This window comes from Equus caballus, chromosome 13, assembly GCF_041296265.1.
Source record: "Equus caballus isolate H_3958 breed thoroughbred chromosome 13, TB-T2T, whole genome shotgun sequence".
NCBI lineage: Eukaryota > Metazoa > Chordata > Mammalia > Perissodactyla > Equidae > Equus > Equus caballus.
Window position 1 is genome coordinate 24,384,135 of NC_091696.1, and position 72,089 is coordinate 24,456,223.

General features: G+C 41.1%; 1 long non-coding RNA gene across 1 annotated transcript; it reads right to left on the reverse strand.

Annotated features, from left to right (window-relative positions):
* Window positions 1-17,661: 17,661 nt before the first annotated feature.
* Window positions 17,662-50,355, reverse strand: LOC138917203 (uncharacterized). Its single transcript, XR_011424905.1, has 6 exons — window positions 50,235-50,355; window positions 40,774-40,883; window positions 40,352-40,390; window positions 39,922-39,997; window positions 19,305-19,496; window positions 17,662-17,744 (listed from the first exon to the last, which is right to left on the reverse strand). It is a non-coding gene; the product is annotated as an uncharacterized lncRNA (long non-coding RNA).
* Window positions 50,356-72,089: the final 21,734 nt, after the last annotated feature.

The window sequence follows — 72,089 nt, forward strand, 5'->3', positions numbered from 1 at the left end:
GAAAGAATAATATCCTCCTAGTAGTCCAAGCTATACATGCATCAGTCTTGGGCAAAAATATAAATGCCCTGACATTTCTGCTCGCCACTATGAAAACATCCCTTTGGCAATAGCAGATTGGGGCATTTCCACATGATCAGTGTTGCATTAAAGCCTTGGGAACTCTGTTTTAGACTGATTCAAGAAATGAACCTCTTGAAGAAACATACACTTTTTAATAGTAGATACTCAAAAATAATAAATAAATAAGTAAATACTATTTACGCATTTTTAAAATGAGAGTATATTTCTTAAACTTTAATCAAAGGAAATTATATATCAAAGGGCCTGACAAAATATAAATTTAAAAAAATGCAAACAATTATCTCACTACTTAATTGCAAAATTTCAACTTTTTTAAAGCATGAATTTGAGCTGAACTGATCATTAAATATAGAAAACTGCATTTAAATATGCCAATTTGTTTACCACCAAATTGAACAAAAAGTATATTATGTAAAAAACAAAATGAAACAACATCTGAGAATTGTAAAATAAGTGGAAACAAAAGCAAAGGAAATAACTGATCAATTGAAATCCAAATTAAAAAATATGTTTTCTGAAATGATTGTCATGTAACCAAAAAGATATTCTCTAACATGAAGTAAACCAAGATGCCCATTCTTTAAGATTTATTTAATCATTTCTAAAAGAGTTGACTATTTTCCATCATAATGGGCCAGCTAGTTTGAGAAGTCTCATAATTTGCTTTCACTTTAATTCAACATGAGATAAATAAATAAACAAATAGATAGATTCCCCATTGGGTGCTTGGCGATTGGAAAGGCATTTCAGAAGTCTTGGAAAAATCCTCTACTCTGACTTTTTCCCAAATCTAGGCAGTCTGCCCAATGCCCCAAACTAAATAGCTAACCACTTGTCAACCAGGTCTACAGTAAGGCAGATATTTCTGTCATGTGGACTGAATCTAATGTGGATCTCCAAGGAAACTGCCCATTTGCAATTAGTACCAGAAATCACGCACATTAATGGTTGATGATCTTCATTCTCAGCATGTGTACCTAAGCCTTCTCCAGCCACAGCACATATTCAGAGATTTATAGATAGCTGCATCTGTGAGATAATTTGGAGTTCATCTCATCCAACCTTCTAAACAGTGAAAGAATAATTGCAATCTCAACTATCTTTATTTAATGAAGTGCCAAGCACTTTCCATTTATTATCTTTCATTTTCATGTCTGCAACCAAAGTATTATTATTTGAATTTTCGAGATAAAGAAACTGAGGATTCGGAATTATGTGACTTGCCTACAGCTGCACAGTGACTGAATGATGGATACTGCATTTAAACACGAATCTTTCCCTAAAGCCCACATTTTTCTGTGCTACACTACAGCTCAACCACATTATCCTCCCACATCTAAGTCTGCCAAGGATGAAGAATACACGACCACAGAAGGCAGCCTGACTCTTAGTTAGTCAAGCGTAATTAAAAGAAGAATCTTTTCCACCACTTTCATCCATTCGCTGCCCTGTGAAGCAAGAGAAATAAAAATACTGTACCTTTCCTCCACGTTACAGGCTGTCAAGTATTTGAAGACCCCTCCATGGCACTCAGTCTTCTCTTTTCCAGGTTGAAGTTGCCATTGACCCACAAGATGTGGCCACGTTTGCTGCCACAAAGGATCTCATAGGACAGCTGAGCAAATGCAGCACGTGGGGCTGAATCAACTGTTCCTGCATAGCATGACTTCCAGAACCTTTAAAATCTTTCGCTAGATGTTGGGCACTGGTCTAAGAAGGTGAAACGATTTCAGCTTCAGGTCTCTCTGAGATCAATACTGGGGAGACAGTGGGGGAACTTCACTTATTTTTAACAGTGAATCTACTGGGATGATTTTTGTTGTGAAAGATGGCTACTCTCTGACCCAAGTCCTAGAAAGGGACTTCCAAATGAGTAAAATGGAAGCTCTGAATCAATCCTTGGCATTCTTTTCTTTGTTATGTTTCTCTGTCAAGATTTGCTGGGCACTCAATGCGTATTTATTAGTCACCTAGTATTTGATGAACACTATTTCAGGCACTGGGAGCAGAGCACTCAGCTAAACAAAATTCCTGCCCTGATGGGGCTGTCAAGCAAGACAAAGAAATTAAGAAAGCGTTCTTGCGAAGAACGTAAAATTCAAAATGGGTGGTCAGAGACATTTGCACGGAAGAGGCATTTGAACAAAGACCTGCAGGTGGTGAGGTAGTGAACTGTGGGACTATCTGGGAAAGAGAGAACTCCAGGCTGAGGTACGAGGAGGCAGAGGGAGCTTGTGAGTCTGGAGCTTGAATCAACAAGGAGGCACGTAGGACAGATGAGGTCAGGGAGGAGCTGGGGGCCAGCCTGTGCAGCGCAGTGGTTCTCAAAGAGTGGCCAAGGGATCCTGGGGTTCCCCAGATACTTTCAGGAGATCCAAGAAATCCAAACAAGTCTCATAATCCTAGTATTCTAAGATGCTATTTGCCTTTTTCACTCTTGTTCTCTCGCTAGTATACAATGGAGTTTTCCAGAGACTACATGATGTGTGATATTTCAAGAACTAATGCAAAGGCAGAAATAAGAATCCAGTTGTCTTGCAAAAATGTACCACAGTGCCTCTTTTACTGCTAATATTTTTTTGGTTTTGTAAAATATAGTTATTTTTGATAAAAACGTTATTTATGGTAATAGGTAATAGGTTTATTATTTTTATTTTTCAATGAATATATATTTTTAAAGTTCTCAATTTTAATGTATAATATGGCATATATTGATAGATATAATCCACATAAACAACAGTTCTTTGGGGTCCTCAATAATTTTTTGAGTTTAAAGTGGTCCTGGGGCCAAGTGGCTGAGAAGCACCAGTGAAGGGCATGACGGTCTATTTTGATGATTTTTGTCTTTTGACACTAAACGGTTTTGAGCAGGGGAATGCTGCCATCTGACTTACAGTTGGGAGGGATTATTCTGACCAATGATGGAGAACAGGCTGGAGTAGCTGGTGGAGGAGAGAAAGGCCCAGCATGAGGGCCAGTGAGAGGGGTTTGCAATGACCGGGGGAAGGGGGGCGGTGAGCAATAGTCTCAATTCCAGATTTATTTTTAATAATAAGCCAATAGGTTTGTTGACAGATCGAATGTGGAATGTGAAAGTCAAACGGGAGTCAAGATATCTTCCGAGGTGTTTTGCTCATTTGTTGTTTTTTGATTGAGGAACTGAAAGGACGGAGTTGTTAACTGAGATTCCCCGTGGTATCCCTTTCCACACCTAATCTGGGACTCGGGGCTTTACTTTTAGCATCCCCACATGTTACCTCTGAGAGAACGTATGGGGTTGAGGCAAATGAGGAACGGCCGTTTCCTACAGAAAGAATGGGCACGTGGCCTGTGGGGAGAGTTTACTGTACAGCCCTGCTGACTTGGTTTCTCCATCACACAGGAAAATAAGAGACAGTCCTGAAGACACTTTCAGGGTTTCCTCGCCCGCTCAGACCGTGCCCTCACCTCTGAGGGCTGAGACAGGGTGAGGATCTCACAGCTTTGGAGGATGCCAAGCAGGGCTAGGAGTGCGGGCTGCTGCCCTGAACCCAGAGGACATTCCTCACTCCCGAGGGATCCCTTTCCCACAGGCAACATGCCAGGAGTCTTCACCCCAGGCTGTGTCACTCTGAATGACTCCCTTGGAAGCGTCAGCAGCGTCAGTGGTGCAGCCTCAGTGGAATCGCCTCTGTGGGAGGCTGATCATGAAGGAATGAGGGCGAACATGCCTGTGACACCACCAGCCCTGGCCTCCAGGATCGTTTCTTATTCGCTGCTGGTCCGTTAGTAACAGAGATGAGAGAGAGTGCTGGAGAGCCGCGTGCTCGGGAGCAGGGGTTTCCTGTCCCTTTTCCCTTCATGTTCTGCTTCTTGAGCACAAGTGGCTTGATGCAGAATCCGCTGGAGCTCTCTCCTTCATCCCTACCCTTCCGCTACTTCTCCCCTATCTCTGGCTCCATCTCTGTCTCTGCCTCTGTCTCTGTCTCTCTCTCTCTCTACCTTTTGTGGCTAAGTCCACAGTACATACAGAGCACTAGAGCATGTATGAATATATATGTATATATGTGCATATAGAACACACATGGACATGGAGATCATGTGGGTGTGCTCTTTTCCTTGAGAGAAGCCTGGCTGGTTGACTGATACGTGTTCCAACCCCACCGCTGCGAGAAAATTCAGGATAATGAATGAGCAAAGGTATTTTGTTGCCTTGGATTTCATTTGAGTTATTTAATGGAAAAAAAATAATAATAGTAGGAAGAAGAAGAAGGGGAGAAGGAGGAGAAGGAGGGTAATGGGAAGGGGGGGAGGGGGAATCGCCTGAAGGTAGTGTATATACTGAACCTGACTTTCTGGTTGAAAGGAAAATAAGTTTATGTGCTACTGCTCTATTTGTACCATGATACTAGCCACTATATATACATACATATATATATATACACACACACACATATATATAGATATATGTCTATATCTATATCCATATACATAGAGAGAGATTTTAAGGAACTGTTTCATATGAGTGAGGGGCTGGCAAGTCTGAAATTTGGAGGACAGCCTGGAAACTCAGGCAGGATTTCTATATTATAGTCTTGAGTTACAATTCCTTCTTCTCTAGGAGCCTCAGTTTTTGCTCTTAGGCCCTTCAACTGATTGAATGAGGCCCACCCACATTATTTCCTTTACTTAAAGTCAACTGGTTGTAAAAGTTCATCACATCTACAAAACCCCTTCACAGCAACCTCTAGGCTGGTGTTGGACCAAACAACTGGGCACCATAGCCTAGCCAAGTTGACACATCAAGTTAAGCATCACAGAACAGTTAAAGGGCCAAGCCCTGGGGAGGGACGTCGTGTTTTATTTCCAACAGAGCAACAGCTTGAAGAAGTGAGAGCAGCTATAAGAGAAGGACTCTGATCTGAGTTAAGTGGGCTGGGGGCAGAAGTGGAAAGAGAGGCCACCCCATAGTACTCAACCCTGCAAAGATGATCTGCCTTCTGAAGGCCAGAGACCTAAGAAGTTTCTAGGACCTTTTCCCTCCACTGGTGCAAAATCATTTCCCTGACTCGAGCCACAATGCAACTTCAAAGTCCATTTCAATCTGTAGGCAGCCCATGGGGAAAGAACCTTGCAAAATTTCTAGGTTGCATCAATTGTGAGATTGCACAAAGGCAAAGATAGGGTTTCAGTCACTCCCACCTTATGGCCTTGAGATATTTCCCCAGCCAGTTACTGAAAAGAACGGGGCTAAGCTTCTAGAAGCTTGTTACTAACAGGCCCTCTGACTCTGTTGCTGACCTGTTCCATTCTCACTCCTGGTGTCTGGGCTCCCTTATGTTTACATTCTCTTCCTGGCTTCCCACTTTCCCAATTCGACTCTAATTGCTATTTAGTGTTTCATATCCCTAGTTTTACTCAAACGGCTATGCAAAAAATTGTGTCAGATTCACACCAGATCTCCCCTTCCTCTTCCTTTCCGTCCTTTTCTTTCTAATTCTTCTCTGAAATCAGGGTGGACCTTAATTGCAGTTAATCCTCTGGGAACAACTCCCAGAGAGTGTTCGGGCTGCTTAATTTTGTGCTTTTATGGTATATAGTACATGGTCAATAAATGCTTGATATTACAGTTGTCTGAGTACTAGCATGATATGGGGCTAGAAATCAGATGGAAACCAGAAATTCAAAAAATTTAGTTTCAAAAATCAATAAGTGGGAGGGAAGTTCATCAGATGACCGCAGAGGCATGGTCAGGTATGGCAGCCAAATCTTAGGTACCAAGAATCTACAGACGCAGCCAGGGAAATGGAAACCAAGATATTGGTGTCCAGGTAGGAGCAGGTTCTTAAAGGAATAATCCCGAGCATGAACCACAAGTCAGAAACAAAGAAATCCAGGCAAAGTAGCAAAGAAGCAAGGAAGTGGGGGTGACATTGAGATGCCTTGATCTGGATGGCTTTCTAGAGGCTCTCCATGTCAGTCCTTATTTCTTCATGTCCTGAAAGGAACATCTGGAATCTGGACAGGCAAAAACGATTCATTAAAAGGCACAAGATAGAGCAAGGTTATTGGGCTTTTATTCAAGATAAAAGCCCATTTTAGAGGTTTCCAAGTGGACACTTTCACAGACACTTCACTTATTGAAAAATGAAGGGCAAGTTTCTTCCACGAAATATCCCTCTCTGTTCGCTTCAGAGTTCTGAAAATAGTACCCCAACCACACATAAAATAGCACTGACTATTGCCTACTAATTGTCGTAATGGCATTCCTCTCTCTTGGAACTTGCGAAGACTCCAAGTTGAAGTTTGCAAATGGTCCTCTCTGATAATGAGCTTGACCAAAGCTGACCTTAGTTGCTTTTGTTGCAGAGGAAGCAATAGATCATTTCACTGCAAGAAGAGTGCCTGATTTCCAACTGGAGATGGGTCAAATTTTAGTCCCAGTTCCAACACGATCTAGCCATTTGAGCATAAACAGTTCCCTTAAATTCTCTGACATGCAGGTGACTCCATCCCAAAGAGATGCTTTTGTAACTCATATGTCAGCTGGAATGACTCCTCCCCGTAAACTCTAGATTTTAAGATTAGTCTACTACCTTATCTCATAAATTATGGATAACCCATTGTCTCTCTCAAAGATTTCTTAGCATTCTGGGTGGTCTTCCATTCCCCGGTCACCTTGGCTCCAAACTTTGGTGTCTACTCTCCTAGTGATACTTCCTAATATCGCTTCCCATCATATAGACAGGGAAATCATCTCCTCTTCTCTATTTCCTTCCAGCCCTCCCCATTTACAAAAGACGATTGATTGTTATTTGTAGCCAACTTTCCTGGATATTCAAATGCAAATAACTTAAAATAGAATATTCTGCATCCTTGTTCTCTAAGTCCTTTGGACCTCCTAGATTTTCTCTCTTCTCTCACTCTTCCTTCTCTCTTCTCCTAATTTCTATTCATTCTGTTGTAGAACAGTTTATTTGTTTCTTTTGTAGCAGTCTCCTCCTGACCCCTGCAGGGTCTTACCTTCTATACTGAGTGACTTATAAAGGTAGTTTCCTAAGCAGAGACACCTACCCTCTTCTCTAAAAAGACTCTGGTTCCAGTCTTTAGATAGTAATCGTTTTCACTCCTACTTTATTGTGGCAGTAATGACACTCATGGCAATAATAAACATAATTATCAGGAGATTGGGAACTGGCACAATACAGGGACTTCTGAGCATTTATTATACACTAGGAATTGTGCCACGAACTTCCACATCTGTCAATTCATGTATTGCTTTCAAATCTCCCAAACCCTGAATCCACGTCCTGAGTTCACTCCAGAAATCCACTATGCAGCCTCCCTCTGAGGTCAGGAGAGGTGGATCCATCCACAAGATGGGTCAAGGTGTTTCTGTAGAAATAACTTACACTTGGAAAGAGAATGAGAAACTGCAGCTTTGGTTCAAGGTCACTGGGCCTGTGCTGGAGAGGAAGGCTGAAGATTCTGAGGATGGAAAGATCTCTGCTCCTGGAGTCCACCCAGCCCCCAGGGTTACTACAGAAGACAGAGGGCAAAGGGGTTTCAGCTTGTGTGGCTCCGGAGGGAAGATCAGTGGGTGTCACTGTAGAGATGGCACCTCTGGTGGGCAGCAGTGTTAGTATCTTCAGCGACAACTGACAGAAGAGTTGTTTGGGAAAAATATCTCAGTAGGAGACATTGCCATAGGCAAGCACGGGGAGAAGCTACAGGAAGGAGAGGCCCCAATAGTGGGACAAAGGGACATTAGAGGTGCCTCTGGAGAATTCCCAGGACATTTTGTGGGCAGCTTGAGGGGGTTGGATTTCTCACAGACTGTGTGGGAATTGAGCTCGTTGTTGTTATTTTATTTTAACATTGTTGTTAAATAAAATGTTATTTTATTTTATTTCAGAAGAGTTTTATTTTTACAGAAACTTTGATAAGATAGTACAGAGAGTTTCCATATACCTCACCTCATTTTTCCCCTATCATTAACACTTTACATTAGTGTGATGCATTTCTTAGACTTAATAGACCAATGTTAATACATCATTAACTAAAAGTCCATGCTTCATTCAGAGTTCCATAGTATTTACTTAATGTCTTTCTTCTATTACAGGATAGCAACCAAGATGGCACATTTATTTGGTTGCTTCTCTCCTCAGTCTCCTCTTGGCTGTGGCAGGTTCCTAGACTTTCCTTGTCTTTGACGAGCTTGATGGTTTTGAGGAGTCCTGGTCAATAATATTATAGGATGCCTCTCTATAGGAACTTGTCTGATGTTCTTCTCATGATTAGACTGGGGTTACAGTTTTGGGGAGGAAGGTCACAGAGGTAAAGTGCCATTTTCTTCACATGATATCAAGGGTACATACCATAAACCTGACTTATCACTGTTGATGTCAACCTTGATCACCTGGCTGAGATGTGTTTATCATGATTCTCCACTACAAAATTAGTCTCTTTTTCCCCTTGTCCATGCTGTGCTCTTTGGAAAGAAGTCAAAATACACAGCCCAGACTTAAGGAATGGGGGATTATGCTCCACCTCTTTGAAGCAGAGTAGCTACATAAATTATTTGGAATTCTTCTGTATGGAAGATTTCTCTATTTGCTCCCATATTTTGTCACATTCTGTATTCCACTATGGGATCCTCTGTACTCTTAAATTATTATTATTATTGTTATTATTACCACTATTATTTTTGCTGAGGGAGATTTGCCCTTAGCTAACATCTGTGCCAATTTTCCTCTGTTTTGTATGTGGGATGCCTCCACAGCATGCCTGATGAGTGGAGTAGGTCCGTGCCTGGCATCTGAACCTGTGAACCTGGGACACCAAAACGGAGTGCCAGAACTTTAACCACTCAGTCACACTTTGTGCTATAAAGTTCTATGGGTTTTAACAAATGCCTAGTGTCTTATATCTGCCATTACAGTATCATACTCAATGGTTTCACAATGCTAAAAAAATCCACTGTGCTTCACTGATTCAACCCTCCTTTCTCCCCTGGAACCCTTGCCCTTGGCAAATCCTGATCTGTTTATCATCTCCATAGTTTTGTGTTTTCCAGAATGTCATGTAATTGGAATCATACCTTATGTGACTTTAATAAACTAGCTTCTTTTACTTAGTGGTATGCATTTAATAATCATCTGTATCTCTTTGTGTCTCTAAAGCTCATTTCTTTTCACCACTGAAAAACACTGCATTGTATGGGTATACCAACTTGTTTATCCATTCACCTCCTAAAGGACATGTACATATGTATATAAATATATACATATATGATTTTCTTACCTTATTACACTAGCTAGGACTTCTGGTGCAATATTGAATAAGAGTGGTGAGAGAGCACATTCTTTCCTTGTTCTTAATCTTAGGGGGAAGTGTTCAGTTTTTTACCCTTAAGTATGGTGTCAGCTGTTGATTGTCTGTAAATGTTCTTCTCTGTATATGTCCAAATTAAAGGTCTCTCTATTCCTAAATGATGAGAATTTTTATCATGAACGGGTGTTAGATGTTGTCAACAAAATCTAAAAGTTTTTTTGTATCAATTGGTATGATCAATGATTTTTCTTCTCTAGACTGTTGATGTGGTATGTTACATTGATTGATTTTCACATAGTCAACCAGCCTTGCATACCTGGAATAAATCTCACTTGGTCATTGGGTATAATTGTTTTTATACATTGTTAGGTTTGCTAAAGTTTTGTGGGCAGTTTTTGCATCTGTGTTCCTTAGAGATGTTGGTTTGTATTTTTCCGTTCTTGTACTTCATGTCTTGTGTTATTATTAGGGTAATGCTGGTCTCATAGAATGAGTTAAGAAGTATTTCCTCTGCTTCTATCTGTGGAAGAGATTGTGGAACCTTGGCTTCATTTCTTCTTTAAATATTTGCTCTAATATACCAGTGAAACCATATGAGCCTGGTGATTTTTTTTTTGGAATGTTGTTGATAATTGACTCGATTTATTCAATAAGCACTGTCCTATTAAGAGTATCTATTTCATTTGGTATGAGTTTTGGTAGCTTGTGTCTTTCAAATAATAGGTCCATTTTATCTCTGTTATCAAATTTGCAGGCATAGAATTATTCAGAGTATTGCTTATTATACTTTTAATGTCTATAGGATCAGTAGTGACAAGCTTTCTTCATGTCTGATGCTGCTAATTTGTGTCTTCTCTCGTTTCTTGGTTAGCCTGACTCTAGGTTTATCAATTTTAATGATCTTTTCAAAGAATCAACTTTTGATTTCATTGAGTATCTCTATTGTTTTCAATTTGATTTATTTCTGTTCTAATTTTTTTATTATTTAATTTCTTCTGCTTGCTTTTGGCTTAAATTGGTATTCTTTCTCTAGTGTACTAAGCTGGAAGACAAGGTTATTGGTTTTAGATCTTTCTTATTTTATAATGTATATCATGTAATGCTACAAATTTTCCTCAAAGCATGGCTTTTGTTGCATCCCATAAATTTCAACAAGTTATTTTCATTTAATTCAAAATATTTTAAAATTTTCCTTGAGACTTCTATGACTCATGTGTATTTACAGGTGTATTGTTAATTTTCAAATATTTGGAGTTTTTTCCAGCTATCTTTCTCTTATTGAATTCTAGTTGAATTCCATTGCTGTTTGAGAACATACTTTATATGAGTTTTATTTTTTAAAATTTGTTAAACTGTGTTTTGTGGCCTAGAATATGGTCTATCTTGAGGAATGTTCCATGTTAGCTTTAGGAGGGTGTGTATTTTGCTCTTATAGGTTGGAATATCCTATCAATGTCAGTTAGATTAATCAACTGATAGTTCAGAGCAACTATATTCTTACTGACTTTTCTGCCCACTTGATCTATCAGTTACTGAAATGGGTGCTTTAAAATTTCCAACTATAATATTATATTTTTCTATTTTTCCCTGAAATTCTGTCAGTTTTTGCCTTACCTATCCTGATGCTCTGTTGTTAGGTGTATACATATTTAAAATTATGTCTTTTGGAGAATTCACCCCTTTATTGTTATGTAACGCCCCTCTTTATCCTTGATAATTTCCTTCATTTTGAAGTCTGCTTTCCCTGAAATTAATACGGCTATTCCAGCTTTCTTTTGATTAGTGTTAGCATGGTATGTTTCTCTTCATTACCTTACTTTTAACCTATCTGAGTCTTTGTGTTTTAAATAGTTTTCTTATAGACAAAACATAGTTAGCTTTTCTTTTTTTTTTATCGAATGCTGTTTTAGCTATACTTTTATTTTTAGGCTGGTGCAACTTGATATATATATGTTAACTCACAAAATTTTGTAAGATAATGTTATTATTCTCATTTGAGAGATGAAGAAATTGAGGATTAGAACATTTAATTAGGCCAGAAAAGGACACAAACCCAGGTATTCCATATTTAACTAGGAAGACACACAGCACAGTGGCTAATAGTACCTGTCTTTGCCGCTTGCTGTGTGTGAGATCCTGAAAAAGTTACTTAACCTGTTTAAGTGTTGGTTTCCTCAACTCTAACATGGGGATGATGATAAGAGGCATAACTTAAATTAAATTAAATGCATTAAAAATTATAAGCACCTAGAATAGTATGTTGTACGAGGTATTAAAAGAAAGAAGAGAAAAAAATAAAGCCCTAAGCTTTTTCTATTTCAGCATCTGCCTTTGAACCTGTCTTCTTCTGAGACTGAGGGATATTAATAAAATCAATTTCCTAAGTTTGTTGAATGGATTAAGTGGAATATTGCCTGATAAACACATACTAAACAGCACCAGGTGAGTGCTCAACAAATATTGTCTATAGTTATAAAAATATTTACCACTGTGGGTATTTTCCTATATTTCACTCTTACAAACAGTCCTGAAATGACCATACCTACACACATGTCATTGCATGACAAAGGTTTATCTGGAGACTGAAATCAGAGAGGTGGAATTGCTGGGTAAGGGTATGGAAGTTACAATTTCAATAGATATAACACAGTTTACCTCTAAGCATCATAACTCTTTAAATTCTCACGGACAATGTTTGAGAATGTCTGTTTTCCTCACACCTCTACCAACACACCTTTTCATTTTTGTCAACATAAAAGTTGTATTTTATTTTTATTTCTTTATTAGTGAGATTAAGCATATTTATTTTCTTTGCCTTTTTCGTGTTGTTTATCCATTTTTTTCTTTAGATTTCTTTAAGCACCCATTACATGCTGGGCAGGATCTCTAGACACCAGGAATGCAGTGGTGAAAAATAGCCAAGCTTTCTGCTCTTGCCAACTGAGGCTGTTTCCTGATTTCTGTTCTTATTGATTTGCACCGGCTCACTGCATGTTTAGCAAATTCATCCTTTGTCTACCAGGTGCTAGAACTTTTGGGAGGAATGGCATTTTTAAGGCAGAGGCTTCTACAGGACTTCTTTTCAGAGTGTAATAAAGTGTTAATCCTCAGGAGGAGCATAAACAGTTTTTCCAGACTGAAGGCAGCAGTTACAATTGAGTGTTAATGATTTTCCTGATTTGCCAGTAAGACTCCGATGTTAAGTTCCTTAACACAGTCTTGATAAAAGTGGGAGTGTGGTGGGAGACAGGAGAGGCAAGATACTCCTAGAATCCTGAATAAGTGCCCCGGTTTACAGAATTTTTTTAAAACTAATTAAACAACACTCAATTGTACAGCCTGACGATGGAATCTCAGGCCCAAATCCAAAAGTCAAAATTGAAGCAAATTACCTAATGTGGCCTAATGATAGAGTCATTTGGGTAGTGGATTGGAAGTCAATAGTTTTCATCTGAGTACAGAGCTCTCCTGTTCAGGAGGACAATTTGTATCTAATCTGGGCCAGCGACTTCGAACCGAACATGCAGGGCACCGAGAGCTGATGCTAATGCAGTCTGCTCCCTTCAAGTCAGCGGAGACAGGGACCGTCACTGCCTGTGAGCATCCACAGCCCTGGAAGGCTCCCCGCACTTCACCTGGGAGGTCACAGTTGAACTGAGGCCCTGGGACAGCCATAGACACATCTCGCGTCTTCTCTGTGAGATGTTTTCTCAAGGGGCAACCACCTCCACAGTGAGAAATCCTGATTTCTAAGGACCCAGAAGATCAGAGCACAGTCTATGTGCCTTGGAGGGAAAGGGTACTAGGGAAGCTCCTCCCGCCCCCTAGCACAAACACACACACACACACACACACATCTTGCATTTCCCGTGGTCATACCCTGCTCAGCACCTCACTCTAGAACTCTGAATCAGCCCTCTTCAAACTGTAAATCTCTTGAGAGGCGTGGTTCTTAGCTGTTTGTTCACCTTAAAAGGAATTATCATCTACACGCTGACTGTTGCTGCCTCAGTGGGCTAAATTATGACTTTGTGACTATTCCACATTTGATTTGTACGTTGGACATTTAGGAATTTTTGCTATGATATTGAACCAGCAGCATCTCTTTATCTCAGACAGTGTACTAAGTAAGTGCTCTTATATTAAGAAGTCTGTTCATGTAAAATGCTACAGAACACAAGGAAAATATTATGACATAATGATGACCTTCAAATGTTCTCTACATATGTGCTCCTTAGGTTTACAACAAATTTACTGATTTTAAATTTAATAATAGCTAACATTTATTTAGCTTATACTACAAACATATGTAATTCATGTATTCTGCTTATACTATGTATGTTTGTAATATATTATATGTATATCACATATAAGTTATATATCTAATAATCTTTGCAAACAACCTGCTTATATATTATATATAAATATTGTATATATTTTATATTATACATAATCATTAGTATTCATTAAAAAACAAGATCAGCATTATTACACTAATTTTATAAACGAAAAAAGTGAATTTCAGCAAGGAGTGATGACTTGCTGAATGTCATACAGCTAATATGTAACCCAGCTTTGACTGAAACTCAGGTCTTTCTTCCTCTGTCACAACATTAAGAATAACAATAAAGGCTAATGCTATATAATTCTACTATGTGCCAAGCACTGTCCAAAGTACATTTTATATTCACTAACTCATTTAACCTCCATGAAGTGGGTATGATCATCATCCCATTTTATCAATGAGAAAATTGAGACACAGAGATGTTGAGCAAATTGCCTGGAGTCACATAATTACTAATTCTGGAACTGGTGTTTGAACCCAGAAAGTCTGACTCCAAAGCTCAGTGCTCTTCCCACTATATCAAACTACTTCTCCAAAATCTGTTAATTGTGATTATGGTCTTTTTGCCAAAAACTTGGGAATTACGAAAGAGAAAAGAAGAATAAATCATCTGCAACCCAAACATCTAGAAGCATCCACAAAAGGCATTTGATTATATTCCCCTGCAGTCTTTATTAATGTGTGTTTTTGTACTGGTGGAATTCTTTTTATTGACTACAAAAAAAATTCCATTTTATGAACACTCCAGAATTTACTTCTCCATCTCTCTTCTGATGCTCATTTGACTTCCTCGCTATTTGTATTTAAATATATTGTTTAGGATGTATTTCTTGAGGTAGAATTAAGAGTGAGAGAAAAATCACATTTAACCTTTTTCAAACATTGCCAAATTGCTTTCTTAGCAGATTATTCATATTTACCCATATGTCAGTAATGTATGTGGTTGCCCATGTCAGCATACCCCTATTGAACATTTATCTTTTTCTAAAAAATATCCCAGCTACTTTGGAAGGCATAACATGGTATGCTGTTAATGTCTAGTGAGTTTCATGTGTTTCACATGTTTACTAGATACTTATAACCTCTCTCTAGTGGATTTGTTTCTCCTCTTTGGCAGTTGTGCCGAATGACCATTTACTCCTCAAGGACTGAGGTGGTTGGGAGATATCAACCTCCTTGGCCTGGTCCTGTTGACCTTCATGCTTCTAGCTTCCTTGCTGACCCCATTGGCCCTGGCTGAACACCAGGCCTCATTCTGGATCCACATATTTGACTTAATTATTACCACTTTCCCACATTGTTCTTCTCATACAGGATCCAGTTAATCCTGGAGGAAGAAAAGGAAAAGCCCTCTCAGAGTCTCAGAAGCCAAATTATCATTTCTTATAGGACTCATTATTGAAAAAAGACCCATGCCTATGGCTATGGAAAGTGCCAGGCTCTGCTGCATTTCCTTAATGGAGGACCCAGTGGCCCCACAGCATTCCCCAGAGAAGGAGTGGCATGGAACAGTTAAAACCATAGTTTTGGAATCAGACAGGGCTCAGTTTGAGATCTGATTCAAGCACTCATAGCTGAGATAACGTGGAGAGGTAATGTTCAGAAGAATTTAACACACGGCACTTAGTATGTGCTCAGTAAATGAAAAAAATAATGTGATCATTATTAGTAGTAGCAGTGGTACAGATTAATATTGGGGTGTATGGGACAACATAGTCAAGAGGAGAAGAATATTGAGTGGAAGGGGGTCTGGAGCAATTCCTTAGGAGACAATGTCCCAACTTTACAATTTTGCTAGGAAGCAAAATACTTAAGCTACCTTCCCTCCAGCTTTAGTTATGTAGGCTCTTAACCATGTCCCCCTTCTTCTGACTATAGTTTTCACCAAGTACCATAGCTTCCATCTGCCTACAAATGATGGAAGTGACAGAAACCTCAAACATCCCATTGGCTAACTGGGCCACTCATCAACTAGGCTGTAGCCGATCTGTTCAATCAGAAGGCACAGTAGGAAGATGTGAGACTCGAAGTCATTTCCGTGGGCAAAAAAGACAGTGCTAAACGACCAGAACATTGGAAACATTGAACTATACTTCCCTGTAAGATTTTCATGAGAACTTCATTTTCTAAACTTGCCTCTCAACCTCTCAAAGATTTATAATTTAGTGCTTTGATGTGAAGATAAATATGCCTGCGGTTTTAGAAATGTCAAAGTATTGCTTGAAAATGAAAATTTCAGGCTGTCAAGTTCATGGTCTACATGGGGCCATGGAACCTGTTTAGTTGATTCTTGCCATCCTATTATCTTCAGCAGTCCCCTCCTCCACTTTCATTTAGAAACAAAATTAGCCTAACCCTTCTTTACACACATTTCTTCTTGATTGCTGTCCCTGATCAGTTTAGTCATACAACTGATCAACACAGTGATAAAAATTAGCTTGCTTCAACTCTACCTCTCAAATCTGCCACCTCTCTCCGGTCCTCACTGCCCTTGTAGTTTTGTGTAACCTTGTGTAGATTAGCAGTCTAATTTTTCATACACTACACATTATCTTCCTGTCAAAGCTATTTTTTCAACGCAAATATTAACAGCATTTTTTCACTTATAACATTTCAAAGGATTCCAAATATCTATCATAGTGCTGTGCAATAGACAGCGATGATGAAAATGTTCTGTGTCTGAGCAGTTCAATATGGTAGCCAGTAGCCACATGTAGCTGCTGAACATCTCAAGAGTGACTGGTGAGGATGAGGGACAATTTAATGTTTTTTAATTTTAATTAATTTAAATTGTAATTGAAATAGCGATATTTGGTTAGGGTCATCCATATTAAATGTTGCAGATCTACGGAGTAAAATCCAAGCTGCTTAGCTTAGCACACAACGGCCTCCATCATTTGGCTCCCGACTCCTTCTCCAGTCCCGGCCACGAGTGTTCTCTGCTTGCATTTTTACTAGCAATATCAAACACCTTGCAGCTCTCCAAGCGTGCTTTACCAGAGAATGCTACTACATCTGTGCACAAACTAGTCCCTGGGTCTTAAATGTCTGCCTGCCCCAACCTTGGACATCTGCTGTCTCCTTTAGGATCTTTGAAAATAAACCTGAGACTTATCCTCCAAGGATTCTTTCTTGCCTAACCCAGGAAATCAGCACTTCTTTAGTTAGGCTATTTTTGCCTCCTGTATGTGCTTTTATTATTGCACTGATAACACCAAATTACTTACTTAGCTGCCAGTTTCTTAAGGACAAATTCATGACTTCATTTGTTTGTTTGTTTCTCCAGCACTTGATATATTGCCTGGGTTTGAATGGTCACTTATTAAATGTTTGTTGAATTAGATGTCATTGAATTATTTAATTCGCATTACGTAGACAAAAAATTTCATTATTTAACTGTTTTTTTTTTTTCTGGTTCCGTGAATATCCCCGGGACTCAGTATTAAGTAAAACACTGAGATCTCATTTTCTTAGCAATAGAAAGAGTTGGGAATGGAGTGAGATCGCTGAATAAAAAATCAGCTGCCCGTGTGTAAGATCCAGTTTCACCTGTTCAGACAGTCAGAGAATCGAAAGCCATTAAAAGTACAAAGCCTCTTTTCAAAAAGACCTTATTCAGTTGTAAGATTGTTTCTCCTACAATCACTTGCCAAATTTTAGCTGTATTTAAAATATATGTAGTGCCTGTGTTTTCAGAAAACATACATAAATTAGATCTGTCCTTTGCACAGTTTAAAATATTCTAGCAATTTCTCTATGTGGAGGGAAGCAGCTTTTAGCAAGGTCGTTCCTTTAACAGATGTTTCTATAATTAATAGACTCCGTGTGAGTATCTATGAATTCTGACAAGGAAAATGCCATGAAGTACTCTCTTATTTTTTCCTGGCTGCTCTTAAATCTAACACACAATCTTAGTCAGCTCAGTTTTGTGGCACACACCTAGACTTTATTTGCAGGGACTAAAATAGTATTCGGTGTTATAATCCAAACGGTCCGGCAGCCTCTGAAATGCAGAAATTCAAAAGTCAGAAACAAGAACAAAGCCTCATATCTGCATAGCACTTCACAGTTTACAAAGCACATTTAACTCTATTGTCTCATTTGATTGTTACAAGAATCTTTTGAAGCAAGCGGGGCATAAACCATTACCTACATTCATAAGAAAGGAAGAAAGGAACTGAGGCTCCTGTTGCAGATGTGACATGCCCAAGCTCTTAGAGCTCGCACGAAAAGGCCAGAACTCCCATCTAGTCTGACCACCAGTCCAGAGCTGTTTCTCCTGCTCACTCTGCTGCTCAGATTAGGGCTAGCCCAGGATCCCCTGGGACCAGGAGCTTGCAGTCAACACTAGTAGTCTTCCCAAAATTGTAGTTTCAAAGTGAAAGTGTGTTCTCACCATGTCATCCTGTTATTTTCTTTCTGGAATGTTGCTTCTAGTAAATGAAGGGGAAAATTGCCAGTGACAGCTTGATAACTACCCCCAGCCATGGCTGACAGAGGTTACCTTCAGCCACAAGTTGGGAAGTGGTCTCTATGGAAACCCAGGAGCGGAGCTATTTCTCAAATACGTCTGAACAGCAAGAGCTCCATTATAAACTTTGTCAGGAGTTTGGATGCACTAAAGCTTCAGTGAGGTTAGAGTGAGACCTCTGAATGGGGAAAGGGCTGTAAATAATCAAATATGTTTGGTTGCTGATGTATACCACATTGTCTGCCGTTTCAGTCTCTGATGCACTAATACCTCTTATTTACTGTCTCCTTAACTCAGAGTTTTGGTAATACCTTATAGGTAAGAGCATGTTATAATGAGGATTTTAGAAAAATTTTGTAACTAAACCTTCTTGTGTAGACTTCACATTCAAATGGGATCTACTTCATAATAAATAAGTCCTTGTGTCAAATGTAATTCATTATGAGGTTTCCCAGCATTTCATATTAATGGATCAGTGGGTCTACCAAAAGCTCCATTGAAGTAATGTGCCTTTTTGCCACGTGCCCTTCATAAGCAAGGAAATTAAGGTACTCTCTATTTTCTGCCATGTAGCCGGAATAAAAAGGGAAACATCTGGTCCATCATTCATTCAGTCTGTCCCCAAATGCCAATATCTTGCTCTACGAACATGGATTTCTCATGGCACCTCTGTGGACCTTATATTCCTAGTGAGGAGCCTGTTCTTGACTGTTCTCCAACTCTACAACTCCATGAATTAGGATTTTGCTCCACAAAAAATAAGTGGCGGATAATTGGTTAAACGCGCCCACTTGAATTCTGATGCCCTGGCAGAATGTACATACAGAATAAGACAAGATAAATTAGGGTAAAAAATAAAGCACAGTCAACTCTTAGTCATTTACGGGAGGATTATCTACAGCTTCTGTTTACTACCAACCAGATAACCTCTCTCCTTTCTGCTTTTAGACTGCTCACCTAAACCATGAATTATTGTGAATCTGAGTAGACAATATAATTTTACTTATAGATAATCAGCAATTATTTATTGCCATGGAACAAACCACCCCAAAGCTCAACGACCTAAAACAACAATTTGTTATTATTTCTCACAATTTGGTGTGTCAGCTGGACGTTTCATCTGCTCCATGGGCTGTTAGCTGAAGTCACTCATTCAGTTGCGAACTTGACTGGGGTTATTAGAATGTCCACAGTGACTTCACTCACTTGTCTGGAAGCTCATACAGGGTAGCTGGAATAGCTGGTGCTTGGTGGGTCCTCTCTCTCCATCAAGGTAGCTGGGATCTTACATGGTGGTTTAAGAGAGTGAAAAGGAGGCTATGAAAACTCTTGAGGGCTATGCCCAGAACTGGCCTAGTATTATTTCCACTGCATTCTGCTGGTCAAAGCAAGTTAAAGTTCAGCTAAGATTCAAAGGGAGGAGAGACAGAGTCCACCACTCCATGGAAATGTTGCATATGCATACAGGAATAGGCTTATTTATGGCCGTCTTTGGAGACAACCTACCACAGTTTGCACTATAGTCACAACAACTTATGCAAATTTCATCCCACACCCCAAAGACCTTCAGTCTCATCCAAACAGTGCCTCAGGCTCAGGCCCAAAAGCCAGGATTTAAACCAGGTCTGGATGTGGCTAGATGTGGATGAAGCTACACAGCTATGGTTCCTCTTGATCTGGAAATTTGGAAATCAAAACAGCAACAGTAACGACAACCAAAGCAAGTTATCAGCCCCTTACCCCACACAAATATATCCGACATCATGACATAAGAATGGAGTAACCACAATAGACATATTTGTTCAGAAAGTTAGGCACGTGTTGTCAGTTCCCCCAACTATGGGGGTGAGAAATGTTCCTTGATCAGGGCCCAGTCCTGCGCTTTGAGAGTGGCTCCTTAATTCATAGTTCTCCTTTCCTCTAGGCTCTGCCCTCAAAGTCATTTTTTCCTTTTGTATAAGAAAGGGCCCATGCTTACAGCTAAGTAGTTTTCTCATCCTGCTTCTTACCAACAGGTAATGTTGGACACCCAGAGGTTCTTGTCATTTTTCACTTTTTATTTTAGTCCAAGCTGGGACTGCTAGGACAATTATTTAAAAATTTTGTAGGTTTTCTAGAAATTTTACTGTGGCCCCCAAAGCCACATCTATGATTCTCTCTGAGACACACGTCTCTCTACTTTGGGCTTATCAGGCGGATATGGGACAGCAAGATTCTTAGACACCCTATTGTCTAGCTGTGAAGCTCTACTAGCTCTGCCTTAAATCTCTCAGAAGTCTTAAAAAGAGTTCTTTCACTCTCACTCAAGGGGAGGAAAAGACGTTCACACTCTTATCGGGAGAAGTGTCATGATGCACATGGATGGGATGCAGTATTGGTGGCTATCTTTGGAAACAATATACTGAAGCTGAGTACCTGAGGGTTACTGTAAATATTCAATAACAACATGATTACCCTTGCACTCTGTTCCCAACACAGACACAGATGAAAAGAAGTTAATCTTGTTAATTTGCTGTTTTCTTGTTTAGCCTGAGGGGTGACTCAAGGATCCTAAGTACTTATAAGCTTGTTTTGCAGAAGAAAAAGAATGCCTTCCGGGAAGTCACAATCACCAGATAACTAGCTCCCAGCTGCCGTTGACACTCAGAAGTCAGACTGCCCATGGGCATATCTGGAGTGAAAGGAACGTGGATTTCCCCTTTGTTTCTCTGAAACTTCTCCTGCAAAGCTCTTAGCTCTATAAAACCCCCTGCTCTTTTCTTTTGTGAAAGTGGATTTGAGAAAACCTATCCTCTCACCTTCTCCTTTTGGCTAATTTGAATAAAACTTTCTCTATCCCCAAGCACCTGATGTCTCAGTGAGCGGCTTACTGTGCATTGGGCACCAACCTGAGAGTAAGAGGTTTGACATCAATACCACAGAGCTGAAAGGGACCTTAGAGATCATCTGATCCTACTCATTTCAGACCAAAATCAACCCACTTTAGAGATTACAAAACCTAATACTGCAGCATCACGTCAAAATGAGGTCTCTCAGAAATCTTTCTCCTCCAATATACAAAAAAAAAAAAAAAAAAAAGACATCCATACTCCAACAGACAACATCCAAACACAACACAAGGTCAGAGGGATCCATGCAGCCATACGATGGATGGTGGAGAGGCTGGAGGCTCCCTCAGAGGAGGTGGAATAGGGTAAGAGAAATCTTTGCTCCCTCCCCTAAAGACTGTGATCAGGACCACGGGAGGCTTCCTAGAGGGAAGGATCGGGGGACGTTCATTCATGGGAACTTCAAGAACTCCCAAGGGCCCTTGCAGCCTAGAGGGAAGCCCTCTACTGGAGCGAAAGCTTTCCCTAGGGTAAACTTACCAAGCAAATACCCCAAGAGAGTAGAGCAAGAAAGCCCCAAGAGTATGCAGGAGAAAGGACCCCATCTCCCACTGCCAGGCACAGCTCCACTGTCTGGGATCTCAGCTGAAAGCGGAGGGCTCAGAATATGCGGCTCTCAACCCCCACCCAGGGGTGATAAGTGGTAACTGCCACCAAATAATATCAGGATGTATAAGAACTGAGCCACTGCTTGTAACAATATCAAACACTATATTAGATCTCCAGACCAGAGAGAAAATGACAAGTACCCAGAAATTAGTTCTGAGGATGAAGAAATACGTAATCTAAATGACAAAGAATTCAAAACAGCTATCATCAAAAAACTCAAAGAAGTAAAAGAGAATGTAGAGAAACAATTCAACGAGTTCAAGAACTACTGCACAAAAGAGACTGGAACTATAAAGAAGAATCAATCCAAAATATTAGAAATGAAAGACACAGTGGGAGAAATAAAACAAAATATGGATTCCTTGAACACTCAAGAGGACACCATAGAGGAGCGTATCAGTATAATCGAATATAGACGTGTTGAAATGCTCCAGATAAAGGAGGAGAGAGAACTAAGACTAAAAAGAAATGAAGAAAGTCTCTGAGAAATATCCAATTCAATTAGGAAATACAACATAAGAATTATAGGTGTTCAAGAAGGAGAAGAGAAGGAGAATGGAGCAGAAAGCTTGTTCAAAGAAATAATAGCAGAGACCTTCCCAAACTTAGGGAAGAAAATCCATGTGGAAGAGGCTGCCAGATCTTCAAAATATGTTAATGTAAAAAGACCTACTGCAAGGCATACAGTAGTGAAACTGGCAAAATTGAATGACAAAGAAAGACTGCTAAGGGCAGCAAGGCAGAAGAAAATAACCTACAAAGGAACCCCCATCAAGTTTTCAGTGGATTTCTCTGCAGAAACCTTACAGGCTAGGAGAGACTGGAATGACGTATTCAAATCATTGAAGGACAAAAACTTTCAGCCAAGAATACTCTATCCAGTGAATATATCCTTCAGATTTGATGGAGAAATAAAAACTTTCCCAGACAAATGTAACCTAAGGGAGTTCATAGCCATGAGACACCCGCCCCCCCACCCCTGCCACAAGAATCCTCAAGAAGGGCCTCATACCTGAAATAAAAGGGGGATAAGATATTATAAAGCACAGAGCAAGGAGTTAAATAGGTAGATAGAATCAGAGCAGGATAACAAATACTCAAGTATAGCATTAAAGGCAAAGGGAAGGAAAACACCAAAAACAAAGATAATCTTGTCATTTTAAACACAAACTCATAACACAAGATGGAATAAGATGTGAGAAAAACAACTTAGGAGGGGAACAGGAAAGGGACTGAATCAGTTTGGTCTAAGGAAATTAGAAGCCATCAGAAAAGGGACTGTCATATCCACGAGATCATGAATATAAACTTCAGGGTAACCACTAAACAAAAAATCAGAACAGAGACACAAATAATAAGGAGAAAACAAAGAAACACAACATTAAAAACTATACAACTCGATTGGTAGACCAAAATACACAGGAGGAGAAACAAAGGAAATGCAGGAGAACCAGAAAACAAGTGATAAAATGGCAGCATTAAGCCCTCAGATATCGATAATCACCCTGAATGTAAATGGATTGAATTCTCCAATAAAAAGACACAGAGTGGTGAGATAGAGTAAGGAACAAAACCCAATAATATGCTGCCCCCAGGAAACACATCTCAGCTCCAATGACAAACACAGGCTCAGAGTGAAGGGATGGAAGACGATACTGCAAGCTAATGGAAAACAAAAGAAAGCAGGTGTTGCAATACTTATATCAGACAAAGTAGACTTCAAGATAAGGTAGGTAAGGGGAGACAAAGAGGAGCAGTATATAATGATCAAAGGGACACTCCACTAAGAAGAAATAACACTTATAAATATCTATACACCCAACACAGAAGCACCAAAGTACATAAAGCAACTATTAACAAACCTAAAAGAAGACATTAATAATAACACAATAATAGTAAGGGAGCTCAACATGCCACTCACATCAATGGATAGATCATCCAGACAGAAAATCACCAAGGAAACAGTAGAATTAAATGAAAAGCTAGGCCAGATAGACTTAATAGACATATAGAACACTCCAATCAAAAACAGCACGATACACATTCTTCTCAAGTACACACAGAACATTCTCAAGAATAGACTGTATGTTGGGAAACAAGGCAAACCTCAATAAATTTAAGAAGATTGAAATAACAACAAGCATCTTTTCTGATCACAATGCTATAAAGCTGGAAATTAATTACAAGAAAAAACCTGAGAAAAGCACAAAGGTGTGTAGACTAAACAACACACCATTGAATGAGCAATGTGTCATTGAAGAAATTAAAGGAGAAATCAAAAAATATCTGGAGACAAATGAAAACGAAAACATATCATACCAACGCATATGGGATGCAGCAAAAGTGCTACTAAGAGGGACAGTCATGGCAATACAGGGTCACCTTAAGAAACAAGAAAAAACCCAAATAAGCAATTTCAAACTACACCTAACTGAATTAGAAAAAGAACAAACAAAGCCCAAAGTCAGCAGAAGGAGAGAAATAATAAAAATCAGAGCAGAAATTAATGCTATTGGAACAAAAAAGGCAGTAGAAAGGATCAATGAAACAAAGAGCTGGTTCTTTGAGAAGATAAATACAATTGACAAATCCCTAGCCAGTCTTACAAAGAAAAAGAGAGAGAAAGCTAAGATAAATAAAATTAGAAATGAAAGAGGAGAAATAACAACAGACACCACAGAAATACAACAGATTATATAAGAGAATACTACGAAAAACTATATGCCAACAAAATAGAGAATCTATAGGGAATGGATAAATTCTTAGACTCTTACAACCTCCCAAAGCTGAATCAAGAAGAAATAGGGAATCTGAATAGCTCAATCACAAGGAAAGAGATTGAAACAGTAATCAAAAACATCCCCAAGAATAAAACCCCGGGACCAGATGGCTTCCCTGGGGAATTCTATCAAACTTTCAGAGAAGATTTAATACCTATCCTTCTCAAGCTATTCCAAAAAATTAGGGAAGATGGAACGCTTCCTAACACATTCTACGAGGCCAGCTTCACTCTGATACCAAAGCCTGACAAAGGACAGCACAAAAAAAGAGAACTACAGGCCGTTATCACTGATGAACATAGATGCAAAAATCCCCAACAGAATATTGGCAACCTGAATACAGCAATACATCAAAAAGATCATACATCATGAACAAGTGGGATTTATTCCAGGGACATAGGGATGGTTCAACATCTGCAAATCAATCAATGTGATACACCACATTAACAAAATGAGGAATAAAAACCAAATGATCATCTCAACAGATGTAGAGAAAGCATTTGACAAGATCCAACAGCCATTTATGATAAAAACTCTTAACAAAATGGGGATAAAAGGAAACTACCTCAACATAATAAAGCCCACATATGACAAACCCACAGCTAACATCATACTCAATGGGGAAAAACTGAATTCCAGCCCTCTGAGAACAGGAACAAGACAAGGATGCCCACTATCACCACTCTTCTTCAATATAGTACCAGAGTTTTTGGCCAGAGCAATTAGGTAAGAGAAAGGAATAAAAGGAATCCAAATATGGATTGAAGAAGTGAAACCCTCACTATATGCAGATGACATGATCTTATATATAGAAAACTCTAAAGAATCCATCAGAAAACTATTAGAAATAATTAACAACTAAAGTAAAGTTGCAGGGTACAAAATCAACTTACAAAAATCACTTGCATTTCTATACTCTAATAACGAACTTACAGAAAGGGAACTCAAGAATACCATTCCATTTACAATTGCAAATAAAAGAATAAAGTACCTAGGAATAAATTTAACTAAGGAGGCAAAGGACTTATGCAATGAAAACTATAAGACATTATTGAAAGAAATAGATAATGACATAAAGAGATGGAAAGAGATTCCATGCACATGGATTGGAAGAATAAACATAGTTAAAATGTCCATACTACCCAAAGCAATCTACAGAGTCAGTGCAATCCCAATCAGAATCCCAATGACATTGCTCTCAGAAATAGAGCAAAGAATCCTGAAATTCATATTGGGCAACCAAAGACCTCAAATTGCTAAAGCAATACTGAGAAAATAAACAAAGCTGGAGGCATCACAATCCCTGACTTCAAAATGTGCTCCAAAGCCATAGTGATCAAAACAGCATGGTACTGATACAAAAACAGGCACATAGATCAACGGAACAGAACCGAAAACCCAGAAAGAAAACCACACATATATGGACAGCTAATCTTCGACAAAGATGCCAAGAACATACAATGGAGAAAAGACAGTTTCTTCAATAAATGGTGCTGGGAAATCTGGACAGCCACATGCCAAAGAATGAAAGCAGACCATTATCTCACACCATACACAAAAATAAACTCAAAATGGATCAAAGGCTTGAAGAGAAGTCCTGAAACCATAAAACTTCTGGAAGATAATATAGGTAGTACAGTCTGTGACATCAAACTTAAAAGGATCTTTTTGAGTACCGTGTCTTCTCAGACAAGGGAAACAAAAGAAAAAATAAACAAGTGGGCATTCATTAGACTAGTTTCTGCAGGGCAAAAGAAACTAGTGTCAAAACAAAGAGACAACCAATTTGGAGAAAATTTTTGCAAATCATATATCTGATAAGGGGTTAAGCTCCAGAATATATAAGGAATTCACACAACTGAACAACAAAAAACCAAACAGCCCATTAAAAAATGGGCAGAGGAATATTATCTGGAGACAAATGAAAATGAGAACACAACATACCAAATCATTTGGGATGCAGCAAAAGCAGTCCTAAGAGGGAAATTCATCTCAATACAGGCTCACCTCACTAAACAAGAAAAAGCTCACATAAGCAACCTCAAACGACACCTAACAGAACTAGAAAAAGAAGAACAAACAAAGCCCAGAGTCAGTAGAAGAAGGGAAATAATAAAAATAAGAGCAGAAATAAACGATATTGAAACAAAAAAGACAATAGAAAGGACCAATGAAACAAAGAGTTGGTTCTTCGAAAGAATTAACAAAATTGACAAACCCTTAGCCAGACTCACCAAGAAAAGAAGAGAGAAATCGCAAATAAATAAAATTAGGAATGAGAGAGGAGAAATCACAACAGATACCAATGAAATACAAGAGGTCATAAGAGAATACTATGAAAAACTATGCCAACAAATTGAACAACCTGGAAGAAATGGACAAATTCCTAGACTCCTACAATCTCCCCAAACTGAATCAGGAAGAACTGGAGAATCTGATTAGGCCAATCACAAGTAAGGAAATAGAAACGGTAATCAAAAACCTCCCCAAAAATAAGAGTCCAGGACCAGACAGCTTCTCTGGAGAATTCTACCAAACATTCAAAGAAGACTTAATACCTATTCTTCTCAAACTGTTCCAGAAAATTGAGAAAGATGGAGTACTCCCTAACACATTCTATGAAGCCAACATCACTCTGATCCCCAACCCTGACAAGGACAACACAAAGAAGGAGAACTACAGGCCGATATCACTGATGAACATAGATGCAAAAATCCTCAACAAAATTTTGGCAAACCGAATACAGCAATACATCAAAAAGATTATACACCATGATCAAGTGGGATTTATACCAGGGACACAGGGATGGTTCAACATCTGCAAGTCAATCAACGTGATACACTACATCAACAAAATGAAAAACAAAAACCACATGATCATCTCAATAGATGCAGAGAAAGCATTTGACAAGATCCAACACCCATTTATGATAAAAACCCTCAATAAAATGGGTATAGAAGGAAAGTACCTCAACATAATAAAGGCCATATATGACAGACCCACAGCCAACATCATACTCAATGGACAAAAACTGAAAGCCATCCCTCTGAGGACAGGAACAAGACAAGGGTGCCCACTTTCACCACTCCTATTCAACATAGTACTGGAGGTGCTGGCCAGAGCAATTCGGCAGGAAAAAGAAATAAAAGGAATCCAAATAGGTAACAAAGAAGTAAAACTCTCGCTGTTTGCAGACGACATGATCTTATATATAGAAAACCCCAAAGAATCCATAGAAAAACTATTAGAAATAATCAACAACTACAGCAAAGTAGCAGGGTATAAAATTAACGTGCATAAATCACTAGCATTTCTATACACTAACAATGAACTAACAGAAAAAGAACTCAAGAACTCAATCCCATTCACAATCACAACGAAAAGAATAAAATACCTTGGGATAAACTTAACCAAGGAAGTGAAGGATCTATACAATGAAAACTACAAGACTTTCTTGAAAGAAATTGACGATGACATAAAGAGATGGAAAGACATTCCATGCACATGGATTGGAAGAATAAACATAGTTAAAATGTCCATACTACCTAAAGCAATCTACAGATTCAATGCTATCCCAATCAGAATCCCAAGAACATTCTTCACAGAAATTGAACAAACAATCCTAAAATTCATATGGGGCAACAAAAGACTGTGAATTGCTAAAGCAATCCTGAGCAAGAAAAACAAAGCCGGTGGAATCACAATCCCTGATTTCAAAACATACAACAAAGCTACAGTGATCAAAACAGCATGGTACTGGTACAAAAACAGGTCCACAGATCAATGGAACAGAATTGAAAGCCCAGAGATAAAACCACACATCTATGGACAGCTAATCTTCGACAAAGGAGCAGAGGGCCTACAATGGAGAAAAGAAAGTCTCTTTAACAAATGGTGCTGGGAAAACTGGACAGCCACATGCAAAAGATTAAAAATTGACCATTCTTTTTCACCACACACCAAAATAAACTCAAAATGGATCAAAGACTAAAGATTAGGCCTGAGACAATAAGTCTTTTGGAAGAGAATATAGGCAGTACACTCTTTGACATCAGTTTCAAAAGAATCTTTTCAGACACTATAACTCCTCAGTTGAGGGAAACAATAGAAAGAATAAACAAATGGGACTTCATCAGACTAAAGAGCTTCTTCAAGGCAAGGGAAAACAGGATTGAAACAAAAAAAACAGCTCACTAATTGGGAAAAAATATTTACAAGCCACTTATCCGACAAAGGGTTAATCTCCATAATATACAAAGAACTCACACTGCTTAACAACAAAAAAACAAACAACCCGATCAAAAAATGGGCAGAGGACATGAACAGACATTTCTCAAAAGATATGAATATGGCCAAGAGACACATGAAAAGATGTTCATCATCGCTAATCATCAGGGAAATGCAAATCAAAACTACACTAAGATATCACCTTACACCCGTTAGATTGGCAAAAACATCCAAAACCAAGAGCGACAAATGTTGGAGAGGTTGTGGAGAAAAAGGAACCCTCATACACTGTTGGTGGGATTGCAAACTGGTACAGCCACTATGGAAAACAGTATGGAGATTTCTCAAAAAGCTAAAAATAGAAATACCCTATGACGCAGCCATCCCATTACTGGGTATCTATCCTAAGAACCTGAAATCAGAAATCTCAAGAGTCCGTTGCACCCCTATGTTCATTGCAGCATTATTTACAATAGCCAAGACGTGGAACCAACCTACATGCCCAGAAACTGATGATTGGATAAAGAAGATGTGGTATATATACACAATGGAATACTACTCAGCCATAAAAAATAAAAATTGGCCCATTCACAACAACGTGGATGGACCTCGAGGGTATTATGTTAAGCGAAATAAGCCAGTCAGAGAAAGACGAACTCTATATGACTCCACTCATAGGTGGAAGTTAGTATATTGATAAGGAGATCTGATCGGTGGTTACCAGGGAAAAGGGGGGGGGTGGGAGGAGGGCACAAAGGGGGAAGTGGTGTACCCACAACATGACTAACAAAAATGTACAACTGAAATCTCACAAGGTTGTAATCTATCATAACATTAATAAAAAAAAAAAAATGGCAGAGGATGTGAACAGACATTTTTCCAAATAAGATATACAGATGGCCAATAAACACATGAAAACATGTTTGACATCACTAATCATCAGGGAAACACAAATCAAAACTACACTAAGATACCACCTTATACCTGTTAAAATGGCTGTAATCACTAAGACTAAAAATAACAAATTTTGGAGAGGGTGTGGAGAAAAGGGAACCCTCATACACTGCTGGTGTGAATGCAAACTGTTGCAGCCACTGTGGAAAACAGTATGGAGATACCTCAAAAAACTAAAAATAGAACTACCATGTGACCCAGCTATCCCACCACTGGGTATCTACACAAAGAACTTGAAATCAGCAATCCAAAGTAACCTATGCACCCCTATGTTCATTGTAGCACTATTCACAATAGCCAAGACATGGAAGCAATCCAAGTGCCCATCGACCAGTGATTGGATAAAGAAGATGTGGTATATATACAATGGAATACTACTCAGCCAGAATAAAATACAAATTCAGCCCATTTGCAACAACATGGAAAGACCTGGAGGGAATTATGCTAAGCCAAATAAGCCAGACTGAGAAAGACAAACACCATATGATTTCACTCACATGTGGTATATAAACAAGCACATGGACAAAAGACACAGTTCAGTGGTTACCAGGGGAAGGAGAGTGGGGGTGGGTACAAGGGGTGGAGGGGAGCACCTATATGGTGACAGACAAGAAATAATGTACAACAGAATTTTCACAATGATGTAAACTATTATGAACTCAAATTAAAAAATTGGGGAAAAAAAGAAACTAATACTGAAAGAGGAGAGAGGATTTGACCATAATCATAAAGTAAGTTGTTAACAAAGCAAGAAAGAAATTGCGTCTCTTATATTAAGGTTCAGATTGTTTTCTACTCCATTTACCCCTAAGTTTAGTTGGAAAGAAAAACTGCTTTAAAACACTATTATGAATATCAAAGATAAATTATCTTTGAAGTATCTTCTTTCTTATTATTCATACCATTGTTATCTTCTTTAAGGATGCACAATAGAGTTGACTGTAATAGAAAGATATAAAATCAGAGAACAGCAATCTGCATAAAATGGGAAACCAAGCTCTAATTCCTGTATTTCTGGAACACCTAGGGGACAAAAAAAATGCCATTTGTTTTAGAGTTTTAAGGATCTTTTACTTTCTGTTCCTGTTTCATCTATTCATGTAACAAATGCTTTTTAAACACCTTCCACACGTCAGATTATATTCTTCACATTTGCGATGCTCACTAGGTAGGAGTGTGGGCAGTTGATAGTTGGAAATATAAATATGCAGTGAGAACAGAGAAAGCAGCTCTACTTTCGGCAGCTGAACAATGCCTTGCAGAAAGAAGAAGGAGCAGAAATTCACCAGGGGTTGGTAACTGCAGGGAGACCTGAAAGATCAGAGAATGTCCGCAGTTGGAATGTAGCATGAGTGACGGGCAGTGGTAGGAAGGAAGACCCTGGGAAGGTCAGAGGCATCATGTAGCACCTCGAGTTGAACAAGGAAGCTGTAAAGTCAGTAGCTTCATAAGCAGGAGAGGTAAGAAAGAATCACAGACATGTTTTGTGCCAACCTCATATCAGAAGCCTGGATCATTACCACTCTGGATCATAATCCAGACTTTCCAATTTATCGGTCAAGATAACGTTTACTCAATCAAATTTCCTTTTGCCTTTCTGTTGTTGTTGTTCTGTGTGGTAACAAAACTTAGTGCTGGCAGCCATGGCCACAGCTATTAGAGGGAGGCAGCGCAGAGAAAGACACATGGTCGCAAAATCAGGTAACGTTAGTCAAGACACATGGATGCTGAAGAAATGACCCTCGTGAATGCATCTACGTTTTCTGTTTGGGTCATGCCTCATACTCTAAAAAGCATTTTAAATATGCTTTTAAATCTTGCACTCATGCTGCAGGACCATTGCCATGAGGCAGTTGGAACAGAAGTTATAGAACATGCTTTAGGCAAAGTGAGTATACATTATTTGAAAACATCATTCATTTTTAGAATGCAGCTTTTCACCAAAATGAACATTAGAGATTGTTTAGCCGAAAATCTGGTACAAGTTAAAAAAAAGAAAGAGCCTAATTCTTCTGTGCCCAGACAAACTTGGGCAGGGTGACTATTCAGATGTGTGTCCAGCCTCCAAAAGCTGGCTACCTATTTCACCTCAACCATGGCTCAAACACAAGGCTGAGGGCCAGACTCATCATATTCTCAAAGAGGCAATCAGCTGCCTAGCAAAGAAAACAGAGGCCGTGAGAAGGCGTGATGCCATGAAATAAATTAGAATGAACATCCCATTTTTATCTCCATGGCAGTCAGCCCATTCCATTCTTTGCATGCTATTTTCATATGTTAACAGCAGTTTGAGAGCTGAATAGGAGGAGAGGAGAAATGGTTTAATGGAATGAGTGGGGAAGAGAGAGCAAAACACTCGTTGACTGTTAATCCAGACCCAGTGAAACCCAGTTGTGTCTACTGTCAGCATGAAGAATTGGAACTTGATTCAGGGGCTTGCCATTGAAATGAAGAAGGCAGGGGCCGGCCTGGTGGCACAGTGGTTCCACTTCATTGGCCTGGGGTTCGCCGGTTTGGATCCCCGGTGAGGACATGGAATCGTGTGGCACGCCATGCTGTGGTAGGCGTCCCACATATAAAGTAGAGGAAGATGGGCATGCATGTTAGCTCAGGGCCAGCCTTCCTCAGCAAAAAGAGGAGGATTGGCAGCAATTAGCTCAGGGCTAATCTTCCTCAAAAAAAAAGAAATGAAGAAGGTAGCATCCTCACCTAGCCTGGCCATCTCTGCCTCTCTTTTGATCCCTGCTTCCGTGGCCTCTGCAAGCGTTTACTGAAGACATTGACAGTTCCCTGGTTCTTCCCCAGTGGTCTGTCCAGCTGGGACTATAGAACCCTGAACTGTGGCTTGGAACTCTTCCAGGAGGAGAGGGGAGAGCCTCCTCCAAGCTCAGCAGTCCTCCTGTGCTTACTTCACTCTCATCTCAGAAACTGGTGCAGCACTGCAGAAGGCATGATGCCGTATGATGGGCTGGGTGCCAAGCACTGAGATCGCATTAGAAAATGGCCAGTTTCAATGGCAGATTTTATCCATTAAAACCTATTACTAGTTCCCTCCCAGAGCCCAGCTGGTTTCATTATAGAAAATTGGAGTGCAATGATGTCAGGTTCGTGCCATAAAAATGAATAGGAATCTTGCTTTCCATTATTTTAAATTGCAGATTGTTGCACTGATATGTATTTATTTTTGTCATTTCTCTCTGGCCCTGGTTGAGGGTCTGACCCTTGAATAATGAATAAACAGAAAGACACATGTTGGCACTTGAGCCTTGCCTGTGTCACCCTGTTTTTTCCTTCCATTTGTGACAAATTCAAAGAATGCAGCATTCTTAAATGGGTTTATAATCTGTACTCTTTTAAGCTGTCACTCAATCTCCATCTCAGAAAATAGGCTGTCGAAACTAAGGAGGAAATATTTCATAGAGACCTCAACATTGCAAACTTGCTTCTAGGCTGAGAGGCAGCCCTTTGCTTTAGGATTAAAATAAGAACATGGAATAATTGCTGCTTATTAAGATAAAGCAGGTTCATTTGGAAATGCCAGGTACATTTTAGCAGGCTTAGAAACGATGACTTCTTTTGTTTGGGCATACTGGAGCTTTCCAGATGTTTCTTTCAGACCCAATGATATTTATAGAATGAATCTCAAAAGTGAGCAAAAGGGCAAAGCAGTAGTGAATATAATAATAATTATAATGAATGTGGGTTCATTTTAAAGTATCTTCTCGTCAAGAGGGTTTTATATCTTGTTGCTCTAGCACATTCGTGGCCACTGAAGTATAAAGCCCCAAACTAGAGTGAGTCCTAGAATTACTAGAGATAAGAGAAGCAGTTGAAGTACTGTAGAGATAAGAGAACTTGTATCCCATGGCATCCTTAATTTTGGGGAAAATGTGCAACTCACAATGACCATTAGGAGCCTTATGATCAGAGAACAATGCAGATTAAAAAGCCCACAAACAGGGCTCGCCCTGTGGCTGAGGGGTTAAATTTCCATGCGCTCTGCTTTGGTGGTCTGTGTTTGTGGGCCCAGATCCCAGGCATGGACCTACTCCACTCATCAACCATGCTGTGGAGGTGTCCCACATGCAAAAAAATAGAGGAGGATTGGCACAGATATGTTAGCTCAGGGCTAATCGTCCTCAAGCAAAAAAAGAGGATTGGCAGCAGACATTAGCTCAGGGCAAATCTTTCTGAGCAAAAAAATTTTTTTAAAAAGCCTGCAAACAAATAATAATTGCTTGAATTAAAGAATAATTAAACACTATTGTTTTCAGAGAGGCAGAAAATGTCCTGGTTCATATTTTCTTCCTAGTCTGCTAATTAGAAAGTGTGATAAGTAGATTTCAGAAATGGCAGCATGAAGGGCAACTGAAGGAACATTCTCCACTAAGTCCCATTCTTCCAGGTAGCTCAAAATCCTCTTATTGACCATGGCCACAATAAATACAGAATCTGGCCTCTCTCTGAAGTGTCATCATGCTTACGTTCAGCCCTGTGGCCAAGGAGAACAACATGGGGGCCATGATTTTCCCACTGTCAAATTTGAATGTGAGAAATGGAGAAACATCAGAAAGCTTTTATTCCCCCCAAATAAAAGTCAATATTACCCTGAGTTATGTGTCAGCACAGTGTTGAGAAATTCAATCTCAGTCATTGTTGGAACTCCCTGCTCCTACATTCATGACTGTGTGAGAGAAACTTGAGATTTGACAAAGCCTAAAACACTTGGAGAGGTTTCCAGGATGTAGCTCTATGCTCGTCATCCATGATATGGTCATTTTCTAAGCACAAAGAGTCCCTTGCACGAATGTGTGTCCACCACTATGTGTTACACTTGGAGCAAGATCTTTCATGAGACTAGGATTCCCCATATCCAGATCTCATGACCTAGATGCGACCCTGGGTCATTTGTCTCTGAGGTCCACCAAGTTGCCATGGAGTGGAGTAGAAGTTCTCTTCACAATCTTGGAGAAGTTCCTCCTCCCTCAGTTTGATCGATTGTGTCTTCCTTTCAAACGCTTTCCTCCAGCCTGTCTTTGCCTTCTGGCAAGGTCTGTTGCTGCCCACCTTTAGAAACACAGCATTGACTTTCCTGCTCTTTACTGGAATGTGGTGCCGAAACCTGACAGCTTTTGCGAGTTATTAAAGTATTTATTAAATCTAGATTCAAGTCCTGACTCCATCACTTTAGAAAACTAATAAAGCTTTCTGTGCCTTTTTTTTTGTAAAAGTGGTATAATAGCAGTGCCAATATCATAAGGTTACTGTGAAGATTAAATTTTTAAAAGGCATATATATTCCTTAGCTCAGTGCACATAAGAAACACTCTTAAAATACTACTCATTAAGATGGTATTGTGGCTCACCCATTCATTAGGTCCTGTACTTCAGATGTTGATAGGACCAACAAATTTCTGAAACCGGTTGACGATCTGCACCAGAAGGTGCCAATATCAACATGCATGTTCCTGAGAGAGAAATAAGGGACAAGCACCTCTCTGTGATTTGTTCTCCAGTCAAAGCCCAGGCAGGACAAATAACAGAGCATTGATCCATGGTCCATCCTGTGGCTCTAGACATGAATATTTCTCTTTGTGTTCAATTACACTACGCTCACAGGCACAGCAAACTACACCTAAACCCAATCTGCCCTCTGCCCTCAGCTCAACTAAAATTCCCCAACACAACTCAAGAAGAATTGCTTTTCAAACAAAGCTAGTATTGCAAAGGATATAGATATTTCAAGGGAGAGAGCTTTGGAGAAATAGTTTGCCAGAGTTTGGTGGTAGATCTTGGCAGAGAGATTCTTAATGAGTGTGTTAAATAGAACAATGGTCAGCCCCAGATATAAGATATTAGATCCTAATCTCCAGAACCTGTAAACATCACTGGGTTTGGAAAAAGAGTTTTTACATATGTGATAAAGAGACAGAGAGACTATCCTGAATTATCCTGTGGGCCCTAAATGCCATCACATGTATCCTTATAAGAGAAAGGCAGAAGGAGATTCAAGACACACATGTGAAAATGGAGCAGAAAGATTTAAAGCTGCTGGTCTTGAAGACTGGAGTGAACTGACCACAAGCCAAGGAATGCGGGCAGTCGCCAGAAGCTCGGGGAGGCAAGGAACAGACCTCCCCTACAGCCTCTGGAGGGACAGTGGCCTTGCCGATACCATGATTTTGGCCAAGTGAGACTAATTTTGGATTTTAGCCTTCCAGAGCTGTCAGAGAATAAATTACTGTTGTTTTCAGTCACCAAGTTTGTAATTTGTTTTAGTAGCCACGGGAAGCTAATACAGTGGGAAAAAAGAAAGTGAATGACAAGAAGACAAGAAAATATAAAGACAGTAAAGGGAAGATGACAATGCTCCATCCCTTGTGAAATTAATGCTTCACGCTCTTACAGAATTCAGTGGTTCTGAGCGTGGCATCCCTGGGGCTTTAGAGTAAACAGGCATGTTACTGAAACTGCCGTGAATTAAGCGTAGCCTTAGAGCAAATCGCTCCATGAGTGCAAAAGTCTGGCATAGAGGTTAATCAGCCAGAGTAAACGGATGTGCATTATAGTCAACTATCTCAAGTGCAGCATCAATGAGCAAGGCCGAGGACACAGTGGCATGAAGAGGAGAGTGGGTTCTTTCAGGTCCCTGTATAGCTACTGAAATAATGTTAAATTTTATGTTTTGCTAGTGAAACAATAGAATTCTGTGCAAGCGGTGCCTGCAAGATCTGTTCATGGTATATGACTGCCACCTGCTTTATTGTCATAGGAAAACACAGACTAAACAAAGTTGAATATTCATCCAGTTTTTCAGTTGGGTCCCTTGGGTTAACGATGGGAGGCAGCAGACGATGCACAAACAAACTGGCATCACTACGAAAATCTGCCCGCACAGAAAGAACACCACAGATGTCACCTTTCCTCCCCAAAATAAAAATTTAATTCACATATGAGAACAAAATTTGAATTAGAAATTTTCTAGTAGAGGAAAAAAAAAGAGATGCAGTATTTCTCAAATAAGCAGAACCTAAGTTTTCAAATGTAAATAAATGAAGCAGATAAAAATAGAGTAAACAGTTTTCAGAATAAACTGTAAAAGAGATTCTCAGATTTACATCTGAGTGATATCACTTGAATATAGAAGACAACTTTAAAAGTAATTGAAAACAATGTGCAGAAAGATGAATCAACATATTGTAAGAACTCAATACTTTCATTAATTTTTTTGCTTTAAAAAGAAAGGAGAGCTGGCTCCATGGCATAGTGGGTAAGTTTGGCATGCTCCACTTCAGTGGCCCAGGTTCATGGGCTCAGAATAAAATATTTAGGAATACACTTAATAAAGGAGGTGAAAAACCTTTACAGTGAAAACTGCAAAACATAGCTAAAAGAAATTAAATATGACACAAATAAATAGAAAGATGTCCTGTGTTCATGGGTTTGAAAACTTAATGTTATTAAAGTGGCCATACTACCCAAAGCAATCTACAGATTCAATGCAATCCCTATTAAAATTCAATGGCATTTTGCAGAAATAGGAAAAATCATGCTAAAATTCATATGGAATTTCAAAGGATCCTGAATAGAGAAAACGGTCTTGATAAAGAAAAACAAAGCTAGAGGCCTCACACTTCCTGATTTCAAAATGTATTACAAAACTACTGTAAACAAAACAGTATGGTACTGGCATACTGACAGACATATAGACTAATGGGACAGAATAGAGATCCCAGAAATAAATCCTTGCATGTATGGTCAAAGGATCTTCAAGTGCAACAAGGTGACACAATGTGGAAAAGACAGCCTCTTCAACAAATGATGTTGGGAAAACTGGTTATCCACATGCAAAAAATGATTTTGGACTCTTGTCTTACACCATATACAAAAATCAACTCAAAGTGGATCAAATACCTAAATGTAAAACCTGAAACTATAAAACTCAGAAGAAAACATAGGAGAAAAGCTTCAAGACATTGGATTTGTCAGTGATTTCTTTGACATGACACCAAAGGCACACACAACAAGAGCAAAAATAGACTAATGGAACTACGTTAAATTTTGAAACTTCTGAGCAGCAAAGCAAACCATCAGCAGAGTGAAAAAGCAACCCATAGAATGGGAGAAAATATTTGCAAACCATATATTTCATAAGGGGTTCGTAGCCAGACTATATAAAGAACTTCCTTAACTCTTCAACAAAAAAACAAATAATCCCATTGAAAATGGGCAGATGACTTGAATAGATATTTCTCCAAAGAAGATATACAAATGCCAAGAAGCACAGGAAAAGATACTTAACATTACCAGAATGAGATATCACCTCACACATGTTAGGATGGACACTATAAAAAAAAACCCCAAAAATAATAAATGTTGACAAGGATGTGGAAAAATTGGAACCCTTGTGCACTGTTGTAAAGGTAAAACGGTGGGAATGTAAAATGGTGAAGCTGCTATGGAAAACAGAATGGAGTTTCCTCAAAAGATAAAAAATAGGATTACTGTATGATCTGGCAAACCCTCTTTTGGGTATAAATCCAAAATAATTGAAAACAGGATCTTGAAGAGATATTTGCATACCCATGTTCATTGCAGCATTATTCAGAGTAGCCAAGAAGTGGAAGTAACTTAAATTTCTATTAATAACTGGAAAAATAAAGAAAATGTGGTGTATGCATATAATTATTCAGCTTTAAAAGAGAAGGAAATTCTACAATATGTGACAACGTGTATGAACCTTGAGGACAATATGCTAAGTGAAATAAGCCAGTCACAAAAAGACAAATACTGCATATTCCACTTACATGAGGTATCTGAAGCAGTCACACTCTTAAAAACAGAAAGTAAAATGGCTGTTGCCAGGGGCTAGTGGGAGGGGGAAAAGGGAGTTGTTCAATTGGCATAGAATTTCAGTTTTGCAAGAGGAAAATATTCTAGAGATCTGTTGCACAAAAATGTGTATATAGTTAGTAAAACTGTACTGTATATTTAAAAACTGGTTAAGATGAAAAATTTTATCTTTTTACCACAATACAAAATTGGTTTTGATTTGCTTGATATGATTATGACTATGTAAATATAAGTTGTGAGAATATGAAGTGGTGTGAGATAATTGTTGGTAGAATTGTAAGTAATTTGTTTATTTTTCAAATCTTGGATTTTAAGGCAAATTGTCATATGTATAGTAAGTTCTCAATAAATATCTCTTGAATAAATGAATAAAGTGGTTCACTTGTTGGAAGACAAAATAGATATAATAAAGGAACATTAAATGGGTAGGTTAAAATACAATTAAAGATTTCATAGCAAGAGCGAAAATTATAACCAAAAAGTGTAAACAATATAAATTCTCATTTCAAAAGGGTGACAAGTCTCAGACTGGATTTTTTTCATTCATATATTTGCTACTTTTAAGAGAAATACTAAAACTAGATGGGATGGGAAAACTAAAATTACAATGTTTGGTCAACTACATAAATAATGAAAAGAAATCAGGACTAGCAATATTAAAATTAAATCAGATATTAAATTTAAAGCAGAGTATATCACATTAAATTTAAGCAGAGTATCCAAGATAAAGCATAACAAAAATTTAATAAACTGAAAAATATTGGAACTAAAAAAAGTGCAAGAAGCATAATGTAGTACAAGCTCTCAGCTTGTTGTCATCAGCTTGTGACTAATTAAGTGAGAAGAGAGAGATGAAAGCTAATGAATGACATTGCAAAAAAGAGCAGGTAAATAGTCATGATTTAAGTACTCTACAAACTAGACATTTCTGATGACTTTTGTTAACAGTTGTATATTGCTTTTCCTCATGATCAAAGATAATAAATGCTGAAAAAAATTCAGAAAAAATGGAAAAAGTCATCATGTATTTATTAACAAGAATGAAACTCAAAAACATAAGTGAAAAAGCAAGTTATAGAAGAATTTTTACCATATACCACAATTTATATGAAGTGAAAAAATATGAAACAACAATATATATAATATATAATTATTACAAATTGTTATATATAATTATAACAATATTATACTATTTATTATAATTTATATTTTTAAAATATTGTTTTATTAATGATATATTATAATATTACATATAATTACTATATATAATTATATATAATTGTTGTATTTATAAATGTATAAGTTATATATATATACTCATATATACATACGCACACACACACACACACTATAGGGAAACGCATAGGCATGAGGAACACTCCATTCAGAATGGCATTACCTGTGATGGTGGAAGAGGGACGTCATCAGGAAGAGAACACAGAGCTTCCACTGTTTTCCACATGGTGGGCAATTTCCTGTATAGGACATGTAACCTTATAACCCGCTTCATCTGACTCCTGTCACCTTTCTGGTCTCACCTCTTGCCACCTGCTCCCTTGTTCTCTATGCTCAGCTACACTCAATTTCAGTTACTAGATGATGCCATGATTTCTCTTGCTTCTGAGATTTTGGACATGCTTTGTGTCCTTGCCTGATTCAGGCCTCCCTTCACAGGTCTCAGTTTAAATGTCACTTCTCCTAGGAGGCCCCTCCTCTCTCCTGCAGCTGGTTTCGACACCCCTACTGTTTTTGCCCCCAGCTCCCTGTTCTTTCCATCTCACTTTATAGCACCATTTACATAATTGTCTATTCTCCCTTTTATACTGTACCTTTTGGAAGGCCTTGTCTCTCTTATTCACAGTTGTTTCCTGGGGAAGATCAAGGAGGGACACAATAAATGTTTCTAGGATAAATGAACAGTGAATGAAGCAACAAAAGAATGGATGAATGTGCATGAAAAACTCCACGTCTTGCCTTTAGGGCAACGTAATATCTCTTTTCCGCTGATGACTGGGATCATCACATTTCTGTCTGCTCTTCCTGTTGGAATACTCATTTCACTCCAATTATGGTCTCACTCTCACTACTTCCCACATCCCATTACACCCACTGACGTTCTAGAAGTGGAACAATATTCCACTGAATTGAACAGCAGCCCAAGCCAACCAGCCCATAATCCTGCTAAAGGCCAAGCTCGGATACAAAACACAGGCCCTGTGACAGGAGGTACATTGGGGAAGCATCATCTTACCCATGTGACAGCCGACCAGAAGGGGCTTAAAGATTAACAGACTTTCCAAGGAAAAGCTGGGTCTTTAACACAAGTGTTCTGACTCCAATGTGTATTATTTCCCTGTGGGCCTGGAAGAAAAAAAATTACTATCACTATTTCCTATCTCAATCTCTAGCTCTATCTCAAAATCGCATTACCAATTCAAACTTTTTATTTAAAAGAGAAGAACCACAAGCTCAGAGTATTTAGCAGGATCAGCAGATCCCAAAGACAAATAGGAAAGAGGATAATCTCTTAAGTCAAGGTCAACATGTGCAGTTTAACACTCTTGATGGAGTAACTGGTAAGTTTAACTACATTATCTTCTTTTGACCTGTAGGAGGGTAATGTGATCACTGGAGAGAGCTCTGGACCAGGAGGCGGGAGAACCTAGTTCTGTTCCCCACTTGCCCTTCTACCAGCTGGGTTACTTTAGACAAGTCAATCTACCCCTCCAGACTACACTTTCGATGATCTGTGAATGACCTAGGTCTTTGTTTTACAAATATTATTTCGTGTGGCACAGGTGCCCCAGGCCCATCCTCTCCCCCAAGGATGCTGATTCAGACTCTGCATTTTTAAAGCTCTCCAGGTGATTTTGATGTAGAGGCAGGTTTAAGAACTACTCAGCTGGATGACCTCTGAAACCACGTGACTACTTCTGTATGGTTATGTGAGTATACCATATGTGATTCGTCTCTTCTCTTACTGATGGACAGAGTTCGCTTCCAAATATTTGCTATTATGAGCAGTGTCACTATGAGCATTCTTTCTTGTGTACATGTGTTCCTGTGCAGGAAACTGTAGAGTAAATACCTAAGAAAGAAATCACTAGATTCTAGAGTATGTGCAATCCTCACATTTTCTATTACCAAATTGTTCTCCAAAGTGGTTTCACCAATGCATATGCCCACGAGCGGTGTGCAGCAATTCCTCCTGCTCTATAGCCACGCTTACATATGATGTTGCCAGACTTTTTTATTCTAAATATTTTGAGTAAATGCTTTGAATAAAATTCTTCGAGGATGGACCGTTCTTAGTATCTAGTGTTCCTTTGCTGGTGCCCTACATATGTCCTTAGTCTTCCTGTTGGGGAAGTTTGTAGAGAAAGCGTCTGCCTTAGTATTCTAGTGCTGTCTACATACAGGATTTGAACTAACTTTGAGAAGGAGGAATTCTGTTCTGATGTCCCTCGCTCAGATTCCAGTTTATTTGGAGGTGTCAAGTCTGCAGTTGTCTGTGTTGATGTTTATTACAGCTTACTATGAAATTAATAGGAATTGATAATAATCACAAATTTGTGAAATTTATATCAGTTTTAATTGCATGGATAAGTGTAATAGTGATTTAGAATGTGACTTTATGTTACTAATCAATGAAAAAAGGATATCTTCTAAATGGGTGGATGGAATATGCATATAGCAAGTTATCAGAGGATATTGACAGCTAAAGAATTTCTTCTTTGTTTGTACAAGTGGACGTATGTCTCCACAGTCCCCTAATGAACTCCTCAATTACACATCCCTTGAAAATAGTTTCCTTAGGCCTTGGAGACCTTGAGGAGGTGTCTTAGGTGAAAATATGTGAAAAATAGAGAAGGAACAGACAGTTACAGTTGACCATATGAAGTTAGACCTACAGGGCTTTTAGAATGAGAAGTTGCCCAGAAATTAATAGGTTGGAGGTCATAAAAATATGAAAATATGTGTCCTATGAAGATAGAATATTCTTTCCTATCCCCCTCACTCACGGAATATTGAAAGAATTACAGCAGACACAGTAGGATTTTGAGAATATATTGCTAGATACCTGAATGTCAAACTGAAAGGGCCCTGGTTCTTAATGCAGGGTGTCAGTCTGCCTCCATGTTAGAAGCAAAATCATCTGGTTGTCCGCCTCTCTGGGAGCTATGTGAGGTGACCTGGAGAGAGCTGAGTTCAGAGCAGAGTGTTCTGATCGTCCAGGAGCTGGGTGTGTTGTGTTTCTCTCCTTATTCCAGCTCGCCAGCCTCTAAGCAGCAGTGGGATGGAGGAAGGTGAGAGCCGCTGAGTCTTTCGAGTTAACCAGGCTCTACTGTGAGGGGAGATTCAGGGAGAATTTGAAGTGGAAAAGTGGCTAAGATAATGAAAAGAACTTGAGTTTGACAGACTGTTCTTCTGAGAGAGCCTCAGATTTTTATAACCAGATTGGATTGTAGAAATCATTGGACTGGACTAAAATTTTAGTTGGAAAGGGATGGAAAATGTGATGTTTGCTCTAGTGGTTCAAGTTTCTGAACAGAATGTGCAGCTGTGAGAATATAACTAGCTCTGTGTTTAGCCATGGCTGAGATGAGTGAGGTTCCTTGCACAGACTGATGATTATTATAATTTTCTTATTATAAAAATAATACGTATTTCCTGCAGGAAACACGCTTTGTCTTTACTCTTGATTTTTCTCTAGTTTTGGTTGATAGTTTTAGTTTATTTGGGGAGTGTTCTAGAGAAGGCAATGTTAGATTACCTAGAATAAGATGATTTTCATGGCCATATTGAGCCTGAGTACACAATTAAAGTTTCCTTGGTTTCCGGTGATTAAGAGAATCAAAAGTTTTTCAAGAAGCTCCCTTAGGAGAAAATATCTGTGTGGAAAAGTAGAGAAGAAGCAAGCGGTTACAGCCCACCACAGGAAGGCAGACCTGCATTCCTTTAGAATTTCCTTCATGGAACCCTCCTGAATTCCCTGTGGAAAGAAGACATGGCGACTTTTCTTAGCCAAATTCACATATTTTGAGCTTTATGAATTAGTGATGATGAAGACTATTTAGGACTAATTCCTCCTACTCAAGTCACAGAAGTGGGCCATGTGGTCTGAGGCAGGATAGCTCAGAAGTCCAAGTCACAGAACGATCATGAATAGTATATTGGAGCCCAAAGGATTGAATTGCCTGCCAGGCATCAGTGTGCATTTAACAGTACTTTGAGCCCTTACTATATCCAAGGAGGGCACATTTGCCTAAAATACTTCATTTAATCCTCACAATAACCTTATTGGTCTCATTGTATAGAGGAGTAAATCGAGGCTTCAAGATATTTGATAACTTTCTCAAAGTCTCTGAACAAGTGAGTAGCAAATCCAGCCCAGCAGCTTTGCTCTTAATGAGTTTTTCAGTATTTGGTTGTGCTATATGTAGTCTGGAATATGACTTTGCAGTCAGAGCATATTTTAATCTAGAAGTAAAGTTATATTCCCCAGAGATCCAGATTGTTAGAAATGCAGATTTTTTAATAAATCCAGATTTGAGAGGGGAAGTTCCTATTGCAAAGTTTGTCATCAAGCACAGAAAGGGTAACATTTTTTGTTTTCCAGGTATCTAGCTAATGAGGAGTTCTGAGAGGAATGTCAATGCATGTGCTTGCTTAAGATATCCCTAAAGGGCCAGGAGCAGAGGCTTACTGGGAAATCGGTGTCAGCATTTGGCGTCAGCATCAGTATTTGGTTGTGCTCCTGGCAGTGGTCCTTGTGTACCTGTGGTCAGGATGTGGCCTTTGGGCTGAACATATTTTTATGTTCTTGCATTTGTGGGGAAAAATGATCTGTCTAAACTACAGCATGTCTCAGAAGGAGTGTGCATGTGCAAAGACATGGTCTTGGTGTTTTAGGTAAATGAAAATTTGCCAGGGGGTTGGGACCCAGGTGGGTAGCACCCAAGGAGAGCACCTCTAATCACAACATAATTGTTACCTACCAATTCTGCCCCTACCATTAGAATGGTAACCCAGCGTGGTAAGTACAGGGATCTGCACTTTGTGAATCAACCCACAATAAATAAAACCTCTGAGGACAGCCAAGTAAATATCCCAAGGCCTAAGTTTAGAGCTATTTGTGTTGGGCAGCCCACGTTTCAGCATCAGCTGTACGTGTTAATCCAAAGTGGACTGGATAACTGGCTACTGTGTAGATTTGGGAAGTGCAGTTGATTATTCCTGCTTGGCAGAAAGTTTCTTTAGAAAGCCAAGACACATATGTGATCTCCTAGGAGATAACTTGGGAAATTTAAATAATTAAAGGAAACAGAATATGCAATCAAGTAAAAAAGTAGAGAGAAGAGGAAGAACAGGGGTCAGAAGATGTAAGCAGTTGAGCAATACCTATGATGGGGATCTCACTGCATTTAAAAACCCAGGCCACCCCTGGTAACCCACAAAGGATAGAGAATGGTATCTAATACCTGAGTGGGGCTACAAATGTCTGTGCCTTTCGTTCCATCGGTTTAAATCCTATCTCTTCTTTTTAGTATTCTCATTGTATCAAAGACACTATATGTTCTTTACTTTTAAATATAAATGTTTTCAGATGTATATGTAAGTTTATCTTGTTTATCCTATGTTTTTAGTTAGGTTTATATAATCTATATAAAATGTAACTCACTAATTTAAGGTGTACAATTCGACAAGTTTTTTCAAATTCATGCAGTCATGTCACCACCACTATCACAGTCGTAGTACAGAACACCTCCATCACCTCAAAAACGTCCCTTGTGCCCCTTTGCCGTCAATCTCCCCCCAACCCTCTAGACTCGCTAGCTCTTGGCCATCACTTATCTATTTATCATCATAGCTTTGCATTTTATGAAAAGATATATAACTGGAATCATAAAGTATGTCGTCTTCTGTGTCTAGCTTCTTCCAGCTAGCATAAAACTTTGTAAATCTACCCATGTTATAGAGTGTTTTAGTTAGTTTAGTTAGTTTGTTTCTGTTTATCCCATTGATTGCACAGACCACAATTTGTTTCTCCATTTACCAGGTAATGGACCTTTAGGTTGGTTCCAGTTTTCTGTTATAAATAGCTCTTCTATGAACATTAATGTTCCAGGCTTTATGTGAACCTATATTTTCATTTCTCTTAGATAATATCTAGGAGTGGAATTGTTGGGTCATATCAAAAGTGTAAATTTAAATCTATAATAAACTCCTAAATTGTTTTCAAAGTGGCTGTATCATTTTGAATTTCTCACAGCAGCGTGTGAGAGAGTTACCGTTCCACAGTCTTGTCAGCATTTGGTATCGTCAGTCTTTTTTTATTTAGGCCCTTTTAATAGGTATGTAGTGGTAGCTCATTGTGGATTTAACTCAGATTTCCCAATGACTAATGATGTTTGGCATCATTTACGTCCTTATTGGCTATTTGTACATCTTCTTTGGTGAAGTGTCTGTTCAAATATTTTGTACATTTAAAAAAACTTTTTTTATTATGAATTGTAAGAGTTCTTTATATGTTCTAGATACAAGTCCGTTGTAAGATGTATATTTTTCAAATATTTGGTGTAGTTTGCAGCTTACCTTTAATTTTTGCCAACAGTATTTTTATTTTAACTTCCTATTTTGATATAATTTGACTTACGAAAATGTTGCAGAAATTGTACTGAGAGTTCTGTAAAAATTCTGCCGGGACTTTGGTTGACTTTAAATTTATAGATCAGTTTGGGGAACACTGACATCTTAACAATGTTGGACCTTTCAATCCATGAAGAAGATACAGCTCTGCATTTATTTAGATATACTTTGATTTATGTCATAGTGTTTTGTAGTGTTCAGATGCTATACTCATCTTGTTAGATTTAGACCTGAATATGTCTCTTTTTGTGGTGCTATTGTAAATTGTACTCCTTTCAAATTTTATTTCCAGTTGTTTGTTGCTATTTATAGAAATATAATTGAGTTTTGAGCATTGGCCGTTATTTCCTGAAAATTTGCTAATTTGCTTATTAGCTGTAGAATTTTTTTAAGATTCTCTGGGGTTTTCTACAGGGGTAATCCTATGGTCTGCAAACAGCGGCGGCTTTACCTCTTCCTTTCCAACCTATCTGTCTGAGTTCCGCTCTCTTTCCTTCTGTGCTGGCTAGGACCACTAGCTAATTTGTGTAAGAGTGGTGAGAACAGACATCCTTGCCTTGTTCCCAGTCTCAGGGTTAAAGTATTTTTTTTTTTTTTTTATCGTTAATGAATGCTGAATGATCAAATGTTTTTTACAATTTATATAATCACATAGTTCTCTTTTTTTTCTGTTGATATTTTAGGTTACATTTATTGGTATTTGAATGTTGAACAAGATTTTGTGTTCCAAGGATATCTCTTGAAATGTTTTGTGCCTTGGTTTGGGACAAAATTAAGTTACTTGGAATTATTTAAAACTTTGCGGCTTAGACTTTCTAAGGCGTGTCTAGAACAACCTCACTCTAGGATGCTTTGGCCCCATGGTCTTAGCAAAAATTTTACAAAAATTTTAATAATAATTTTATTTAACCAAAATTTTCATGCAAGAAATGGAGATTGCCTTAGAGAAGTAGATTAGAGGAAACCAAGTCTGTACCTGCATGAAATAAACATCTCTGCTGCCAGTTAACTATATCTGCCAAACCCTTCAGATAATACCTGTATGTAGCTGGCTTTCTCTCCACCCTATTTCCACCCTCCATTTTTGAGCTACAACTTCTCCTGTAAGTGGGATCTGAAGTATAAACAAATGGTAATTGTCTTTGATCTCATCTTCTTCTCGCTTTCCTCCTCCTCTAGACTTTTCTTATGCATTAAGTATCATAACATTCACAAGATGGGCCTGTGAACCATCTGCCGTTATAGAGAGAGAGCAGTTGAGAAGAAATCATGTGTAGATTAGAGGCTGTCTCCTTCTGTCACTTAAGCAAGCACATCTCAGATTCTTACTGTAGTCTAAATGGGAGGCTAAATGTCTGGGCCATTTAAGTTGCATGAAATTAGCTTTGTGTGGTTGGACAGTTCCCCTGAAGGGCCCAGGAGGAGCATCGTTCCATGAATAGCTCACTGGAATCTTTTATATGGAATGGAGAAGAAGGACAAATAATGCCAGTTAAGGAAGGCAGAAAGCTAAAGACAGTGACATAAGATATTTGTACAAAATCTGTTTTGCATGACCATATCCCTGCCACGTGAAAAAGCCATTCATTCATTCATTAGCTCATTCATTCACCACACATGGCACGTCCTGTGCAGGCAGTGACAGGTGTGTGTGGGTGTGGATTCAGTCACGGTTCCTACAGGACCTCACAGTCTAATGGAGGAGCAGACCGGTAAATAAATAACTGAGTGCTATGACTATGATGGTGAGCTTTGCAATGACATATCTCAATTAGAATCCTAGCTCAGGAAACTCACTAACTGTGTGACCTTGGGTTTAAATTTTCTGAGGCTTAACTCCATCATTTGTAACATATGCTAGTCCCCCCTTATCCACAGTTTCACTTTCCATGGTTTTAGTTACTCTCCATCAATGAGTATTAAATGGAAAATTCCAGAAACAAACAATTCATAAATTTCAAATTGCACATCAGGATGAGTGACAAAATCTCATGCTGTACCACTCTCTCCCGCCCAGGACATGGATCATTCTTTTGTCCAGCATCCTGAGCATCCTATAAATCGCAGTGCTTGTGTTCAAGTCACCCTTATTTTACTTAATAGGGTCATGTGGTCATGTGTCTCTTAAGGACAAGGATACGTTCTGAGAAATGCATTGTTAGTTCATTTCATTGTAGTGCGAATATCATAGAGTAGACTTGCATGAACAGAGATGGTATACACTCCTAGGCTATATGGTACTAATCTTATGAGACCACTGCCATATATGCGGTTTGTCATTGATTAAAACATGGTTACATGGCTCATGACTGTAAGGGGCCCAAAGCACAAGAGTAGTGATGCTGGGAATTCAGACATGCCAAAGAGAAGCAGTGAACTGCTTCCTTTAAGTGAGTAGGTGAAAGTTCTCAACTTAATAAGGAAAGAAAAAAAATCTTATGCTGAGGTTGCTAAGATCTATGGTAACTTTTATCATAGTATATTGTTATAGTTGTTCTATTTTATTGTTATTGTCGTGAATTTCTTACTGTGACTAATTTATAAATTATCATAGAAATGTGTGTGTACATAGTATACATGGAGTGAGGTACTATCAGTAGTTTCAGGCATCCACTGGGGGTTTTCGAACGTAGCCCTGTGGATAAAGGGGGGCTGCCATATGGATAACAACATCTATCACCAAGGAGTTTCTATCAGGATTAAATATGTAATGGTAACCTGAGGCCTGTACTTAACAGGCGTTTAATAGGTGATTAAAACCAAAGGCATGGCCAGAGTACAACAGTAATTCAGAAGAAGAAGACACTTAACAAGAAGAGCCATCCCAAAGAGAGGATATTTGAACTAGATTTGGAAGGAAATGTAGGAGTTCACCAGGTGGCTAAGGCAGATTGACAATCGCAGGAAGAGACATGAGCATGCAGAAAATCTGAAAAGAACAAAACTGCAACCAATTTGGGTTGATGTTTGAAAGAATGCATATGGTAAAGGTGAAAGGTCACCAGGGAAGTATGGCTAATTAGGCGTCATGAGGCTTCACATGGAGTCATGGTCTGTGAAATGGCCCTTTAGGCTGAGCAAAGCCAGAAAGTTGATTTTTGTCAGTATGGTGTGAGAGAATTCAATCTCCAAAGAGACTCACATAGCCCAACAGTTGATAGCCAATATATAAGCAGAAAGCCTGTGTTAATTTCCATTGACAAACCTAACTAACGGGAAGAATGTTACTGTTATACATCATGTCACTGTTACACATGATATTTGTCAGCATATCAGCACCTTGTGCCCCTGTACACAGGTGCACAGAAGATGGCATCTCAGCCAAGACAGCTTGAGGCACATTTCTCCCTAATAAGAAGAGTCAAAGGGGCCATCTTTCCGTCTTTCTGAAGATTGTCTCTCTCCTGGACAGGGATGTCACAAAGGCCAAAGGATGCCTCTCTGAATCTTTGCCACAGTGAACAACAGCTGCCCATTCTGGTTGAAAATAGAATTCTAACTTCTTGAGATTGTTAACCCACTTATTTAAACCATGGTTATCTCTTGCTTCCATCTGGGAACCAGTCAGTACCCTGCGGACGACCCTATTTATGTGTCTTTGCTCTGAGCCTTCAGCTGTTGTTCATCAATGTACCTACACTTCCTAGAACAGTGCCTGTCCACAGTTGGCACTCAACAAATATCTCTTAAAGAAGGAATGAGGTATTGGGTTCACTATAGTCTGATTTTATACCTAAATTTTCAGATGGCTATCCTCTGGCCAATTGGGATGAACCACTCTTGGCCCCTTTCTTCCATGTACCTCCTACCACCTGGTGGACTTAAAATTTAGAGTATGGGGTGGGGAGGCTAGTGGGAGGCTTGTGGAGAGAAAGTTAAGGTATGCACTTTTGTATTTTAAGCCAAGGAATAATAACCAGAGAATTAAACTTATTATACCTCCCCTCTTCTTCACAGAAACAACTACCTCTTTTTCTGTGTTAATTATGTAATTCTAGCTTCTGTAACAGATAAACCCAGGATCTCAGAGGGTTCACAGTATTAAGTTGGTTTCTCACTCACAGTCCAGGGTGGGTATTTGGTGGGTGTCTTCCACGTGGTGATTCGGGGATCCAAGTTTCTGCCACCCTTGAGAGCAGTGCTTCTTTATGTGTGGTCCCCAGCCCAGCAGCATCAGCATCACCTGTGAACACATAAGAAATTCAAACTCCTGGGCCTCATCCTGGACATACGAATCGGAAGCTCTGGGGTTGGGGTCCAGCCATTTGTGTTTTAACAGGCCCTCCAGGTGATTCTGACAAACACTTAACAATTTAGAACCACATTTCTAAGAAGGAGGTGTAATTTTGGTGACTTGAATTGGAATTTGCTCCAAGAAATAATGTCGTTATGAGAAATTAGGATCAGTAGGAATGGTAACTGTACCATTGTTCAACAAATATTCATTGAGGTCCTACTGTGTGCCAGACCCCATGATAGGCACTGAAGATACATCCATGATTAAGACACTGATCTATTACTATACTACTTAAGATATTTTGGATTAAATAGGCTTTTGTTGGCTTAACTGGGTACTTAGACTGGTACCAATTAGTAAATGATTAGGCGATTAATAGGTGTTTATCAAAAGAAAATGAAGGATGAAGGAATCATTTTACCTTCCTCGGATTCAGATTCCTAACCTTGGAAAAGAGGGAATTGGATTCCCAGATTATCTCTGGGTCTCTTCCAGACGTATTCTAGTAAAATACACCTCTAGAATTTAGGGAAAAAACCTCCCTTGGTGAGTAGCCATCTTGGCTGCCTATAGTCATAGAAAATGTTTAAAAGAATTTTCTGGAGCAAAGCCCCATCCACAAAGAGAGAGGATTCCCTAGGTTAGGATTAAGAATGATAGTGGTAATAACTATCAAACTTAACAAGTAGTGATCACTGACTAAGAGGCAGGCATTTTACGTGTGTGATTGCACAGAATCCTCACAAGCTTTGAAGGAGTTACTATTGTTGATTCTCATATTAGAGATGCAGGTACCAAGACTGAGGGGTTTAACAAGCTGGCCAAAGCCGCACATTTGGTAAGCGGGCAGATTGGGATGCAAACTCAGGCTTTGCGTGGCTCTAGAGCTTGTGTGCTTCACTTCTAGCTTAAATCGTGGGACCTACTTTAAGCTTCTGAAAACACAAGTAAACCCCTGGGCTACAGTGGGACGGAACTGGATCAGCAAGGGAACAACGTACCGTATTAAAGCTTCTGTAGCATATTGATAGCAGATGCATGGGGATGGTAAGATAAAGGCCCTTTGGGAAAGATTGGCAAGAAGGAAGGAGCTTCTACATCAGACAGAGCAAGGCCCGGACATTTGTGTGCTTGGGTCCTGGCAGAGGCCCTGCCTACACGCTGCAAGTTCTTAGACAAATCAAATAACCTTTATGAGCTTTATAAGCGTATGGCCTATAAAATGAGGGTGATACCTTTAATGACGGTCTTGCATGGCCATTATGAGAGTCCAATGAAAAAGATTATAGTGCACGTAAAAACGGTACCCACGGAAGGCATTAGGAAGTAGAGCCGTGCTGCAGGCCTTAAGACAAAGCCACTTACATTGTTAGGGTAGATTGGAAAAGGAGATCCTTGAGCTGGACTTGAAAATTTATACAGATTCCACAGGCAGAGGGATGAGCCCGTGCAGAGACATGGAGGCGGTAGCAACAGCAGATAGTAATTGACTTGTTCAAGCAGGAGGATGCAGTGCCTAGGAGGTGAGCACGAGGTGAGGATAGAGGGAGATGGAGCCTGGTGATGCTTCTAATATTTTCTGTAAGAATGAAAAATCGGTATATTTATAGCAAAGTGAAAACAAAAATATTGTGAAGCATAAATGAGAAATGTTTTGTGCAAGGCTTCTGCAAGCTCCAGAGCACCATCCAAACATTAGTTACGGCTTTTGCTGCTGGTGTTGTCAAGTTACAGCAAGCTAGGCATTGCCATGCTTAAAAGATTGCACATAATTTCAAATGGTCACAGGAAATGCTAAAAAAAATACCCATCCAATAAGAGGAGGGAAGCCATCTCAATCCAAATTGAGGGTGATTTATTACCATGAGTAATCAATAGTAGTAGGTCCACATCAATTTTATATCTAATTTAAAAATTTGAGGTCTCAATGTGCTCATTAAAGAATATAATGGATTTACATATTTTAATTATGTTTTATGGATTGTGAACATAATGTAATTAAGAGTCTTTTCAGGAGGCGTGATGAATGAACAGGGTGGCTCGACATATGGCAGGAGACAGCACACCGAGTGGACTCGGGTGAGAGGAGCCCAGCCCCACGGCTGGTGGCCAGAGCGTTAGGACAATATTCACGGTGATGGGAGCCTAATGACGCTGCAAGGCAGCAATGAGAAGCAAGGAGTGAAGAGGGCCAGGCCAGCAGGAGGCCCAGGGCTGCATCTGAGAGAGAGAGAGAGAGAGAGAGAGAGAGAGAGAGAGCTGCCTGCGCTGAGCAGTCCCTCTCCTGCCTCCCGGCCCCTCTCCAGCTGCCCCTCCTGGCCTTCCTCTCTGCCGCCACACCACCTTGGTTTACAGCCATATTAGCTGTTTTATTTTTTTTTCAAATGTGGTAAAAAAAAAAAAAAAAACCCTCATCACACAGAATTCACCATCTTAACCATTTTTAAGTGTACAGGTCATTAGTGTTAAGTATATTCACCCTGTTGTGCAAACAATCTCCAGAACCTTTTTCATGTTGAAAACTGAAACTCTGTCCCCATTAAACAACAACTCCTCATTCCCCTCACCCCAGCCCCTGGCACCCACCGTTCTACTTTCTGTGTCTATGAATTTGACTACTCTAGGTGATGGTATTTGCCTTTCTGTGACTGGCTTATTTCACTCAGCGTTATTTCACTCAGCGTAACGTCCTCTTGGATCATCCATATCCGTGAAGCACGCTTCAGGATTTCCTTCCCTTTTAAGGCTGAATCATATTCCATCATGTGTATAGACCACGTTTTCTTTACCGATTCATCTACCAGTGGACATCTGACAGCCTGTTGACTCTTCTCTGCACGGTTGTGATGCCTCCCAGCTGGCCTTCCGAGCCCCAGTCTCAGGGTTCTTTACGCTCGTTTCAGCCCACAATCACAGAAGACCAGGTCACTCCGCTGTTTAAAATCTATTGATCTTTGCATCTTTGTCACTTCTTAGTGTGATTGACAGTGCCCTCACCATCTGGTGCTTTGCCTTGCCGTTCCGTCCCTCTGATCATGTGCCCCCCCGTCCAGGCTAGGCCATCTCTACCCAAAGTTCCTCACTTCCAAACACATTTGCACCTTCACACCTTTGCACATCCGGTGTTCGTGCCTGGAATGTATGAGTCCACTACTTGCGAGGCCCTCTCGGTCCACCTTCCTCTAGACTATCTCTTAACCAAACAAGGATGAGTCTAGGACAGGAGTCGGCAAATTATGGCCAGCAGGGCAAATCCAACCCTCTGCCAGTTTTTATAAATGCAGTTTTATTGGAACGCAACCATGCCTGTTGTTTATGTACTGTCTGCAGCTGCTTTCCCTCTACAATTCAAAGCTCTTTGAAGAAAATATTTGCCAACCCCTGCTCTAGGCCATTGCTGTGTCAAATCCATCTCTGCCATTTCTTAGCTATGATCTTGGGAATTCAACATTCCTGAAAGGGGATAATAATACCCACTTCACAGCTTTATTGTCAAGATTGAGCTAATACATATAAAGCCCTTGGCACATAGATGCCAGGATGGCCTTTAAAGCAATGAGTGTGTCTATGTCGGATTGTCAAACAGACACAGCGCAATCCTAAGCAGTGGCTACAGTCCAGCCTTCTCTCCCTTGACGGCAGCATGGCAAGTACAAAGAGTGTGGGTTTCGGAGTTTAAAACCTTCGGGTCCAAATGCCAAATCACACCTGTTTTTATTGTAAACTTGGGACCTTGATTTTTTCATCTGCAAAATAAGAAAACTAATACCTGGCTCTCAGGTTTATTGCAGGGATTGAAAGCAGCAAGCGTTGGAGCTATGATTTATAGATTAAAAACATACTGCACACAACAGCAGAAAGCAGCCTCTCAGAAGAGGGCAGTTTCCTTTCTCGCTTCCTCCCCGTCTTCTAAGGCTGAATTTCACAATTCACAGCTCTTATCGCTTGCTTTGCTCAAATATCTTTACAAAATCCTTTTGCCTGCAGAGTGGACTGTGAATGGGCCTCTGAGGCCAGTGCCCCAGGACTGCTCCCTTCGCTTCTTATCGGTGTCCTTGTGCATCTCACTTTCCTCCTCTCAGGGAAGGATCTGGTAACTGTCCTTTAGATTGGCCTGCAGTCTCCCCTCCTTCCCTGCCTTGCAATTACTATTGGCCTCTAGGGGGAGCTCAAGACTTCATCATCCTTGCTGGCCTGGGTCAAACGCAAAGATACCGAGTCACAGTGGGAGTAGGCTAACAGATACTCAATAAATACTTGCTGAATGAAGGGAGAGATGCATGGAGGGATGGATGTCAGGATAAAGCTAAAGCTTGGCTTCTGAAGGCTTTTTCTCAATTAAAATTTTACATTTTGGGGATTCTCCCTTCTTTGCTTCGAGTTGGGCTTTAGGGGCCCTAGGACACCTTTAATTTGTATAGAGGCAAATCTACCCTTCATTCTGCCCCCATCTCTCTTTAGAAAGCTACATGCCAACTGAATTGAGTCTCGAAGGCACAGCATGGCCTGGAGTATGTGCTGAGGCCGGCTACATATGAGACCTTGGGAGCCAGAAATGGAGTCCTATAGGAAGGAGACCAAGGAGGCCACCAAGCCTTGGGCCTTGGTTTACTTTGGGTAAAAACATCCTGTGACACAGAAATCCTCTCATCCAATTTATTGGGCAGCTGTGCTGGTGTTTGAGAACGTAAGTTCCAAATAAAAATAAAATGTTCCTTAGCCTCAACTTTTCCTCTGTTTCCTGAAGATAACTTAAGCCATAGCTCCTGGTTGGTCAAGGATTTTGAATTTTGGATACCGTTTCTTAGCTTTCTCACGTTTTTTTGTTGTCTCTCTCTGAATGAAGGGAGAGATGCATGGGGCATCCTGGAAGCAAGCAAAAAGATGGTTCCATGGAGCAAGGATTAGCTCATTGTCACAAGATCATCAGGGAAATTTCCCATAGGTGGTAATGTCGGAGTTAAGTTTTGAGCATGAAGGAAGAGTGTCAAGTGGATTGTATGGGAGATATATCCCAGCATGTAGGAGAAAGAATGTAGAGAGAGGTAGAGAGTTGCGACAAGTATAGGACATGATGTGTTGATGTTGGCAACGGTTAAATCTTGGGGTCTAAAGAAGGAACGGTGGGAGATGAAGCTAGAATTAAATGGGTTTCACACAATGGTGAGACTGGTATTCACCTTTTTAACAAGGATTTTTTGAGCAAATACCATGTATAATGTTGTAGGAGCTAGGTGTATGTGAACAAGCAGACTCATTCCTTGCCTTTATGGAGTGTAAATTCTACTATACAATCCAGAGGTGATTGCATCCATCCAAGGGTATTGGGAAGTCATTAGAGAAAATTTCAAGCAAAATGATCACGTGATCAGAACTGTGGTTTAGAAATGTTACTGATGTTGTGCAGAAGGTGGACTGGAGGTTGGAGACACCAGAAGTGAGAAAGCCAATAAGAACCCATTGCGATAACACAATAAAGAGATAACATAGGGCGGATTGGGAGGGATAAAACCAGAGGATAGAGTAGCAAGTTGTTTCAGAGATAGATTTCAGAAATATATTTGGAAGAACTTGATAATATTTTATAATCGATTGAATGTTAGGGGTAAGGGATAAAGGAATAGTCAAGGAGATCAAAGACTTGAGTTGTGAGAAATAGGTATACGGCACAATATACCAAGACAGGAGAGACAGAAGGTAAAGTAGGTTTTCAGGGGAAGGGAGAGGGAGGGTTTGGACACATTGAGCTTGCTGTGCCTGGGGTACAGACAGAGATGTGCCTGGTAGACAGCCGACGTGGTCAAGTGCTCAAGAACCCCTTAGGCAGGGCGTTAGAGATTCCGATTTAGAAGTCGGGAGGGAATTGCTCCAAGCAGAGTGAGGAAGAGGAGCTAGAAAAGGCAATGGAGGAAGTAACAGCCAGAGAGGGAGGGACAGGACTGAGAGTCTGTGGTTAGAAAAACTGGAAATAGGGAATCTTGGAGGAAGGCAGATTAAAGGTAACAAATTCCCTGGAGAGATCAGATCCAAAGACAGATAGAAAGGACATTGGTGTCTGAGGATGGATTGTGTCATTGTTCTTGCTGGGGCGAAGACCATACTGCAGCAGCTTGAGGAATCAATGGGGAGGAGTAATACAGGAACTCTGGAGAACATGTCTTCAAACAGTTAGGTAATGGAGGGAAGGAGGTTTAGGCTAGTGGCTGGAGGGCCAGGGAGTGTTAAGGGTAGGGAGATTTTTTCTTTTTTCATGAAAAGTGACTTGCCTTCCTGTTGAAACCGTTTCAGTGCCACCAAACGGGAATGTTGACCAAAACACTTGTTTTCTTGTATAGGTCTGCTCCAATGCTGGCCACAGCAGGCAGAGTGAAATTCTAAGTGGGCATCTTCTGCTCCTATTAGTTTAAAGTGATACGTTATGTGGCAAGAATATCTGAGCGTTGAGCTATCTGGAGTGCTGAGTACTCTCTCCGAAAAGAAAATATATTATTTATGCAGAGGAATGGCTTTTTTCACTTGTAGAAATCAGTGCAGATGGAAACCCTGCTTCTTGACTTTTGTGGCCATCTAATGCTCCACCACTTACTAGCTATTGTGACAATGGGCCAGCTACTTACTCTCTCTGAGTCAGTTTCCTTATTTATGACATAGCAACAATATGTCACTGCAGGGTTGATTTTTGGAACTCATATTCTGCATCATTAATTTGTTTGGAGCCTCACATAGTTAGACACCCAATACATGTTAGCCCTCTCCTCCCACACTCTACCAGCTTTTGATTACTATGCATTTGATTACTTCGGCCTGAGCCGACTCCCTTAACAAATGTTTCCACCTTCGATTAAAATTAATTCAAAGACAGGGACCGGCAACACAACCTGTAAGGGACTAAGAAAATGGCATTAATTTTGTAAATTAATAAATATGCAAATGGAAGCTTTGTATGGAATAGGTTATATAAGCAGGAAGTAAATTGTGTTGTAAATTATGCATTGCCATATGGAGCAGATCCCCTTGACTTAGCATGCAAAGCAGAGAAAGCTGGAGCAGACCTTGCCGTAACGGCTTCTGAGAATGAGTGGCATGCTCGTCCAACAGCAGCCCTGGGTGCTGAGTCACGCAGCTGGTTCTGGAGTGTCAGTGGAGATCCCACGGTGAGCAGGCTGTTACCCAGCCATTGCTGAGAATAGTCTGGGGACGACCATCCCTTGGCCACCAAGAGGACGGGCAACGCTGAGCTCATGTAGGACAGCCCCATGTGCACTGAGCACACTGCCCAGGCTTGGGGGTGGGATGTAGGATGGGAGGGTGCTCCTGCACTTCGAGAGCCTTGGCTGGCAGCACCACAGTTCCAGTTCCAAGGCAGGTGTGACTAGCCTGGGGAAATGTGCATTGCTGCTGGATTGATCCATCAATCATTAAAAAACAAATAGTCTAAGAACAGTCCAGGTGTTCCACATTGTGCTAAATAGATGCTGCAGGGCAGTGGTTCCCTGTTATGACTATTCAGCAGAATCACCCCGGGAACCTTTTAAAAATAGACTCCTGGGCTCCCAACTCTGGAATTCTGATGCATCAGTCTGGGCTGAGACCTGGGAAACTGTTTCCAAACTCCCCGTAATTCTGATGATCAGCTAGGTGCGGGGGTCATGGCTGCAGAGAAAGTTTCTCCTTGGTCTTGGCCTTTAAGGGTCTTAAAACATAGTTGAAAAGGCAGGGTTGGGCTTCTGGACCCAACCCTGGCTCGTGTTCTTCATTGCTTGTGAGCTTAGTAGTGGGGTAGACAGTAAGCCCAAGGGAGAAGGTTCTAACAGTGAGGCAGATCAGGGAAGGCTGCCAGGGCCATCAGCCGTGGCTGACTCTGAGTAAGAAGGAAAGGAGAAGGCAGGGAGGCGTTTGAAACTGGAGAAGATGGCGGGAGGTGGGTTTCAGGCGTTATCCTCTGGTTGTGGGGACAAGCAGCTTAGAGCTGGACTGTGGCTGGTCTGCAATGCAAACTGAAGACGAGTTTTGCCTTTTGGGGTTTTTTTTAGTTGTTTTTCTCTGGAGATGCTAAGCAGTGGTACCTGTTTGGGTGTGACTTGAGACCTGTGTGCCCAGGGCCCGATGATTATAATGCTGTGTAAAGATGCTAAAGTGATCATCCACATCGTTCAGACCCAGACAGCTCACACAACCAAGCACAATTTTGAAAAATCTCATTTCTCTTCCACGATGATGATACACTGGAAGATCCCTGGTTCTAGCACACGGCTTTTATCTCTCTCTCCTCAGCTTTCTTCTCGAAACAGCATTTCTCTCAGTCATCCTCTCCTTCACCTCTGACTGCCCCTCATTCCTCCTGCTTCCCTCAGGAGGAGAAGCTAAGCTGGTCTGAGAAGGATGAGGAAGAAATGAGACTGGCCAAGGCAGTATCTTCTTTAAAGAGCAGGGGACGCTTGGAGCTTAATCATGGCTAGGCTGTCCCCTAAAATTAACGTGATCCTCAGAGGTGCACATTCAGCCTTGGGTGGGCTCTGAGCGTTGTCTTGTGGCAGTGGTTCTCAGGGAGGAGCTGCCAATCCCCGGGGAAGTTTCAGAAATGCACATTGTCAGCTTACTCGCTGGATCTCCTGCATCTGAAGCTCCAGAACAGGGCCTGGGAATCTGCATTCTCAACCCTCTCCGCCGGTGTTTTTAATGTGGCTTACCCCTTAGGACTCCTGCAGTAGTCCCATAATGGGCTGATCTGGCCCTGGCTTACACTGCACAATGGAAATCTCACCCATTTATAACACCACATGGAAAGCAACATCTCAACAACCATGGCTCTTTCCATGGTTACAAGTCCTTGTAATAGCGCGGGCTTTGCGGTCATAGTGGCTTCCCAGTAAATCCTGTTGGCTTCCCATGCAACGCTGTGTGACTTGGACATAAGCCTTCAAGTCTCAATTTCTTCATCTGTAAAATGGGAATGGTAAGAAAACTGATCCTGCAGAGCAGCTGCGAGGCTTAATGGAAGCAATGCATTCAAAGGTAGAAGCGGTTTAAGGAGGTAATTATATGTTGGTGTGTGTTGTCCTGAGCCAAAGCTGCCTCCTCGGAACTTTCACTGGGTCCAGGTGCCGGGTCTGTCCTCTGAGCCAACCTTCTACCACCAAGCAGGTCTTCGCATCCCCTCTGAAGCCTGTGACCCTGCCCCTCCTCCTCTCATCTCCAGGCTAAATATCTCCGTGGCTCCATGAGAGCCGGCTGTGTTTGCCATCCCCGGAGGTATCTCATTTTACAGCTGGGCAAACCCCAGCATGCAAAGTTCATGTCTTTGCAAAGTCATGCAGTTACAGAAATGTCTGGGCAGCAGGTGGCAAAATGGTGTTGTTATCGGAACCACATAGATAATCACGCCTTGTTACGAATAATTCTCCATCTAGTTCATGTTTTATAATTTACAAGGGGCTTCCACCTCCATTATCTCATTGAGCCCTCCCAATGACCCTGAGCAGGGTGATTTAGCATGGCAATACTAACGCCACACACTTGCGTGGCACTTTGCCCTTTTCAAAGAAGCTCTCCACCCATTATCTCACTGTGTCTTTCTCACACTCTCAGAAGATAGAAAGGGCAGGAATTATCAGAGGAAGAAACCAAGAAACAGAGAGGGCAAGTGCTGGCACAGATCCCACAGAGCCATTCACGCTTCCAGCTTCAGACTGAGACCCAGGCCCCCTTGTACTCCTGCACCGCTCTCTTGACATGATTTTCCTCTCACTCCTTTCCTGAACAGGGGAAATTTTTTTTCCTTCTGGAATGCTAGGAGAAAACTAGCAAATAATATACGAAAACTGTGTTCTAGTCAGTAAGAATTATCTAGCAGCCACAACCAGCACTTTTTCACTGAGCTGAGTCATTAAATCGTTTGGTCAAGGTCAAGGTCTAGCCACCGCTATCATACCTGTGTACTCCTGCTGACCAGCACAAAGCCGCAGAGCATGCATGCAGGCCCTCCAGGGCAGACAGAATGGTGACCATGGCTCAGGCCCAAGTCCAGGCTGAGCACTCGTCCACCAAGTGGAGGTTGGGAGACTTGGCCATCTGTGGGCTTCCTTCCTCTTGCTTTCTGCTCAGGCAGACCCTGAGGTTGGAGCTGGTTGCCGTAAGCCTGTCAGCCTGCCTGATGACTGCTGCTCAGGCCTTGGCTGGCCTGAAATTCCCCGAGGGAAAGAAGAGATGCAAACTCCACCCAGCCTTGTGTGCCTCCCACATCAGGGAGGGGATTGATCAGGCTGGGGACATGGCCAGCCATGTTGGGTATGGTCTGTCAGCTCAGAGGGTGGGATAGAGGAATGGGAGACAAGGCCACGGGTGGAACCACAGTATGGGAGGACGGGCAGGGGAGCACCCTACCCCCAGCGGGAGGAGCAGGAGGTGGAAGCTTTGGAGACAGCATCACAGCATGTGTGGGAGACCAAAGGGAGGCAAAGTATGGGGCAGAGACTGAGTGTGTCCATGGTTGTTACTTCAAGGAGGTAGAAGGGAAGAAGAAAAGTGAGCCGGGCTCTGGCCCAGCTCATTGTTCTCTCTCCCGGCCCTACTTCAGGCTTTTGTCTTTCTGTCATCACGGGTACTATTCTCTCCCTCTTGCATTATTATTGGTTTGGTTTGGTTGTACCTTCAGTGGAGTGTACACTCTGAATGCTGTGTGTGAGATGATGGGTTGGGATGGCAAGTTCAGGAGTGTGAGGGACCCTAGGACAGGGAAGGTCTGACTGAAGCCAAGGGATGGAGAGGGAGTTGTAGCCCTGTACCCCTCAGGGAACCAAGGGGGGACATTTGGGGGCAGGCACGAGGAAGGCCAGTAAGCCTGTGATTGGTCCATCCACGTCTTGGCAAATCCTGGAAGCTGAGGATGACTTTTCATCTTTTTCATTCTCTCAGCAAGGTTCTCTACCTTTAGGACATTGTTCTTTCCGGGATGCATCCTTTAAGGGCTAAGTCTTAAGTGACTATTCAAAGAGTGCTAGCAGATTGGCTCCCTGAAATTGGAAGTGCTTTGGAAACTTCATTCTCGGGCAACATTGCAGAAAGGGAAAGATTCGGATTTCTATCTGGATTCACTCCTCAGTCCCACTTTTTTTAAGACTTTATTTTTCAGAGCATTTTTAGGTTCATGGCAAAATTAGGAGGAAGGTACAGATATTTCTCATGTATCTTCTGTCCCCTCCTACACACAGGTTCCTCCACTATTGACCTCCCACACCAGAGTGGTACGTTTGTTACAATTGATGAATCTACATTGACACATCATTGTCGCTCAAAGTCTATAGTTTACTTTGGAATTCCCTTTTGGTGTTGTACATTTTCTGGATTTGGATAGATGAATAGTGACATGTATCCGCCATTGTGGTATCACACAGAGTGGTTTCACTGCCCTAAAAATGCTCTGTGCTCCTCCTCTCCATCCCGCTCTCCTCCCTAACCTTTGGCCACGACTGATCTTTTTATTGTCTCCACAGTTTTGCCTTTTCCAGAATGTCCTATCGTTGGAATGGCCTTACTTTTTTATGATTAGACTGAACAATATGAAATTGACATTTTATAGGTATAGTCAACAATTTCATATGGTTTCACTTAATAGCTGTGGGGACACTGAATGGATCACTCAGCATCTCGGTGCTCTCTTGCTTGTGTCTGTGGGTCTTACTATGAAGTCAAGCCCCTCCTACCATCCCAGCACCCCTGATCAGCTCCCAAGTCATATAGGGTCTACCTCTGAAAACCATAGAGTTGAGTTCACTTCCTCCACCTTCTTGGTATTGCCTCAATCCAGACCCTCATCCTGTTCTGCCTGGGTTCTCACTACAGCCCCTGAGTAATTCCCATGATGCCATTCCTCCCACCATAAGCAGAGGTGACGCTTAAAATCTAGGTCTAGATCTAGATTGATCCCTGATTGCATTATTCTCTGCTTGACCACTTCTATTGCTTTACCACTGCCTATGAGATGGGGCCTGGGTGCCACAGCAGGGCCGTGAGCAGGGCCTGTCTGATCTGGACCCTCCTTACACCTCCAGCTCTGCTCCCTGACTGCCCCTCTGCAGCCCCGGGGCACTCAAGCCTCACAGCCTCCCCTCCTTCCTCAGGGCTCAGTGCGTTTGTGCACACTCTACTTTCCCTGTCTTAATGCCCCCATCTGGAAGATCCTGTTCATCACTCAAGACCCAGCTCATCCCTCTTTGATCTCAGCTTCCAGGTTGCTCAGCACTTTCTCTTGTCTGTTTACATGACCGTGTCCTGCACCTCACTATGAGCCAGGGCTGGGGACCCTCATCTTTGCATTCCCAGTGTGTTCAGTAAAGATTGGTTGAATGGATAGGTGTGTCAATATGTGAATACATGAGGCACATGGACACCTGACAGTAAAGACCAGGAACCAGTTCTTCCCAAAGTAGTATTACAATACTTTGAAATTCTTGGTCTTCTCTTATTAAAGCCCCAGACTCCAAAGTTTCAGGCAAAAGCTTTGAGGTTTTATTTCAAACGCGATTCTAAATGTTAGCAACAAAACACTTTCAAGGACAAAGAGGTGTCATTTTAGATCAATTCTGGTCAGTGGTCTGACCACCTTAGGTCCCAGTGAGCCATTGCTCCCAGGGGAAACAAGGGAAGAAGTGCGTGCATGCGTGAGAGTGTGTGTGTGTGTGTGTGTGTTGAGGGAAGCAGCTGGAGGACAGATAACGAAAGCTTCCGACAGGGCCCTTGAGAAGAAGCACAGTATTTATACTCTGGTCAATTTTCTACACAAACTGTTTAGTGCTGCCGTCAATACACTACATGCTCCAGTCAATCGGATGCAAAGCAGGCAGAGGGGCGGAGACGAGAAAGACTGCATCAGGTGGTTTGACTCCTTTGGTAACAGCGAAGGTTTTCAATGTCCTACCCACTGATCACTGACTATGATTCTTTCTATTCTTCCAAGATATTTGGGGGCTGCCTCTATGAACTATTGGCCCTTATGCCTGTGTTCTATCTCCTCTTGTCCTTAAAACATTAAGGACTGTGAGTCACCAAATAGGCCAAAATAGACTCTTTCGAATTTTCTGTGGAGGTGAGCACTGCAGGCCAATGCTCTGGATTAACTGGCTCCTCCACAGCCCAGCATCCCCAGCAGCAGTTGGGGACAACACCTCTTTCTTGGGGTTCAGAGCTAGCGCAAGGTCTGCTGGGTTTGTAGCTGTCCTAAGCCTGCTGGTTGGTCTGACCTCGGCCTGGGTGGACTCTGATCAGGGGGGTTTCCTGGACAGCATGGAGGGAATATGTGGTGAAGATGGATCCGGAATCTTCTGACTCACCAGGCTGCTCTCAGTATGCCAGGCTCAGAAGATGTGAGCAACCACCAGGCCCAGGTCCAGAAGAAGTGGCCCCTGTGATGTAATTGCAACTTGTTATTAACTCAAGGGCCATGGGGATTATAACTTTAATAGGCTATTCTGTTTTAAGATCTTTGTAGGCTATGCACAAACTTATTTTTGGAGGCCCCATCCTACCATATATAAAAATGTACCCACATCCCACAATATACACACATACGAGTGGATGTATGTAATTAAAGATGGAGTGGGTTGCAGTTGATTAATTTGTCATTTTAAGTTTTGTAAACATTTCATTAGACGCTTATTAATGTCAGATTTTCTAGTTTTCTTCTCACAATTTGGAACCAAAGCATCTCTTTGTCAGGTGCAACTGTGGAGCTCTAGGGGGCTCTTTGTCTTCTACTGGCCCTCCAGTGAAGTGTTTGCCAGCACGGGTGTCTCTGTGGCTTTCCGTGTGTTTGACCTGATGGCTGTGGGCACCTGCACGAGCGCCTCAGCTTCTTGGGTACCCTCCTCCTTCATGCCCCTTTGAGCCTTAGGCTAGAACCGGCCCTGCTGAGCTGCTCCCAGGTGGAGTGCTCCGGGCCTGCTGCACGGCTGCCTTCTGAGTTCTCCCCTCACCACCATCCCGGAGAACGCATTCCCCTCGCTCTGACGTTAGACTCCTGGTTTTGGGATCCTGGCCCTTCCTCTTTCTTAGCACACTCCCTCATTTGGGCAAAATATATCCACAGTAACTTCTCGAGAAAGCTACTTGGAAGCCTGGAAAGTAATTTCTTTCGGATTCTTAGGTGCGTCTTTTGCTCTCAATGATCCCCTTTACACACACACACCCCCCCTCACTCTTTCCTTTCCAACACACAAATTAAAAGTTTTGTTTGATAAAATAACTGTTTTGTTCTTGGCTTCCATTTGCATTTTTGTTAAAACAATCTAACTTGCCTCTAGGCAATGTAGGTGACTTTGACTGACTCCTGTCAGGCATACACAACTAAGGGTAGAAAAGAAAAGCACAAACGTGCATGTTATGAACTGAATTATGTTCTCCCCAAATTCGGATGTTGGAGCTCTAACCTCCATGTGACTGTATTTGGAGCTAGGGCCTTTAAGGAGGTGATTAGGGTTACAAGGGTGGAGCTTTGGTCCAACAGGAGTGGTGTCCTCATAAGAAGAGGAAGAGACATTGGAGCTTGCTCTCTCTCTGTGAGTGCACAGAGGAAAGGCTGTGTGAGCACACAGCAAGAAGAGGGCTACCTGCAAGCCAGGGAAAGAGGCCTCAGGAGAAATCAGCCATGCCTGCACCTTGCTCTTGGACTCCCAGCCTCCAGAACTGTGAGCAAATACGTGTCTGCTGTTTAAGCCGCCTGGTCTGTAGTCTTTGGTTGAGGCAGCCCTAGCAGCCTAATAAATAAGTTTTTTTAAGATTTTTATCTCACTCTGTTGGTAGTATGTGCTCAATAAACATTTCCCTATCTGCTTCTAGGAGAAGTTAATTCAAATGGGGAAAATTTTTAAAGGGGCCAAATAAGAGCCCTATTTCAAAGGATGGTCAGGACTTGCTGACGTGGCTGAGACTAGCAGGCAGAACAGCCCAGAAGCAGCCTCCTCCAAACTTGTACCTCCTGTGTAGCAGCAACCTGGATTTTTCCAATCTGTAGATCTCACCTGTGTGTCTGATTTACTCAGTAAGCATTCCTGGTGCGGGCAGGTCTGCAGCATTTGTGTCTCCTGCTCTGATGGAGTGATTTTGGAGCTTCCCCAGCTACTTAATTCCCACGTGTCATTGGTTTGTCATTTAAAAGTTAAATCACAGATTTGGATGGTGGCCAGCTGTTAGGGATTGCACTCCCCTCTTCTATCTTTCAATTTATGTACCTGTTTACTGACTGATAAGTTGAAGTGCTCCCTGCTGCATTTCACAAATAATCCGGCAAATCCTGTAGATTTATTTCAACAATTGATTAGAAAAGTCAATGTTGTACATGAAGGATTAAAAAAAGAAATATTTGGAATCTACATAAGTATCTGTTATCTCAGAGACAGTCTTGACTCTTCCAAATTTATACCCTCACAGGCAGAAAGTGGTGGAAAATTCCTGTGTATGTACTGCACAGCCTGAATGGGAAGAACACTGGGCTGGCCCACAAAAGATGTTGATCCTAGTTCGAATTTGTCCACTGATGGACGCTGTGACCTCAGTCAAGCTATTTAACCTCCCCAAACCCCAGTTTTCATATTTTTATTGTGGTAAAAAACACATAACATAAAATTTACCGTCTGAACCCTAAGTATACAGCACAGTCATGTTGACTACACGCACCTCGCTGTGCAGTAGATCTCTAGAACTTCTCCATCCTGAAAAGCTGAAACCCAAAATCCGTTGAACAACAGCTCCCTGCTTCCCCCACCCCCAGCCCCTGGGACCACCATTCTACTTTCTGTTTCTAAGAATTTGACGATTGGTTTGTTTGTTTGTTTTTTCACTAGTTACAGTATCCATCTACAAAAAGGGAACCATCATTCTAAGCTTTCCCACCTGCAGCCTTTGCTGTGAGGCTGTGTTGAGTCAAGGCCTCTGAAACTGCTCCGGAAGCTAAGTCACTCTTCAAATGCCAGGTATTGCAAACAGAGCCAACCTCATCCAGCGGGGTGAGGATCATCTTGACATAACTCTGGCATTCGGCTGAAAAATTCTAACAGTCTGGTTATTCTTGGGTGTCCAGAATTCTGATTGTGTATATACCCTGACAATTTTCAGGAGAACTAGAAAAATTTATTGAAGGGATATATTTTGGGGAAATCTTTTTGTTTTAAATACAGATAAGTAAATACTGAGTAGAAGGTTGTTAACTGGTTTAGTCCCTCATTCTGGAGTATCCTAACTCAGTCCTTAGTACATTGTAGTTGAATCCTCATCAGCTGTCGCCTCTGCCAGCTGATCCCCAAGAACTGAGGACATGTCTCCACAGACGCAGGAAGGAAATGCTACATTTTTTATTTCCAGGTCTTTTTATAACTCATTTTTAAAATTCTTCCATTTTTGTGTTTTGTAATATATACAACATAATAGCACTTGGGTGCATGTAAATAATTCATAAGTAAATAATAAACATGTATTAGAGTGTATATTCCTTTCTTTCCCTTCATTAATGGCAGACAGGAACAACAAGTTTCAAAGGCCAATAACCTACCTCCAGTGTCACTCAGGGTTCTCCAAAGAAATAGAACCAATAGGAGGTACACACACACATAAAGAGATTTATTTCTTATTTTAAGGAATTGGGTCATGCAATTGTGGGGGCTGGTAAGTTTGAAATCTATAGGGTAGGCTGAAAACTCAAGCAAGATTTCTATGTTAACAATCTTGAAGCAGAATTTCTTTTTCTCCAGGAAACCTCAGTTTTTTCCTTAAGCCCTTCAATTGATTGAATGAGGTCCAGCCCCCATATCCAGGGTGAGCTCCTTTAAGTCAGCTGATTATAGTTGTTAACCACATCAATATGATACTCTTACAGCAACACCTAGATTAGTGTTTGATTACAAAACTGGGTACTGTAGCCCAGCCAGGTAGACATGTAAAACTTATCATCACATTATCCTATTGTCACATTCCCCTGCTCCAAGGCCCATCCATGCCATTTCCAGACTCAGCTTACTAAACGACATCCTGGGCAGATCTGTCCTCTGCTGGACATCCATCGCCACTAGATGAGACCAAGTCCCTGGATTGGCATTCACTGCCCTTCAGACTTTAGAGCCTGAGTGCCTATCACTCCCATTGCCAGCTTCCAGCCAACACGAATGTCTTACCCTAAAGATGCCAAATCCCTCGCCCTCCCGCTCTGCAACACCCCCCCACCCCCGCCCCATGCTTTTCTGACAGTGCGCCCTGCCCCCTTGAGCGCCTAGGGCATGCCTCCCCTGCTAGCTCTGCCTATCAAAATCCTCCTCTCTTCAATCAACATGTCCAGTATCCAACTCATTATCTTACTCAAAATATGCTTCTTCTGCTGTATTTCTGGGACTCAGTTAATGTATTCCTTCCTCTTGCATGGACTAGGAATCTCAAACAAAATTTTAATAGATGGAAGACTGGGGAAGACATTTCCAATGCCTGAAACAGTCAAAGGAATAATTTCTAGAATATACAAAGAAATCCTTCAAACCAACACACAAGGGCAAGGAAAACCAATAGAAAAATGGGCCGAAGGATTCCCAAGACCATTCACAGAAGAGGAAGCCCTGGTAGGCAACAAGTATATGAATAAATGCTCAAACTCACCAATAATCAAATAAATGAAAATTAGATCAACCTTGAGATACCACTTTGTAATTGTCCAAACGGCAAAAATTAGAAAGGTAGATAACACCAAATATCAGATAGGATATGGGGGATTTCATGTCTTTCCACAACCTCATCGATCACTCTATTTATTTGGGAGTCCTCACACTCCTGAGCTGAGGTTTGTCCCTGAGCCCCATACCTGCAAATCCAACCCATTTTTAGGCATCTCTCCTTCCAAGTTCCATTGGTTTATTAAATACAACATGTCCAGAACGGAGCTTGGGCTGTGCTTCTGTAAACGTGATTATCCTCCTCAGTTTCCTGTCCCAAAGGGCCACCTGCCATCCACTAGTTTGCCTAAGTGACACAAATCCCTAATTCCTCCCTCGTCCTCGCCCCTACCCCATCTGTCACAAAGTCCTTTTTTATTAGCACTTCAATGTATTTGACATCTGTCTCTATGTTCCATCCTTTCCAAATGCTACCCTAGCTCAGGCCATTGTCCTCTCTTGCCTGAATTACTGAAGTTGTTTCTCATTTCTTCTCCCTCCCTACAATCTTGCTAACTAGTCTAAAAATCAGTGCTTTCTATTGGACAACCACTTGGACACAAGAGGGATTAAGATCTACTCCATGATCTCAAGCAACTTATATTTCTCTGGTGGGAGGGAAGGACAGATACACAAATAATTACAATCCTTGGGAGGCCTGTGATGAGGGAGGGAAGAAGGGTAGTTACCACGGGGGCCGAGAGGACGGGCACCCCATACAACAGCACATGCTTCTAAAGCCATGCATATGATCTTCCCAAAATGCAGGTCTGATCATACGCCCCTGGCTTCAAACTCTCCACAGGCTTCCTGCTGCTTTTGGAATGAAATCGGACATGGTGTAACCCATGCATGGGCTGTCTTTGCTTCTTTTATAACTCCTGTATGAATTCTCTGATGCAAGAAACTACTCACATCCCGTACACAAACCCTCCTTTCTTTTGCCTCTTCATGGACCAACCTATAGCACCCCCTGTAAGTTGAGTGGTATTTTGGGGTGGTGAAAAATTAGTTACAGTTCTGATGAAGTTGCATGTTAAAGATTTTCATTTTCACCATCACTCCCCTGCTCAAGGATGTACAGTGATAATCCAACAGACATCATGTTCATTAAATGTCAGCAATGTGCAATGCCTTATGCTAAACGTTGTGGGGGAGGCACAGATGAGTTCACCAAACTCAAGCGCTTTCTCTCTCCCTGCCTCTCTAGCTCCACATTGGCTGTCTCTTCGGTGACAGTCCCACTCGCCATGTCTGGATGCTGCTCCTTCTGCATCCAGCTCCAACTCTGTGTACCCTGAAATGTTTTCTGCGTTCCCCAGTGGAAGTCAAAATCTCCCCTTTGAGCTCCCTTTGCACTAACTTACACCTGCTTCTTGCATGTGGCACTCAACATTCCTGTCCTGTGCCGTCTTTGCTCACGCACGCGGTCACCCCTGCCACCAACCAGACTCTGATACGCTTTAATGCAGACGCACTCTCTGATTTAACTTTCTATGATGTCTGGCACAGTCTAGGTACTCAATAGATGTGCTGAGTTAATGAGAAATAGTTCCTGTTTCCTAGGTGCTCACAGTTCTCTACGAACTACGAAGACACGTCTAAATTTTCCAGCAAAAATTTCAACGCCTTTTAGAGTTAGGCCCGCCTTTCCTGATCATCTGCAGCTGCTTCACCAACAGAGCCTCTGTGTCGGCCAGTCCGCTTCCTTCATTGTCCTTGAAATATGCCACGTGCATTCATTCACTCCAAAATGTTCATTGAGATGAAGACTGAAACCCTATAATGAGAACCTTCTGTCTCCTGGGCCCAGTTCTAGATGCTTAGGATAAAATGATGAGAAAATGAGACACAGTTCCTGCCCCACTAGAATGGACAGAATGAGGAGGAAGCCAACATCAAGGAAGCAAAAATTGCAAATTGTGAGAAGCTCTGTGAAAGAAGAGAATGGCTTTATGAGAGACTGTGTGGGGGTTTCTTAGCCTGCTCCCCTTGCTGGGATGTTTATGGACCCCTCCCTGCCCGCCTGAATCCCACATCTCTTTCGCCTCCTTTAACCCCACGGCTCAGTTCCAGGAAGTCTTCCCGGATCACTGCAGGCCTTGCCTGTCCCCCGTGACATTTATCATGTGCATCACCAAAACCGCACTGAGTGTCAACACTGGTGCATGAGCTGCAGAGACAACGTAGCTGTGGCCACCAGGCCTCCCTTCAGTAACCCCATCATACAGGCACTTCCATGGTTTCAGAACCAGGCTCATGGGAAAACAGTGCAACTCCTGGGATCTTTTGCACACTCATTTACTGACGGAAAGAAAATTCCATGCAAGCCAGGCCAGCCAAGCTGATTGCATTGGCCCCCCATACACCCCCTAACTTGTCTTAACCTGACCCCAGCCTGACTCATCCTAGCCTGTGAGTAGCCGCGAACGACCTTCTTTCTCTCCCCGAAGTCTCAGCCTCGTGCTGAAAAGTTCCTGTTAGCAAATATTTAACTCATCCGAGATGATTTGAGTTCTCCTTGCCAGTGCTTGGGACAGGTCTCTCAATTCCCAAAAGCCTCACAGGCTCCCCCTCCCTGGAATAGACCTGTCAGCTGAGTCTCTTGCAAGGCAGTGGGAAGCTTTATATGACAACCAACGCAATATGAACAAACAGTCGGGAGTCGGGAGTAGAGGGGTCAGAAGGGACCTAGACTTTGGGGTGCTGTAACTTGCATTTTATATTTATTATTTCTAATTCTTAGGCATTCCTGCAAGGTAAAATGGTTGCACCCAGTTTTACAGATAAGGAAAACTGGGACACAAAAAAGAAAATACCTTGGCACAGAGCCAAGGAGGACAGCCATGTATTTAGGCAAGTAATCTGAATACAGGGTAAGACACAGTATGATGGAAGTTTTCGGAGAGTGATGGTTCTCTAATTCGAGAAAGCGTCAGAAGCACATGGAGATTCATTAACACACAGGTTGCTGGGCCCCACCCCAAGAGTTTCTGACTCAGTAGGCCTGAGGTGGAGCCTTAGAATTTGTAACTCTAGCAAATTCCCTGCTGATTCTGATGCTGCTGGTCCAGGTGCCATACTTTGAGAACCACCGTTGTAGAACACGGTTTGAGCCCAGAGGAGAGAGAAACTAGCTGTGCTTTGTGGCAGTTAAGGGAAGCCTTCACAGGGAAAGTGGCACTTGGGTTGGGCATGGAAGGTTGTATAGGAGTCTCCAACTCAGTCACACAACATCGAGGGAAAGATGGAGTGCGTGCTGTGCACAGGCCCACAGATGCCAGGCAAGTTCAGATGTGGTGAGTAGCATGTATAATTGGTGGGGCTCTGCAGAACTTGCGTTGCCAGGAGAGGAGGCTGGCGGGTGAGCTCGGGGCCAGACAGAAAGCCATGCTGAATTTGGACTCCATCCTTGGGTCCTCGGCTTTTAATCAGAAGAGTAATGCAATTCTCTTTGCTTAATTGTGATCTAATTGTTCATTCATTAACGATAAAAAGGTATTAATCACTAACTATGCCAAGAAATGCTAGGGGTATAAAAATCTTAGTCTACAAAGTAGTAACCATGACAAGGGGTATCTTTCCAGCCCTCACTACAGCCATAAGGCCCCCACGGGCATGGTCTCATTTACCGCCCACAACAACCCTTTGCAGCAGATGCTGCTGTCTTTCCGTTTTAGAGATGAGGAGACTGAGGTTTATGGAGGCAAAAGAGCCTTGAAAGCAACTGAGTAGGGATTTAGTTTTAAGTTTAAAGGATCATTTCTGCATTTTAAACTTTGTTTTCCGTTATAACATCCTTGAGTTCAAGGACTGTACCGCTGCTTTCCCTTTCGCCCCAAACAATGCATTTTATACGGAGCTGCGGCCGCTGCGTCGGATGAGAGACCCCGAGCTCGAGCTCGCGGCTGTTCCTCCCCCCCTGCAGGCACCCTGACCTCTACAGAAAGGCAGGAGGCAGGCAGGAGCTGCAGCTTGTTATCAGAGGAACTGTGG